Source organism: Colobus angolensis, unplaced genomic scaffold (assembly GCF_000951035.1).
Source record: "Colobus angolensis palliatus isolate OR3802 unplaced genomic scaffold, Cang.pa_1.0 Scaffold217, whole genome shotgun sequence".
NCBI classification, from domain to species: domain Eukaryota; kingdom Metazoa; phylum Chordata; class Mammalia; order Primates; family Cercopithecidae; genus Colobus; species Colobus angolensis.
Window position 1 is genome coordinate 502056 of NW_012115344.1, and position 72089 is coordinate 574144.

General features: G+C 38.8%; 2 protein-coding genes across 3 annotated transcripts in view; one reads left to right on the plus strand and one right to left on the minus strand.

The window, feature by feature from the left end:
- Nucleotides 1-3173: 3173 nt before the first annotated feature.
- Nucleotides 3174-57168, plus strand: DAPP1 (dual adaptor of phosphotyrosine and 3-phosphoinositides). Of its 2 annotated transcripts, XM_011943192.1 has the most exons (10): nt 3174-3367; nt 22142-22264; nt 26703-26836; nt 40225-40355; nt 48525-48572; nt 49976-50038; nt 50752-50837; nt 53037-53124; nt 53557-53618; nt 55101-57168. In XM_011943192.1, exons 1-10 carry the CDS (start codon nt 3267-3269, stop codon nt 55108-55110), a joined length of 846 nt encoding a protein of 281 aa, XP_011798582.1. In that variant the 5' UTR covers nt 3174-3266; the 3' UTR covers nt 55111-57168. The 2 variants fall into 2 exon arrangements, with proteins under 2 accessions (XP_011798582.1, XP_011798583.1); XM_011943193.1 differs by lacking the exon at nt 53557-53618.
- Nucleotides 57169-67637: 10469 nt separating this feature from the next.
- LAMTOR3 (late endosomal/lysosomal adaptor, MAPK and MTOR activator 3) overlaps nt 67638-72089 on the minus strand; it is a 13639-nt gene continuing 9187 nt past the window's right edge. Inside the window, exons 5-7 of the mRNA XM_011943194.1 lie at nt 71972-72089; nt 70490-70553; nt 67638-68500 (exon numbers count right to left, since the gene is read on the minus strand). The exon at nt 71972-72089 is cut by the window's right edge and continues 16 nt beyond it. Coding sequence (XP_011798584.1) covers nt 68427-68500; nt 70490-70553; nt 71972-72089 — 256 coding nt within the window. The 3' untranslated portion in view covers nt 67638-68426. The remainder of the gene's footprint in view (nt 68501-70489; nt 70554-71971) is intronic.

Below are 72089 nucleotides of genomic sequence, written 5' to 3' on the forward strand. Positions count from 1 at the left end.
ACAGCTCTACATTGTGGTCTGAGACTCACCCTGTCTGTTCTTCTTCTTCTCACCTCTGTCCTTCATAGGACACATCCACCCAATAAATTCCCTGTACTTTTCATTCCCTGTTGGTGCCTACCTTCCAGAAAGCCTATACTGCCACACACCCCAAAATTTAAAAAAGAAAAAATCCAAGTTTTAGGCTTTCAATCAAAAGCTTCAGAAAGAGACTCTACCACTGAGTCAACAAGAATCATTGAGCTGCTGGTTCTCCCCACGTACTGTGCTGAGTGAAACAGGTATAAAGATGAACAAGACAGAAACTCTGCCGTTAAGTGCTCTCTCAGTCCAATTTGATGAGAGTTTTGTCTTGAGGGACACATAACAAAACAAAATAAAATAATCTCAATACAGTGGCAAAAATGTTGTAATCGAGACATGAAGTACTTTAAGGCAGTGCAGGTGCTTAGCAACACGGACAGTCGCCTGACCCCGTATACAGAGGGGGTAGCCAGGAAACACCTCTCAAAAAGAGATAATGTTTATGCTGAGACTGGAAAATGCAAAGGAGTTGGCTGGACAGAACATAGAATAGAAAAGCATTCTAGGCAGACAAAGAGTGTGGACAAAAGCATATGTATTCTTTTGGAGACTAAAATTAAGTTGATCTTAAGTCTCATCCACTTTGGGGAAAAAAGAAAGGAGATAACATGGTCAGATAGCTTCTCAGAAGTGGCCTTAGAATTGTGCTGCAGTTGAGGATACAATGTGGAGTTGGGGACATATTTCCTAAACCTCCCCCAACCCCTGACCCCTTACCAGTTAGACTCACTTCTTGTTTTGCATAGGATTTTCAAGACTCTGTATGCAGTCGGGTTTTAGACATAACAGACGTGACTGAGGGTCTAAGGCATCCAGCAGAACTCTGCTTAAAATCACCACTGAAAGGAAACCTCCAATACCTGCGTGGAAAAAAATCAGTGCTGTGAACCAGCACCACTGAAAAGAGATTGTTGAAATAATAAGCAAATTACATGATTTTTAAAAACATACCTTGTACTTGCTTGGAAGCAAAAGTTGAGGTCCCTTTAATAAACATACTGGATGTAGTGGCTCACACCTGTAATCTCAATATTTAGGGTGGCCTAAATGGGAGGATTGCTTGAACCCAGGAGTTTGAGACCAGCCTGGGCATCTCTAAAAAATAAATAAATAAACAAATATTTAAGAATTATATCATTTGAATAATGTAAAACATATATTACCAAATATTTTTATGAAGGTCCAGCATTTTGTTGAAACTATCTAGTAAGCCTCCTACAGCTGTTACCACTGCAAAACTAAGTGTGCAGTTAGTGGAGCAGGCGCGGTGGTAGGGATACTGGGAAAACTGAGTAAATGACAAAGTGGAACAATGACATCAAAGGAGAGGACAACAGATAGGACAGCAGCATGAGAAAGGGAGAAAGACTGGAAGATTCAGAGAGAAAAGCGGGACGATCTTAGAAAATTCTGCTACTTGAGCTTCCAAAAAAGTTAAGAAAAAGAATAACCAAAATCTGCTAAAAATGGGAATGAAATAGATACTAAAACACCAAATAAAGGGCTCTAGAAAGGGAACAGGAACTCTAGTGCACAGGCTGTTCCCCTGTCGCTGCTGTGTGCATATTCAGTATCTCCCTGGCCTGCACTGGCCTCTCTGTTTGAGTGGGCCTTGTCCTCCTCTGTGAACAAACTGTAGCCAAAAGAATTTTAAGTGCTCATTTAGTCAGTTACATATGTATTATCAGAGCTTAGTCTTCAGCAGACTGCCTCTAGACACTCAGGAATTTCTCACTGGCAACCAGCGTTACCCGGGGTCTCACCGATCCTGGGTGAACAGTGGTAATAGGGAGGAATATGAAGGATGGAACCATGTGAGGTGAACAGCAGCCTCTTGCAATCATCTAGTCCTTTAGGAACAGCTCTGCTGTGCTGCTAGTCCTCAGGCCACACTGTGAGAACAAGTTACAGAGCACCCTGGTGAGTGCTGAGTGAGTCAGGGAGTAGAGATAAGAAGAAATAGAGAGAAAGGGAGAGGGAGAGAGAGACCTGTAGGTACATAGAAAAGGCAGGAAGCAACATATGTCCTTGACTCATTTGATACTGCACTTTGTCCTACTTCCCAAGGATTCAGTCACTGCCATTTACCTTTAGCATTCCAGGAAGATAGAATCCCCCTCTACATATGAATCTGGGCACAAAGCCATGCAGGTGTGAGTAAGCCCATGAAGGAAGTGGCACTCAAAGACTCCAGGAGTTCAGGCCAGGCACAGTGGCTCATGCCTGTAAGCCCAGCACTTTGGGAGGGTGAGATGGGTGGATCACCTGAGGGTGAAATCCCGTCTCTACAAAAATACAAAAATTAGCCGAGCATGATGGTGGGTGCCTGTAATCCCAGCTACTTGGGAGGCTGAGACAGGAGAATCACTTGAACCCTGGGAGGCAGAGGTTGCAGTGATCTCAGATCACACCATTGCACTCCAGACTGGGTGACAGAGCGAGACTCTGTCTCAAAAAAAAAAAAAAAGAAAAAAAGACTGCAGGAGTTCTAATATGCCCCATTAGGTGGGCACCAGAATGGCCCCTTGTAACTTTTTCCTACCTTCTTCTCTCCTAATTCTTCTTCCATGGAGGAAACAATAATTATCTCTGAATCATCCCTATTCAGAGAATTGAGGATATATTAGAAGGTCTGGGTAAACAAGCACAAATATTACAAAAGTGCTAAAACAGCAAACTTCAGGGTTGAACTTGTGGTCTGCTTCTGTTTTTTCTACCCACTCTAAAGGTGTTCCTGATATCGAAGCTTCCTCAGTGTTCCCTGTGTTGGTGTGTAAGACAGAAAGAAGATTGGTAAAAGAGTGCACTCATCCTCCCCTACAAACCAGAGGCTGATAGCATTAGGGAGAAGCTAGGGTTTGGCCCCACACAAGCAGTTTGCACTGTTGTCCAATCCCAGGTGCTGTGACCGCCTCTTCATTTCCTTTGATAGCAACTGCCTGTTGCGTGATGCAGTGTGGGTGTCCTCAGAGGTAACTACCTAAGTTTGCATACTTCCTGACTGACAGAACACTCCTGCCAGTGCCTCCAGGCCAGGGTGGTGGGTTTGGTGGGAGGAGTAAGTAACCAAGTTTCACTTCCTTGCCTTGGAGACTCAGAGCCACAGCAGGCTGCTGTCTCACAGAGGGAGAGGGTGGCAGGAGCAGCCGAGTTGTCTCTCTCTGCCTCTGTGAAGGGCGCGAATGGGCAGAGCAGAACTTCTAGAAGGGAAGATGAGCACCCAGGATCCCTCAGATCTGTGGAGCAGATCCGATGGAGAAGCTGAGCTGCTCCAGGACTTGGGGTAAGGGAGCAGATCTCCTTTCAAAGTGCCTAGTGGGTGGACATTGACTCCGCACTCCCACCTTCATGCTTTGATTAATGACTATCTTCAGCGCCTTGCTGCCCTCTGCCACCTCAACCGTTTATTTTTTTCCACTTTATTCAAATTTGTATCTGTTAAGACTCTTCCTGTTTGGGGCTAATTCCATTGGAAAAGCCTGCATTATTTTTCTAGATGTGAAAACAAGTAGGTTGAGAAAATAGGGAAAAAAATCAAATGTTGGACATTCTTTGAGAGGAGGGACAGAATTGGGATATAGAGGTGATGTTGCCTGGCTTCCTTGATGTTGCTCTGGTTTATGAATAAATGTGTTGTTCAAGAGTTTCCAGCACTGACCCAGGGACAGTAAAAGGACCATGTTGAGAAAGCCTACCCTACTGTAAGGGAGAGGGACTTTTTCAAAAGATAGAGAATGAGGAAGTTTCTGCAGTAGTCTCGCTTGTATGTTTCTTTCTCCTGATACTGCATTTGGGAGCTTTTATATTTTATGTATGTCCAGAGGGCCAACTTTGAGCCTTTAAATACCAACAATCCATGAAGAGGATAAAATTTCTGCTTCAAACAGGTAAGCATAGGTAGGTGGAGTCATCGGAGCTCTGTCTTTGAGAAGTGACCCAGATGACAACTCATCCGGGTATTTAATAAAAGAAGCAAGTATTACACAAGAGAGGAATTGGGGATTTCCTAGAGAAACTGAACCTTCTGCCTAATGCACTGGGAATATCCCAATGAGGGTGGCTTTGGCACCTGTGCATGAGGAGAGGTAAAACCTGTACCTTCTGCCTGGATAAATAGCTCTAAATCTTCATAACAATCCAATGACATGGGAGCTGTTGTCATCTTCATCTTACAAAGGACGAAAACAAGCACCAAACAGGTTTGAATAACTTGCTTGCTAGTCACACATCAATTACATAGAAAAGCTGGGCATCCAACCTGCCACAGGCTATGTCCAAAACCGAAGAAAAACCAAAATAGAGTTGAAACCTCTCTGTGTTAAGGCTTCAGAGATTGTCTCTTTTTATGTTGTATTACTGTAAAGATTTATCAGTAATTCCTGTCTTTAGATTATAAAACTGAGGTCTCAGAATTGACCTCTACTTTCATTTGGCAAATCAGATAAAACACCTGGAATTTTCATTAAAGAAAACTCCCCTTATTAGGAAGCCAGAGCTCTAGAATCTCTCTATCCCTCTAGATTGAATCCCCAAACAGAAGAGGCAAAGGGCCCTTCTGTCAGCATCCAGCACAGTTTTCACCAAGTCCAAACGCTGAAGCTGAACTGTGGCCTGCAGTGCCTTATTGAACCATTAAGCTACAATGCTTTACATGTTCTGTTAACTGATTCCCAGCCCACTGTAATAGAAAACCCCAAAGGAGGAGACAGAAGAATTTATTCAATTCTGGTCGTTTAGTTAAACAAACAATCCTAGAACCCAGAGTCTGTGGTTGAGTACTGTGGGAACACGCTTAGATGACAAAGATGAATTACATGCTGTCTCTGTACCCCACCATGATGCCAATAGCAAGAAGCAACTACAGGTGAACCCCACGGGGGAAATAGGTCTGTGGACTGTGTCTTTCCTCCATGTGCAAAGAATAGACATTGAATACAAAACCGAGTCACACCACTTCCCTGCAAAAAAAGGATACATTCATGTCCAGATTTCCCTATTTCAGAAGGCCTGAACAATTATTAAACATGAGGATGATTTCTACAGCAATGGGCAACCTGCAGTTATCTGGGAAAACTGCTCTACAGTCCAGGTTCTTGACTTTGGCTGTGCTCTGGAACAACCCAAGGAGCTTTTCCTTTTTTTTTTTTTTTTTTTTAAAAAAAAAAAAAGAAAGAAAGAAACACTCCTGACACCCAAACCACAGACTTGACAAATGATTTCAGTATCTCTGAGGGTGAGCGTTTTCTTGTCAAACTCTCCAAGTAATTCCAAAGTGAGACCCTAGGTTGATGATCACTTCATAGAATATGTATCCACCAAATGCATTAGGTAAATGTGGTCTTATTTTTCATTTTAAGTCTGTTGGGTGTGTACTTGAATCTTAAAAGTACTAATAAGTGTTGATATTTTGTTTATTGGTTTAGGAGTGTTTCGATTAGCAACTTTATTAAGGTGTATTTTACATATCATAAAATGTACCCATTTCAAGTGTACAATTCAAGACTTTTGACTAACTCTACAGAGTGATACAACTCTCACCATAAATCAGTTTTAGTACATTTCCGTTCTCCCAAAAAGAACCCTCAGATGTAGGGCTTATTTAAGCATACTCAATAGTGTGCTGGAAAAACACCTGGGGTGAGTTGAGGGGTGGAGAAAGCCCTGATTTCAAGAATTTGCCTAATTCCCTGGTATAAATACTCCCACTATAGACAATTTCAAGCTGCCAACAATTTAACATCATTGAATTGAATATTTAATAATCAACTTGTGCCAGTACTTGCCCTGTAGCACCTCACTGATACACTTTTTATAGATAACAATTTGAGAACTCTTGACAATGACTTGTTGCCTCTGCTAGAATACTGAACGTAACTCAAACATAATATTGACTTTTTCTTTGAATCTTTAACCACTGATGAGATAGAATCTCTACCAAACCTTCTGATTAATTTAGTTTCCAAAACCTCCTTAAAAACAAAATGATTTAATGTAACTGATAGATAAAAGTTGGCTGGTTTTAATGACTTAATTGTTCAATTATTTTGAAGAGGTTATTTGGGTAGTTAGATAAATCCTTATGTTTATATTTTTGATAGACATAAACAGATAAGTTAGTGGTTAAATTACAGAAATATCAGAAGTCTTTGTTCTTGGGCATCTGTTTTTTTCAGGCTCTGGAATATGTAAATCCTGTAAATTGAGCCCTGAACTGCAGCAAATCCATCACTTACCTTTCTAGGACATATACAACTTGCTCAGAGTACAGGTTTATTATTTTCTAAAATACCTAAATCAAGCAACACCATGCTTTTCCATGTCTCATTTACAGTGTCAGCCTAAAAACGTTAATTTTCTTTCATCTAAAATACATTCATGTGTCCAGAAGCAAAGGAGAAATAAAACCATCTTAAATTGTTGCTCAGCTTTGCTTACACTTTGCAGGGGAGGGTACGGGTTTAGGGGGAAAGAGGGGTGTGGGGAGGGCAAGAAGGGGGCATGGAGAATCAGGGGAGAGGAAGGAGGTGGACCATAAACCAGGATATGAGTCAGGCTGTTTGCTGCTTGCAAAATGAAGAGATGGCAAAATTAAACAAGTAACAAATACTGGAGATATCACCTAAGTAACAAACTGGTAAAGAATAGCTAGTAAAATTACTGAAAATTCCAGCAATTCTTTGGCTTTAACAAAGGTTACTATACTATTTCTACATATAGCTCTATATAAGTATAAACACAAAAGAAATAACATAAAATGAAAATATTTTAGCATACTTTACAATTAAATATTCAAATGATCTAGTCAGTCATAACTCCATGTGAGAAACATAATAAACATTTTCTTTTTTAGATATTTTCTCAAATTGGAAGTTGTATAAGAAAGTGCCAGTGTTTGGCTGGGTTGACCAGTGCCAAAGAACTAGATTCTAAGCTCTGAATATTTAAATTAATTGATAGCTAATTCTTCACATATAAGAGAAGGTTAGAGTAGATCATGGAGCAGCAAACCTTTTTTTATAAAGGTCTGGGTAGTGAACGTTTTAGGCTTTGCAGGCCTTGCAGTCTCTACCTCAACTACTCACATCTGCTGTTGTGCAAAAACTACAAGAGAACACAGAAACAAATGACCCTGATGGTGTTCAAACAAAACGTTATTTATATACTGAAATGTAAATTTCATGTAATTTTTATGAATCACAAAGTATTCTTCTATTTCCCCCAAGTATTTCAAAATGCACAGCCATTCTTGGCTCCCGGTCCATACTAAAACAGGTATCTGGCAGGAATTGACCCTCGGCTGGTGATTTGCTGACCCAAGGAATAAATTATAACAAACAAAATGAGTCCCTATTATAAGGCAGGCATTTTGTAGACACTAGCTCTTGTCTTCAAAAGGCATTGGTATTTCAGCTTTACATAGGAAGAGACTCAAGAGAAGAAAAATCAGGTTGCCTACAGTCTCGGAGTGTCTGTGTTCAAAACCCATGCTGGCTTCACAAACCAGGTTGTTTCCCGGCTGTGATAGTCCTGACTTACTGATCACCTACTATGCACCAGCACCATGCCATTCACATGCATAATGCCATTTAGCCTTCACAAGAACACTTTCAATACGATATCACCATACTCATTTCATAGATGCAAAAGGTGACTTCACTAAGCTAAGTATACAATCCAGATCACAGACTTTGTAAGTAGTGGAGCTGAGAGACACACCTACGGACTTACCCCAGAGCTTTCCACTGCGTGGTGCTGCTTTGCAGAGCCCACTGGTCAAAGGTATATATTCTAATAATGGCAATTAGTAATTATTGGATGCTTGCCATGTGCCAAGCACTAGTTTAAGCCCTTTGCCCAGATGAACTTGTTTAATTCACACATTGCTGTGAGGTGGGTATTATTACTAATGTCATCCCCATTTACAGATGAGAAAAGTAAAGAACTGAGTTTTAATCACATGCACAAGTTTCCATTCTAATATACCTTCAAATCCAAGCGTTTTGCTCCAGAGCCTTCATGCTTGATGTAAACTAATGTAACCACGAATGTAAACTGGTTTTCATCAAATTTCTCTCATCTTATTATACTAGTACATGTTCGTAGTGCTTAATATGAACTGAGAGAAGCAAAGAAAGTTCGTGATTATAACAAAGTTTACTATAAAAGACATTATTCTCTCTATTCCTCACATAACATACATACACATGTACACAAAGCCAGGCCAGCATCCTAGTTAATCAGATGTTATTGAATTTTGTGTAGATTTCATTTTCAGGACTAGAAAAATTTATTCAGCTAAGAAACGTATAGTAAAGTCAAAATTTCAGTGGAACCTGTTTACAGAGGTGTGACAGCAACTACAGCAATACAGCTTGTTCCTCTTCTGTGCACAACTTTGTAATCTTGGATTCTAAAAACGGAAGGTAGTTCTTCTGTGGTTGTATAATGAGTATGTAACTAGTGTACAGTTCCATCTCTTCTTAACTCAAGTGAATTTCCTCTTCAGTTGTGGTGTTTTTCTGTTCCTCTGAAGGGTGACTTCCTTCTACTTACAAGTGGAAATCTGTCCCACAGATTGTCCATGTTGGGTGGAGTAACTTTGTTTCATTCATTCACTCTTCTACTGGGTCATAGATCTATCTGTTGAATGATGATGCCAGGCAAGGCAGCATAGTGGAGACTACAATAAAGAAGGTATGGCTGAGCAGAGATGGAGGATTCATATGCGTGTAGAGTTAGAATGCAGTGTTGTGCGGGCTGAGGGCTGTGACAGTGTCTAGAAAAAACAACCTCCTATGGAAGGCTATTTCTCCACAGTGGAAGTGGAAAAGATGGCCTTGGAGCTGATATTATTTTTGTCAGTTGAAGTTAGAAAATATGACATTTTCTACAGAGAAAACGGTATGAGTAAAGGAGTGATGGTAGGAAAATATGCAAGGATTCGGAATCGAAAAAGCTCACATGAACTCAAACCGGCCCAGTCCCCAGGACCCATCTGGTTTGTTAGCATTCAGGTGGTCTGGTTCTGGTCTCTACCTCCATCAGTCTCGTCCTATGAGAAGCTTCTACTTGACTTTTCTCTTGTAATTCTGCTTTCATGACCATACTCTTAGACATTTCGTTAAACCCTGCATTAATTTCTGGCTCCTACCAACTCCCCTAGAGGATAAATTCCTATTCTGAGCCCATAGACTTCTGGTTTCTACTTCCTGATAGAGGTCTGCCTCTACCAGGAGCACAGTGCACACTGCTGGGCCTTAGTGGTGTTCCTTGCTCACCACCTGCTTCTCTATGCTCATGCTCCCCCTGACCCTGACCACTAGCACCTGCCCCCATTATCTGTTGTTAGACCTTCTTTGTTTAAAAAATGTTTATAACTTTAAAAAGCATAAGAGTAATCACTTGTTTTGATAACAGTATGATGGTTATGTGAAAGAATGTAACTTTTTAGAGATGCATGTTTGATTAGGGTTAAAGTGTCAGGATATCTGTAATTTAAAACTGCTCATCAAAAGACTCAAAATTAAATGTTGTATTAAAAATGTAGCAAAAGGTTAAAAATTCTTCTGCCTAAAATATAGGTATTATTTAAATGCAGTAACATTCATGCTATTTTTCTATTTTCCAGTATATCTGAAATTATTTATAATAAATAGTTGAAAATAAGTTATATATTAATTATTAAAAAATAGAGAAATAAAGAGAAGCATCAAAATATAAAGAAAAGCACTAAAATGTCAGTCATGTACTACCACCTAAAATAACATTGTTCATCTCAATTCCAGTTTTTAAAAAATGTTTTTCTGTACACACATGCACACATATACAGAGATTGAATTGTAATCATATTATGTGTATAATTTTGCTTTTGCTTTTTGGTAGGACATTTTTCCATCATCTCCTTCTTGATCTGTCTCCAAGTAGGCTCTTGTTTCCCTCTGAAAGCATGGATATTTGGGTTGATCTAGATTCCAGAGGGCCTAAAATAGATTTGGTCAGTGAACAATGTGGACTCACTGAAGGTTTGTAGGAATGTGGAAGTACATAGTCATCATGTTTTGTTTTTAGGTAGATTAATCTAGTAGTTCAGCATGATGGGTGGCAAGGGGCTAGAGCCAAGATAATGAGTTAGTGAGGGAGTTTGCAGATTGGGGAGTAGGAAACTAGAGTGCCAACCTGGGAATAGTCAGGAAGGATCAAGGGTAGAATCCAGTCATTCCATTGAGCTAAGCAAAATAAGCGATTCATGTCCAAACAAAACTAATTCTACTGCTTTTGTGTACATTTTCAAAAAGGTGTCAGAGAAATTTTGAAAACCTTAATGTCTCACAAATATAACTCATTGTTTGCTTTATCATTATAAATTTCTAAATTTTCCTGGGTTTCATGTTACTGCTCCTAGAGTTCTGACTTACACAAGTTGATTGTATGTTTTGGGTTGATTCATCAGATAATCTTGAAACCATTTTGCAGATGTCGGTCCTGAGGTACTAAGAGGTTTAGCCACCTGCTTTAGGCTACAGCACAGTAAACTCCTTTTAATGGTGAACTCCTTAGGAGCAGGACAGTGGGTGATTCATCTTTGCCTTCTCCACCCGAGCATACCACTTGATAAAGGGCAGGTGTTTAAATGTTTGTTGAATTGCCCCAAGTTGAGTCAAGGCCAAGACCAGAACTCAAGCCTCCCCGACTTAAGCCAGTGAGCTTTCCACTGCACCAGCGCTGATGATGTACTTGCATCCATCACTTTCAGACTCAGTCCCCCTATGTCCGGCGGTTTTTACTGATGGAATAAACTGACATTGGTTAGAGGTATTGCCTGAACTATGGAATAGAGAAGAGATAACTAATGAAACAAGAATCTGCCTGTATTTTTTACAGACCCCAATGTTCTTCTAACTCTTTCTTGTAGCTGAAGCTTCCTGAAAGTGACCCTCTCTGTTCCTATACTAGCCTACAATGGTAGGTTGTCAGTGGCAACCACAGTTCGAAGACAATTACCCTGAACCAGCACTTTATGAGGTATGAGTTACAAGAGTAACCATAGTAAGCCCAGAGTCAAGCTTGATTTTACTTGAAGATGAGCCCTCTTAAGAGAACCTCTGATTTTCATTCCCTGCCTGACTAGACCTTTTCAAGGTTTTTTCCAGTCCAAATAAAATGGTCCCTGAGCCTCATTTACTGGGGAGCAGTGGTGCTCTTTTGGTCTTGCAGCCATTCCTGCACTGTGAAGGCTTCCCTGGGGACCGAACAGAAGAATCTCAGCACAATGAGATGCGGTTTTCACCCCTCCCCCAAGTTGTGGCTCTGTTCCTCAGGTCTGTCCGTCTGACTTCCCTGGGTTTGTTGGTCCATCTCTGAGTCAGGCTCTGTGGATTTTTCTTTATCTTTAAAGACACATCTTTGTCTTTCATTGTTTTCTCTGCCCCTGTCTCCTGGATCACTCTTTGGGTCTGTATGTGTGTTCCCTAAGTCTCTGTCCCCATGTGCTTTCTGGCTATCTGTGTGAGCTGGCAGGTCTATCTTGATCTCTTGAGTTTTGTGTCTCTGTGTTTCTATCTGTCTGTATGCAGCTCTTTGACTTATTTGTCTCTGAGTCTTTGTGCCACTCTGTCTCTGAATCTCTGAGTCTCCATCTCTGTCTGTCTCTGTGTTTTCATCTTCCAGAGCTTCTTGCCTCATTCCTCAGACTTCTTCACAAACAGGTTCATCCTGATGCCAAACTACTACAGAATTCTCTCCTCCCTTTCAGTTTTGATTTCCATTAGCTGAGCCTTGACTCCCACCAAAAAACTTGGGACCTGCCTTTAACTCACAGATCAATGAGATATTTGCATGCTCTGTCTCCATCATCACTCAGGTCTGTTTTCTAAAGGCTGGGGCAGCTGATCTCACCATTTAGCTCTGCTCTTAGCTCATGTAAACATGGGCGTTTAGAAAAGTAATTTTGAAAGATACAGCCCTGCTGCTTCCATCACAGAAACCTCCCTATTGGAGAGACTCTGAAGAATCTTTTTGGCCTCCCCTGTATATAACACTACACCTGTATGAGACCATGTAAGAACTTCCAAAATCCTTTATAAGGCCTCTGCTTGATTCTCTCTATTTGAACAGGTCCATTGCTATTATCAATGGAAAAATAAGCCCGCACTTGTGAACACGTGACTTAACGGGCTTATGTGAGCAACACCATCTTTTGTAGATATGTCACGACCTGATTCTAATAGAAATTACAGCACTGGTAGCTCTTGAGTTACATAAGACACCCTAAACCCATGATTTCTAATGGCATAGAGGGCCAAACACTTTACCTTCCACAAAATCAATCAACACTTTACCTTCCACAATTATCTAGCACCAGCCCTATGAACAAATGAGCATGAATGAAATCAGCAGCCAAGCAATCCCATGGAATAGTTCAAGTGGTAAGAACAGATTAACCCTTAGAGTGTGAATGCCTAACAGATTCATCTTATGCTCTACCACCATTGTGTTCAGAAAGATTGTGAGGCTAAGTATAGGCTCAGGAAGAAAGACACATCAATTTGCTGTGCCATGTATGACCTTAGAGAAGGGGTGTGGCACATATGTTATGCATTTGTCATCTTTGGTCTAGATAGTTTAGAGGGGTGTCAGTGTCATATAAAAGTGAGAACAACTTTGAAAATGAAGAAATAAGAGAAAATTTTCTAAAGAAGAATGCTTTTGTTGGCTGTTCAACTCCAGGGCGTTTTGGCTGCTTTCACACAATCAGGAATTTTTGTTCCCACTTTGGGTTGAAATGTATGTCCTCTTTATAACTCTGATGAAACAGAATTGAGGTTCTATTTCATGTATCTTTTCCAGGCAGGGAAAAATATATCAATAAATATGTGAATAATCTATAGACATGAGTTACTAAGGACTTTTGTCATCAAGAAATGTACTATCTAAATGGATGTGTGGCATATGTTTTAAAGTGCAAGATTGCTTTCTGTGTCTACCAGTTCTTCCAGAGTTATTTTTCATCACTCCCCAACAGGGACCCTGTGCTCCAGATAGGCATTTGGTTGCCCGTATACACCAAGCACACGTCAACTCCAGTGCCTTTGCTTATGTCATTTCTCCTCTCAGAATGCCTCTCACTGCCTAATGAAACCTATATTCATTCTTCAAACTGCAGTTTGTCATCTTCCTGCTCCATGAAGTTTTCCCTGATCATTCCAGCCCACTGTGAGCTCCCTTTCCTATGCTATAATATCTACTGTCCACATCACTGAGATAGCAGCTATTTGGTGATTCTTCTACGTTAACCTGCAGATCCTTCTCTTTTCCATTCTGTTGGCACTGAAAAGCCACTTAGTACTTTGCTTTGCCCTTCTCTTCAGATTCTGTGAACTCGAACTGTTCACATTATTGAAGTGAATTAAAGTTTTCAGGTCTAAGAGTCCTTCCCATGCATGCTCCTCAAACTCTAAACTGCATAACAATCACGTGAGACTTAGCAAGTTGAGGGAGGGGCCTGAGGTTGTGTGTGGTCCAGGTTGGCTGCTCATTAGCATCTCTTTTCACTTGGTATTTCCCAGTAGTAAAAAGTTTCTTATTGCACTTGATTTTAAAACCATCACTCTTATAAGTGCAGATGAGGAAAATGACCTAATTGGAAGTTTTAATCATCAGTAAGTCCAGTGTGAATCAGCTGCGTGATGCAATTGTGAAGAAACTAATGGAATCTCAGGCTGCTTTATCTGTGCCCAGCAGCCAGAATAAGGGAGCTCCTGTGCTGCTTTGTTTTGCAGGTTAGAGCTTAATGTTAAGGTAGATTTTGTAAGTTTGAAAGGTTTTCAGAGGAGATGAGGTCTCTGGATGATAAGGTCCCTGGATGATAAAGGAACTGAAAGCATGTCATAAAAGGAAAAGTTGAAAATGATGGAAAGAGAAGAATGTGCATTCTAAATGCTTTCAACTCTTTCTACATGTATCATCTATGTAACTCCAAGGAGTAGCTCTGAAACCGTCTGCTGAAAGCCATACAGCAAAAAATGGCAATTCAATGTAGCCCAAGAGTTTTCTAACCATGAATCATGAACATATGGACTGAGCTTGCTTATACAAGTACTGAGTTCCCCATCATTAGCAATATGTAGGCAAAGATTGGATGAGTCCTATAGAGTTTAGAAATTATTCAAACACTGCAGTTGTGCATTTCTGACAAGATCCCAGGTGATGCCGATGCTGTTGGTCCATACTTTGAGTAGCAAAGCTTTGCATTGTTGTTCAAACACAGTATAAAATGTATTTTATACTGTGAGTCAATTCAAAAAATTTAAAAGCCTCTCCTTTAAAGAACAGAACAAATGAGGTATAAAGTTAGATTAGTAAATTAAAACAATAAAACCCAATGGGATAAGAAACTATGAAGTTTCCACTATTCTGGAGCAATTTTCCAGAAGATTCTAGCTCAAAGAGGCCCCAGAATGAAAGGAAAGGAAGTTGAACTGAGGACCAGCTTTCTGGATCCAGCCTGTCTGCATTCTCTGTGGCTGGGTTTATTTTCTATATCTTACTAAAAGGCAGCTATGAAAATTCTTCAATGGGCGGGTGTTTCCTAGTTTTTTATTGTATCATGGAAAGGATAATATCACTGTTTCCTTTAAGTTGAATTGCTGGTTTTCATAATCTTATAAACCCAGTACAAATATTCCTTTGGAGCTTGATTAGTCTTTTCTCTGTTGACTCTATCAGCCCTAGACATAATTATGGCAATGTGTGGGCCTTGGGGAAAACGGAGACTATAACATTCTTTCTAATAGAAGTTTCTTGCTCTTTTTTGCTTCTTCAGGGAAAATGAGACTAGAAGAATTTTTTTTTTTTTTAGTTTCAAAAAATGAACCTATTCCCAACTGCATAACAGTGTGTTCCTACCACTTTGCACAATGTCTAGCATATTCATAATACATTGTTTAATTTAGCAAATGTAGCTCATTTTTTTTTCTGTAAAAGTTAAAGAATTGCATAAAAAGTTTATAAAAGAAGAAAATTGTTCCAATACATGAAAATAAGAAGGTTTTCTGGCCAGGCGCAGTGACTCACGCTTGTAATCCCAACACTTTGGGAGGCTGAGGTTGGCGAGTCACCTGAGGTCAGGAGTTTGAGACCAGCCTGGCCAATATGGTGAAACCCTGTCTCTACTAAAAATACAAAAATTAGCCAGGTGTGGTGATGCACACCTGTAGTTCCACCTACTCAGAAGGCTGAGGCAGGAGAATTGCTTGAACCTGGGAGGTGGAGGTTGCAGTGAGCCGAGATGTCACCATTGCACTCCAGCCTGGGTGACGAGCGAAACTGTATCTCAAAAAAAAAAGGAAAGTTTTTTTCCTAGGCATTCTTACTAGTCACCTTGATGGATGAGAAAACTCAGGTTGCTGCTTGCCAGGAGGTCACATAGTGAATAAGTTAAAAATTGTTGGAGCAGATGGACTACCTGAGGGAACAACCGGAGACAAAGGCATGGCCTCTCCTCACCAACAATTATAAAAATTTCATTACCAATCACATTGAGAAGCTGAAAATAGCTTTTCTATACTATCGAGAATTTTTTTAAAGTGTTCTAGATGAAAGAATTAATTATCATTTCATTCCCTCTATAGAAAATTATATTATTAAATTATTACATGAAGAGACAATCAAAGACCAGACAGCAAAACTATAGAGAAAAATATTATAATGTTTGAATCAACAGTTAATTAATAAAAATAAGTTATTTTCTCTGTGTTGTGATGTTTGTGATATTTTTCAGTTTTTAAAATTTGTAATCTGTGATTTCTCATTTTAAATAAATATTCCTTTCTTTTTTGTAATTTTGTGTAATTTTTCTTAAAGAGACCTCTAGATTTTATAAGCTTCAAGACCATTCAAATCTGCCTCTTATCCCTAATAATTGGAATATTCAATTTTTTAAAAAAATTGAATATAGTTCTGGACCAGCACAGTGGCTCACACCTATAATCCCAGCACTTTGGGAGGCCGAGGTGGGCAGATGGTCTGAAGTGAGGAGTTCGAGACCAGCCTGGCCAACATGGTGAAACCGCATTTCTACTAAAAATACAAAAATTACCCAGGTGTGGTGGCACATGCCTGTAGTCTCAGCTACTAGGGAAGCTGAGGCATGAGAATTGCTTGAACCCAGGAGGCAGAGGTTGCAGCGAGCCGAGATCATACCACTGCACTCCAGCCTGGGTGACAGAGCAAGACTCCATCTAGGGAAAACAAACAAAAAAAATCGAATGTAGATCTAATTATAGAAACTTTAAGGTCCATGCAATTAGATTTTATGTAATGAGCTATTGAACATGCATATTAAGCCACAGGTGGCTCTATAAACATCAAACAAGGAACTGTCAGTATCCAGTGCCACATATACAGCCTCAATGTCCTCCAGCTTCATCTCTCACCATGCCCGACTGTTGTCCTTCATCACTCACTTTGAATTCTCACATGACTGCATGATATTCTGATTCTCATACACGCCTGGCATTCTCTCACTTCTAGGCCTTTGCTGCTGCTATTCCCTCCCACGTTATATCTCCCTGAACAACTGCTACTCCAAACCCCACCAGACTTTTAATGGGAAAAAACCAAACTCTCTCTTCCTCTCTCTTTCTCTCTCTCTCTCAATCTTCACCTAAGTGCCTAGGCCAGTCCAAGTACTCAATAAGCAGTAGTTGAATAAATGAAGGAAAAAGACAAATTATTAATAAGGTTATCTCTGGAAGTTGGATTAAGGAAAAAATTAGCTATTTTTTTTTTCTAATTAAATTTGTAGTTACTCAATATAGAAATATTTTTCTTTTTCATTAGAATAAGCTAAATTAGAGAAATCTGATCAAGCTAAAGTCCCCTTTGAACCAATTCTGGTTTCTTCTACAAAGAAAATCATACTTATGAATTTGGTATATATTTTTTTAAACTCTTATTTTATGTTTTTATATATCTTAATATATAAGTGCATTTTTGTTGTTGATTTTTTATAGGGGAACGTGTTAAAACTAAGTGGTAGCATTTAGTGCCTGCAACTAGTTTTTCTAACTTTACAATATATGTTGGAATCTATCAACTTTGGTGTGTGTGTATATACACGCACATCTTCAGTGATTCTCCAGTGGGGGGCGGGGGGGCGGTTGTGACTGACATCATGAACAAGATAATTCTTGGTTCTTCAAGACTGTATCATTTGTAGGATGTTAAGCATCCCTGACACCCTCTCACAAAATAACAATAGCATCCCACCTCCCTGCCCTCATTATCTGGCAACCAAAAATATGCTCACACCTTTTCAAACACTTCTGATTAACTTTTTACATAATCTCATCCTTTTAGCACTCAGCTTTATTTATCATCTGCATGTTGATGGACATTTAGGATGGCTCTAGATTTTTTACTCTTACAAACAATTCTGCAGTGAACACCCTTGTTCATATTTTCTTCTGCTCATATGTGGGTGTTTCACTAGGCGGAAACTAGAAAAGGAATCACTGGTCGTATGTAGGTTCAGTTACACCCTATGTGCTAAATTCCCCTCCAACTTAGACCTTTATCAACAATGGACAACAATAGCCATTGCCCAAATTCTCCAGTACTTAATACTATCTAACCCTTTCATTGTAACTGATCTGGTGGATAGAGAAAAATATCACATTATTGTTTTAATCTGTATTTCTCTGATTAACAGTGAGATTATTTATTTGAAACAAATCTTTCCTCTTCTGAAAAACACATATACTTTCTCTTCTTTACATGTATATATTTTGATTTTTACTATATATCCTTTATAATCAGAATAAAAGGTAATACACACTTAAAAAAAAAAAAAAACAGGTTATCGTTCAAGACCTATACAGATGTTGGCTCATTCATGGAATCTGATTTTGATCCTTCTTCTCAGAACATCCCTTGGTACTTTATTATCTCTTGAATATCATTTGCAATATGCTTGTCTTATCCTCCTGACTAGATTAATGGTTACTTGTCACCCAGTATGAGGCTTGTTCATTTTTGTTCTCTTTGACCTGCCTAGCACAATGCCTTGCATAGATTTGAAGCAATGATTGAAGGCAGAAAAGGTTGATTATGGGAAAACTAGCAACTTAACTCTATTTTTAACTTTTATGGACACAGTCTTGAGTCATCCTTATCAAAACTGGACATATTTCTACAAAGGATACACAATGTCATTAGGATATATATTCACTCCCCTGGAAGAAATGCTCATCACAATGTTCCTGGAAAGGAACGCTTAACTCAATTAAAAGGGGAAGTTTAGGTTTTTATGGAAAAGCTATTTGGAGAATGAAGATCCTTATTGCACCATTGACATCATGGAATGTAGGTGATTGCCTGGAAAGCTCTATACTGGGCTTGCCCAGGCCCTGGAGTCTGTAGAATCCTGAAAAGGCAATATTGACTCAAGCAAAGCTGCCACCAAGGAATTGCAGTCTCCAAGATTTTTCCAGACTGCAGCATAGTGTGATTCTTCCTGCATTATATTCAAGTATTTCTTATGTATTCATGGTATATAGTTGTTATTTTTTAAGTTATCATTAAAACATTATTAGTAAAAACTGTTATCAGGCTATATAATTAGATGTCAGAAGAATTCTATAAATGCTTTAAACACAAACTTCCAATTCTATTGAAAATAATCCAAAGGAATGTCCAAATCCTTTAAGTGTTTTGGAATTTTGCGAATCAAATATTGCTTTAAATAAACAACTGTTATCAGGCTATATAATTAGATGTCAGAAGAATTCTATAAATGCTTTAAACACAAACTTCCAATTCTATTGAAAAGAATCCAAAGGAATGTCCAAATCCTTTAAATGTTTTGGAAGTTTGCGAATCAAATATTGCTTTAAATAAACAATCTACTGGCTCAAACTGAAACTTATGCTGAAATGTTTATTATAAAATTAATTATTGGCAAAATATATCTAAGTTTTAATAACCTTGCAGAAACTTCACCTATCAAAAAGAATTAGAATTTTGGCTTCAGTTGAACTTGAAGTTTATTATTGCTTCACTTACAATTCTTCCAATTGTTCTTTGAAAGCATTTTGTAGTGAACAGATTTGAACTTGTCTGGGAATCAGTTCAATAAATGGAGCTGCTTTGGGTAAATAGCTCTGTGATTATTCCTATAAAATGTGTTTCATGCCATTGCTTTCAGCTAGGATGAAAGCATCTCTGCCACAAAGATAAAATATGCTAAGAAACATGCATTAGGAAATGCAGATTTAGAAAATAGGTATCCTGGAGACTTATATAGAAACTTCCTTCCACAGATGCACTTGCGTTTACTCTTTATTAGGCTAAAATTTTACGCCACAGGGATGTCACAGTGGATGCCAATGTGGTTTGTGACAGCAAGATCCCTTAATGCCAGAACCAGGCTATTCCTCAAAGCGCTTTTACACTATACACACCTCTTTAATAGCATTTAGTTCATCACACTGACACTTGTATAATTGCCTGTCTTTCATCTTCACTGACCTAAACTGTGGTCCCTAGCAGTCAGCAACTGCCTCTGCTATCTAGCTTTCTGTTATCTAATCTAAATAAAAAGTAACAAAAATTATATTTGAGCAATAAGAAAATCATGCCACAGAGAGTAAACTGAAAGTTACGGCTTTGTGGATCTCAATGGCTTCCTGGTAGCAATTAATGCATACTAAGCATAGGCTTTATGGAGCACATCACCCGTGTTAATGTGTGCAGGACTCACAACTGGCCTATGCGGTATGCCTACTTGTCATACTATTTTATTTATTTATTTATTTATTTATTTATTTATTTATTTATTTATTTATTATTTTTTTGAGACGGAGTCTCGCTCTGTCTCCCAGGCTAGAGTGCAGTGGCCTGATCTTGGCTCACTACAACCTCCGCCTCCCGGGTTCAAGCGATTCTCCTGCCTCAGTCTCCCAAGTAGCTGGGACTACAGGCATCCGCCACCACTCCTGGCTAATTTTTGTATTTTTAGTAGAGACGGGGTTTCACCATATTGGCCAGGCTGGTCTCAAACTCCTGACCTTGTGATCTGCCCGCCTCGGTCTCCCAAAGTGACTTGAGCCACTGCGCCTGGCCTTGTCATACTATTTTAAACATGAGGAACCAAAGCTCAGATTGGTTAAGTAACATGTCCAAGGCCATACAGCTAGTAAGAGCTACCAACTGGATTGGAACCCAGGCAAAGCAACCCCCGGGGCCACAATCCTAATCATCACATTGCATGCCTCTATGCCATCGTTTAAAAGAATGTGAATGACTTGTCATTGGAGAAAAGAAAGATGGTGCAGAGCAATATGCCTAGAAAATAAAAATAATAAATAATGCTCTTATGTTTGTAGAATCAGGAGTGGGGGTACACACCCAATGCCTCTAGATGTGTAGACAATTTTTTTTTTTTTTTTTTTGTCTTGCTCTGTCACCCAGGCTGGAGTGCAGGGGCGCCATCTCGGCTCACTGCAAGCTCCGCCTCCTGGGTTCATGCCATTCTCCTGCCTCAGCCTCCTGAGTAGCTGGGACTACAGGCACCTGCCACCATGCCTGGCTAATTTTTTGGCAATTTTAGTAGAGATGGGGTTTCACCGTGTTAGCCAGGATGGTCTCAATCTCCTGACCTTGTGATCCTCCCACCATGTGTAGACTATCTCTTAAGAGGAAGCACAGGAAAATGGTTACCATGGTGTCCTCTAGGAAAGGAGCAGGGAGCCTGAGGGCCAAGGATGAGGAAAACATGTTTTGCTATGTCTCCTTTTGGACAATTTGGACTTTTTTTTTTTCTTTTTCTTTTTTTTTTTACCATAGATATATATTACCTTTTCTAAAACACAAAGATCAATTTGAATCTCCTTGTGCATTCCCTAGCTCTTCAGATGTTTGTCAGGCTGAAACAGTACTTGATGGCATTTACTTTATACTTTAATTGCTTCCATCCAGCTTCGTTTCACTCATGACAATAGACTTTAGTATTATAGCTCAGAGGTTTCGCCATGAAAAAGTACCACACTTGAAAAAGAGTGTGAGAAACCAAAAAAGAAAAAAGGAGGAGGTAATTTGTCAAAGCCTGTTTTGACTTGGACTTTAAAAACCAATTCTGATTACAAAGCAACACTGTATTAGTTTGTGAGGGCTACTATAACGAACAACCACAGCCTGGGCAGCTGACTATAAGAAATCGATTGCCTCACAGTTCTGAAGGCTCAAAGTCGGAAATCAAGGTGTCAACAGGATTGGTTCCTTCCAAGGGCCATGAGGGAGAACCTATTCCAGGCCTCTTCCCGTGGCTTGCAAGTGACTATTATGTTCATGTGGTGTTCTCCCCATAGGCAAGTCTGTCTTCTGATTTCCCCTTTTTACAAGAGGAAACCAGTCATATTGAATTAGGGTTCACCCTAATGACCTCTTTTTTTTTTTTTTTTTTGAGATGGAATTTCACTCTGTTGCCCAGGCTGGAGTGCAATGACATGATCTTGGCTCATTGCAACCTCCGTCCCCCAGGTTCAAGTGATTCTCCTGCCTCAGCCTCGCGAGTAGCTGGGATTACAGGTGCCTGCCACCATGCCAGGCTAATTTTTGTGTTTTAATGGAGACGGGGTGTCACCATGTTGGCCAGGCTGGTCTCAAACCCCTGATGACCTCAAGTGATCTGCCTGCCTCAGCCTCCCAAAGCGCTGGGATTACAGGCGTGAGCCACCACACCCAGCCATGACCTCATTTTAACTTGGTGAAGACCCTGTCTCCAAACAAGGTCACATTTTGAGGTACTAGGAGGTTAGCCCTTCAACATAGGAACCTTCAGGACACAATTCAACCCATGTCACACTACTATTAGTCAACTCTGTGCTCTCCTTTCAACCCCACCCAACAATTTCCTTGTCCTGATGTTGGGGCTGAGAGCTGGATCTCTGGGCTACTTATCTTGAAGAATGTTGCTAGCTAATCTTTGCGAGGAAAAACCAATGCAGGGGAGTCATGCCATGGTTTGGCCTGAGTGAAAGCTCTGTTCCCTCTTTTCTAGGTGGTATCATGGCAACCTCACGCGCCATGCTGCCGAAGCTCTTCTCCTCTCAAATGGGTGTGACGGCAGCTACCTTCTGCGGGACAGCAATGAGACCACTGGGCTGTACTCTCTCTCCGTTAGGTAAGGTGCTTCAGGGCTCTATGACTTCAGCATGCGCTCCTCTGTCACTTACTGACTTTATCATCACTCAAATTGTCAGATAGCAAACCTTCCCAATTCCTGTTGGACCACCAGGTTAAAGGATTCCAAACTCTAAATGATGAAGGTATAAAAAACATTCCTGCTCCATTCATTAGCAAGAAAATATTGTTAGAGCTGAGGGAGACATGAGGAATTATTTGATACAAACCTTTCATGGGGCTGTTGAAGAATCTGAAACCCAAAGCGGTGGAATGTCTGGTACCCCAAAAATCAACAATAGAAACAGTGCCAGAATCCAGATTCCTGACACCTGGCTGAGTGCCCTTTTCACTATTCCCTGATTTATCTGTAAATGCAAAATGATTTATGACTGTACAGCTTTCATAGTCGCAACCTCAAGCAGGCAATATGCAACTTTAAAATTTTTCCTATAGTGGGCTAACTTTTCTTATTGAGTCTCCATTTCTCCCAAATGGTGAGCAAGTTAATCCAGTCCCCACCAGGTTCATCCAGCCAAATGCAATCATTGTCCAGACCTTTCAGGTCCTCCCCACCCCACACCCGCTTCTTCCTGGCTGGTACTGCAGATCAGAGAGGCTGACCCAGCTTCTGGTAGTCAGGGGAGGTGGCTGGTTCTCAGTCAGGATCTGACACTCTGCCTTCCACTGACATGTAGCAAGTTTTCTTGGGTTCTTAGGCACTTCTCCATGGATTAGACAGGGGATGTGAGGACTCCTTGAAATTTCCCTCAGCCACCCACCCATTAAGCTCAAACTGTTATTGTGTTACCGTTCTGATGGCACTTCCATATACCATGGAGAGTCACTCTTCCCTTCATAGTGCAGTCCCTCAAGCTAATCTGGCCTCAGAGGCTCTCTCACTTCTTTCCCACTCTACACGGTCACTACTTGTCACTAACTCAGTAGCAGCATTCGCACTCTGTCTTTGGGCTCCGGGCCTTGCTTCTATATTCATTTTCTATGCTACATCACAAATTATCAAAAACTTAGGGACTTAAAGCAACACAACTTGATTATCTCAGTTTCTGGCTAGATTCTCTGTCCAGGTCCTGCCAGGCTGGAATAAAGGTGTTGGAGAAGGTTGTGGCTCTGATCTGGCATTTAGTGTCTTCCTTCACTTTCTCCTTTCCTCTTCATTCTTCTTCATCCATTCCCTTGCTGCCGTAGAACTGAGGTCCTCACTTTCCTTTTAGCTGTCAGCCAGAGGGGCATTCTCAACTCCGAGAGGCCACCCACAGTTCTTTGCCACATGGCCCCCATGGCTGTTTACCACATGGGTGTTTACTTTCTTGCATGCCAGCCAGAAAACATCTCCCTGACGTTTTCTTCTATGAGCAGCCAGAGAAAACTCTCTGTTTTACAGGGCTCATGTGATTAGTTTCAGGCCCACTCCGATAATGTCCGTATCTTAACATCAACTGACTTGGGAACTTAATGACCTGCAAAATCCCTTCCCAGTAGCATGTAGACTAGTTTTTGATTGAATAATTGGGATAAAGTGTGTACTCCACAGGCTGGGATTTGGGGCCATCTTAGAATGCTGCCTGCCACAGTTCCCATTCCTGGAACAGTGAAAATCTACAGGCCTACTTGAAGTGGGTGTGCGAAACAGGTAGAGGGTGATGGAGTAAGTAGGGGTCACAGAGGAGAAAAAAGCATATTCATTAACATTTCTCATGTCACCCTGTTATATTTTATTTATACATTTTCTGAATAACATAGATGAAAAAATTACTAATCCAAGATGGCATTCTGTTTGAGTGGCAACAAGAATTGTGCTTTCTCTGCTCAATAGCAAATGTTAAAAGTCCATCTAATGGTTGAGTTGTAGATGCTTTATTGCATACACCAGAGGTCCCCAACATTTTTGGCACCTGGGACAATTTTTCCACAGACCGGGGCAGCGGCAGACGGTTTTGGGATGATTCAAGTGCATTACATTTATTGTGTGTTTTATTTCTGTTATTACTACACTGTCACGTATAATGAAATAATTATACAACTCACCGTCATTCAGTATCAGTGGCAGCCCTGAGCTTGTTTTCCTGAAACTAGATTGTCCCATCTGGGGGTGATGGGAGACAGTAACAGTTCGTCAGGTATTAGATTAACATCAGAGGCACACAGCCTAGATCGCTTGCATGTGCAGTTCACAACAGGGTTTGCGCTCCTATCAGAATCTGTTGCCTCTACTGATCTGACAGGAGGTGGAGCTCAGTGAGAATGCAAACAATGGGGAGCAACTATAAATACAAATGAAGCTTCACTAGTTCACCCGTCACTCATTTTCTTGCTGAGTGGCTGGCAGGGGGATGGATGGGGACCCCTGGCATGAATCTTCCAAAAATGAAAAGTTAATTAACTTTTCACCTATGTATGTCTCATCTGAGCAATTAGATCATAAGCTTTTTATAAATCAATGACATATATTTCATATACATAAAGAATAAATTATTGATTTTCATTACAAGCACTAGAGAATGCTTATATTAAAAAAATGACCAGCAGAGGTGACAAAAACCACAGACTAATTCAGGAGAATGACTATTTTTGTTTCATGAACAAATATTCACTTATTTGTTCATTCTTTTGCTGATGAATATTTGAAAGCATTGATTCTGCAACAGCCACTTTGGTAAGTGCTGTAGAACAGTGGTCCCCAACCTTTTTGGCACCAGGGGCTGCTTTTGTGGGAAATAGGGGTTCAGAATGAAACTGTTCCACCTCAGATCATCAGGCACTAGATTCTCATGAGGAGTGTGCAGCCTAGATCCCTCACATGTGCAGTTCACAATAGGGTTCATTCTCCTGAGACTCTCATGCCACCACTGATCTGACAGGAGGCAGAGCTCAGGCGGTAATGCTCACTCACTGCTCACCTCCTGCTGTGCGGCCTGGTTCCTAACAGATACCCGGTCTGCAGTCCCAGGATGGGGGACCCCTGCTGTAGAAGATTCAAATACCTTATTTTGGGGAATTATAGCCTCACAGAGCCAAAAAGACCACATACAAGTAACATACTACAAAGTAGAGGTTGATAAATAACATAAAAGAAAGCAAGATAAGTGTTTAGGTGGTTCAGAAGAGAAAAAGCAATTAACTTAAGCTGGAATTATCATGTAATACTTGACAGAGGAGGTGGTACTTGAACTGCAACTTAATGAGTGGCTGGGATTTCTACCAGCAGAGACAAAGAGAAAGACTGTTTCAGGAAAAAGGAGCAGTGTGAACTAAGGGACAGAAGTGGAAACTCCTTGAAGAGCAGTAGGTCCAGTTGGACTAGGGCAGCAGTTCTAAAGGTGTGGTCCCCAGACCCGGTGCGTCACCTAAGAACATATTAGGAATGCACAGTCTCAGGCCCCACCTTGGATCTACCAAATTTGAATCTGCAGGGGTGGAGGTGGAGGTGGCAGCAAGCTGGGTTCTCACAAGCCCGTCAGATGATTCTGATGCATGCTAACATTGTAGCATGGGCTGCACTGAGAGGAATAGCAGGAAGTGAGGCTAGAAAGATAGAACGGGGTCAAATAAAGTGGAGAGGCAGATATATATATATTATTTAATACTCTGCTCATTTCAAAAATGAAGTAGAACATGACAATGTAGGAAATTTGATATTTTATTCAGTAGGCAGTGGAACATGCATGGGAGGAAAAGAGCTGGGCTCACATAACTAATCAAGCGACAGAGCTGAATTCTGATGGACTCCCAGACAAGCAAGGGAGAAAAGCCCAAGACAGACGAGAGTGTGGTGAGGGTGTCATACGTCATTTCTGTCATTCCTATTCTCTGCCCTTCTTAAACTCATGCCCCATTAGCAGCATAATGTTCAAGGACTCTTTTGGTAAGTCTAGGAGTAGATAGGGAGAACAGTCTCTTGTCTTCCATTAGAGTGAAAAGTTGAGGCAGGGCGTGGTGGCTAACACCTGTAATCTCAGCACTTTGGGAAGCCGAGGCGGGAGGATCACCTGAGGTCAGGAGTTCAAGACAAGCCGGGCCAACATGGCAAAAGCCAGTCTTTACTAAATATCCAAAAATTACCTGGGCCTCAAGGCAGACACCTATAATCCCAGCTACTCAGGAGGCTGAGGTCAGAGAATCACTCGAATCCAGGAGGCGGAGGTTGCAGTGAGCTGAGATCATGCCACTGCACTCCAGCCTGGGCGACAGAGCAAGACTCTGTCTCAAAATAATAAATAAATAAATAAAAGTTGAAAACAGCACACTTTGCCAAAAGAAACTGGTGATGCTCTTTAAAATTGTCAATGGTTTCAATGATTGTCTAATTCTCAGCTCTTAGAAAGGGTTAATAGTGATGCTAACATCTAAGATCATATTTCCCTTCAACAAGGTATTTATTTGTTAAATAACATTAAATACTTATTTTTCCCTTTTAGGGCCAAAGATTCTGTCAAACACTTTCACGTTGAATATACTGGATATTCATTTAAATTTGGCTTTAATGAATTCTCATCTTTGAAGGATTTTGTCAAACATTTTGCAAATCAGCCTTTGATTGGAAGCGAGACAGGTAAGCTATGAGCAGACATTTGACCTACGAAATATTGTTTCGGGATGTAGGAGAAACAAGGCAGATTTCAGTTAAAGAATGTCAGAGTTGTCATTTATATCTCAACATTATCTTGAGGAGAAAACAATGTACTTTGTATAAAGTAGATATATTCTCAGAATGTGTTACTTAATGGATTGATTAAAAACATTTCTTTAAAATGCGTTGTCCATTTAAAAATAACATACACAATACACACAAAAAGAAGAAAGGTAAAAATGACTTTTTGATTACCCATAATTTCAGGTATGGGCAGTTTGCATATGAGTGAGACCCACAGAAGTAAATTTTAAGCATTTTAAAAATGAAAATTCCCACTTAAATGTTCACAGGGATCACTGAATATTGAAAATATTGACTAGGAAGTGCTCTCCTGAGTTATAAAATTCTGTTTCTGTTGTCACAGTTTTTTAAATAAGATTTTAAGCTAGACTTAATTATGGCTGGAAAAGTTTGAATTTTCCTGTTTGAATGGTAAGAGAATTAAACCAGAAAATTTGTGTTTAAAGAATAAACACAAAAAACAGTCTATCTTGGCACTTGAATTATCTAAGATTGAATATCTTGTTTACTTATATTATTTTAATGAAGTAAAAGGTCATACCTGTATTTGTGATACAGAATCACAACACTTTTGTCCTAAATAATGATAAATCTCAGTTAATCAAAGACTAGGAAATTCCAAGAACCTGTGGCACAAGAGGAACTCAAGACGTAATAATACAACCGGTTACCATGAGTTTGAACATATGTGTTTTCTTGGCAAACTTGCCAGTGGGCTTTCTGTTAACTTCAGTGTGGTGGGAAGAGGTGGCATCATTGGCTTCTGTCTTTTCTGCTATTTATATGGCATGGATAGTCTCTGATGTGACTCAGACAGCGTCTAGTATACATGAAGTGCACAGCGGAAAACTGGAAAATTGTTGCTCTGCTTTATACTGACCACACCAAGCCTAAGACAGAATAATCCAAACTACAAACTGAAGCTATAACCTTTTTTCCCTTCTTTCTTCTGGTATAAATTCTCCCAATCAACTTGAAAATTACTTCACCATTTAACAAGCAGTTGTTCTCATGAACAAATGGCCAGTGGAGGTATATTTATTTCCATTGCTACCTTGGCCTTGGCAAGCATTTCAGTTTCTCAAATCCCTTCACTTCAGTCTCCTTTCCTACTTGCATCCAATTCTATACTTGATTTTGTTCAGCTATTGGTCACAGGCAATGGAGAGGAGATTTTTAAAGCCAGGGCTTTGTTTTGTGTACCTCTAATTTTTGTCTTTCATGTCTGCCAGGTCCTGGCCCATTGCAGGGCATTTTGGGTGAATAAATAAATGAATAAATGGATAACTCTAAGTAAGAACTCTTTGTAGCCTTCGAAGCCACTAGAGTTGCCATTTTTCTGCTTTCTCTTTTTCCTCCAACCAAAGACAGCTCCCTTCTTTTAAACTCTTCTCCTAGACTCTATTTTCAACTTCTTTGATCATTCCCTGTGCTCCTTCCTGACCTTCTCCAAGTTAGGGAAAAGATACATATTCTGCCTATTGGCAGATTTCAAAACATTTAAGATCAAAGTGAATGCAGTGCTTTCTGGTTGAACCTTTCTGGCACTGATCCAATTACTAGGCAAGAGGATCACCTAAGGATGCTCCAAAATAAAGATGTTTTGATATTGCATTTGGGACAATGATAAGCTTCCTTGTAAATAACACTGTTCTGAGTAAAGAAGCCTTATGATTAATGCATTAGGGATTGTGAGGATTTATAATCCAGACTTCTACAGTAATTACTCTAAAACTCAAACTTGCTATGTTATTATCTTGACTATAATTACCATTTTATTTATTACAATGTAACTCAGGAACCTAATATTTTTATCCTCTCCACTGCCTCTCCTCTGTTCTACTCATTACCCAACGAAGCATTTGCTGCTGTTTGAATTCCTGCTTCCGGCCCCTGGTGCTGATGGATATGCACTTGACTTGCTGGCTTCCTGCCCTTGAGTTAGAGTCCGCTAGCTTTATTCCTCTTATCTGTCCCAGACAGATGAAGGGAAAGCCATCAGGGCTAGGAACAACAGGCAAAACCCATGACAGATGAGTGTTCAAATCTTGCCCCTCTGGGAGTAATAAGCCTGGGGAAACAAGATAATGTGTTCAAGTCATGATGACTTGTAAGCCCAGAAAGTCCTCGAGGTTACAGAGTCAGCACTGCAGACTATAAAGAATGGTGAATGGTACCTGAGATGCCACCTTCTAAAAATAGGCCTTTTCTTCTTGTTCCTTTAAGCATGGTCTCCTAGTATTGGCTCCCAGTGATCAGAAGATCTTCAGACTAATGATTTCACGTTCACCATTAGATGAAGTATGAATACTTCTTATAGTTTATGTCTGATTAACATCACCAGGAAAAGCATTTGTCCACACAATGGACAAGCCCCTCCTAGGGCTCTCAACTTCAGATTACCAGAATGAGAAGGACTAGAATTGGATATTTCAGGCCACTCCTGTCAGTCAGACCCCATGCAGGCCCAGCCTCACCCTGCAGAGCCTAGAGGGTAAGATTATTAGAGAGAGACTTTCTTATAATGCATTTATCTACTGGCACAAGTGGCATTACCTTTGAGGGCAACATAAATGATATCCAAATAACCAAAACTTTACACTTTTGCCTTGCAGTTATATATAATGCCTTCACTAGAGTGAAACCCAGAATATTTGATTCTGGGTCGTAAGAAAATCTTTGCACTCAAAATAGATAAAAGTGTTGACCTAAGGGGATTAATGCTATTTTAAGATATCTTTTTTTTCCTATTCCCTACTCTTTACACTTTCAGGATTTCTGTTTGCTAATCTGAAAAGTAAGGATTTCCTAAGCAACATCTAAGCCTCCTGCCAACTTTAAGAGTATGTTATGATAATTTCCCTTTCACTTGTCATAATCTCTATTTCATCTCTCTAATCTCCATTAAAGTTTCTGTTCACTCTAATTTCTTTTTATCAATACTCATAAACACTCTTAAGATACTTCCAATTCTCAAAACCTAATAATTTCCTGAGTACATGATAGAGATATACAATGTACTCTCTTGCTTTATTTTTCTCAATGGCCCTTTTACCTTCTGACGTATATAGTTCACTTATTTTTTTAAAAATCCTTTTTTTTCCACACTAGTGTGGAAACTCCATGAAGAAAGGGATTTTTGTCAGCTTTGCTTCCTGCTGTGTCCCAGGACCTGAAAAAATAAGTACTAATCATTTTCACAATATGTCGGATGCCCCATTCCCAATGCCTGCATTGCAGTTTTTTATGGCAACACCAAAACTAGCAAACTTGTGACAATTTTAACTTTCAAAGTTTATAAAAGCATAATTTGAAATGTTGTTTTGTGTTGCATGTATGCTCAGTGATGATTAAATTCAGAATTTGCCTTTCATTTGTGATAGTGTTGCAGGACTTTTCCTTAGTTCAGCTAAAGATTGGGTCCCTCTCCGTCCCACAGCCACAAAAATTTAGGCTTGCAGATGGTTTGAAGGGTGAGTGAAGCAGGGTTTTATTGGATGAAAAGAAAGAAAAGAGGGCCTAGCCAGAGTCCCTGCTAGAGCACTGCCTGCTGAACAGTTTGAATTCTATGTTCCTCACAGGAAGAGGAAGGGCCAGGTTCCTCCCCGCTGCAAAGGGCACGGACTTCCTAAGGCTCCACCTCAGTGGGCAGGCCGGTTGGAGTTTTTCTATCTTAATAGTAGGACATCAAATAAAACATATTCATGTCTGTGCATGAACTCTAAATTCAAATAGATTAGAAAATTTGAGAAACTTTTTTATTAGTATAAATATGTTTGGTCCATTATTAATTTTGTCATATCCTCTTGTAATTAGCTAAGTTTCATATATATAGTCTTGAAAATGTAGATGGCATTTATCTTTATGCTTAAATGTCTAAATATGATTAGAACAAAAAAATTACTTTTACCATTACCTTTTGTTTATATTTCAATGATTCTTAACGTGAAATGCCATGTATAATTTATTATATTGTGTTGTGACTGTAATCACCTAACTGGCATGCAAAAGTATAATACAAGTTAAGTTCTATGTTTGTGCTTACCCTTTATAATAATTGGTTCTCAGTTTTAAAGATCTCATCTGGTTTTTTTTGTAAATGTCAAATCTCCATTTCTCTTTTTGTTTTGATATGGGGATTCCCAATCTTTTGACAACTGCTACTGCTATTATTATTTTATTTTGTGACACTACCCAGGTGGCGTTTTTAAATAATGCGGTTAAAATTAATTTTAATTTGAGAACTGGGTGATTCTTCAGAAAACAACTAGTGACAGCTTAGAATTTTGCCAAACTTCTTTAGTTTATGTTTGCCAAAAATGCAAAATGTTCTCAGTTGATAGATGAGTTTTGTTCGAAAAAGGAAAAAGCAGCTGAGAAGGGAATTAAGGCCAACATTTTTAGTGTTTGCTAGTTTCCAGGCATTCACCTACATCAACTTATTTCATCTCAACCACCCACAATAATGCATACAACAGTCCTATTTTCAGATGAGGAAATGAAAACTCAGAGGTTATAAGTTACTTGTCCAAGTTTTCACTGCTGGTAAACATTAGGGCTGAGATTGGAATCTGGGCTAATCTGGTTCTAAAGCATAGATGCTTTCCATGCACCTTGCTATCTTCTGAAACTGGTCCCACAGTAACAATACATTGTTGCCATGGTACGGCATGACCTTAAATGGATTTGGAAGAATTCAGAGCTGATATTGGAATCTGGGCTAACCTGGTCCTGAAGCATAGATGGTTTCCATGCACCTTGCTATCTCTTGAAACTCGTCCTACAGTGGGACTGCAATACATTGCTGCCGTGGCACAGCGTGGCCTTAAATGAATTTAGAAGAAGTCTTGCCACAATAATGTAATAGAATGATTGTGGGATATGGTCAGGCTATAACACATGTCTTAGTCCTATCCCTCAGTCTCTTATTTATCTCTTCTTTAAAGTCTATAATAACGTGTTTGGTACATGAAGTCAACCTATTGTTCTAAAGAGTGTGAATCAACTTTAACTTCTGCCTTTGTATTTATTGTTATTCCCATTTTATTTACATGAATTGCTATTTCAGAAATTATACTAGAGGAAATTTTAAAACATAAAAAGGCTGACAAGAAAACATCCCCCCAAATATTCAGGTTCATCTTAGTCATGTCTCTCCGGCAAGGATATCAAACAGCCTATCTAAGTATAACAAGGTAAAATAAAAGTTAAAGTTTGAATGAGAAACTGAAAGAAAGGGAAAATGAGAGGTAAGATCAAATGACAGCAGGAACAAAGTATTTCAAATGAATATTGTACATTTACAGGAAGCAGTACAAGCATTTGGTAACTAAGCTTCTTGATGTTTTTTTCCCCTTATTTGGGCCTGTATGCTTAACCAGATTTACAGGATGTTAGAGTTGAAAGGGAGCTCAGGGACTTTTGCATTTTTCCTTTATAAATGAAGAAACTGAGGCCTGGTTAGAAATGGGGAAGCAAAAACTCACATCTCCTTTCCTCAAACTGCCTCCTAAAGAATCCATTTCTTCAAACTTTGATTTATACATGTCAACTCTTGCCCACAATAGAGCACAGTAGTTCACATGCTCTAGAGGTTTCCATGGTGACTACATTGAGGCTGAGAATAATTATGGTATAATGAGTAAACACACGAATTATAAGTTTCAACTCCAGCCTCTGCCATTTGCTGGCTCTGCGTGTCTCCTCAGGCAAGTTACATAATCTCTCTGAGCTTCAGTTTCATCATCTTATGAAAGTGATTTGATGGTCATAGCTCATACTTTAATGACTTATTGTGAAGACTGAGTGAAATTAGGCAGGCACATAGGACATTTGGAATGATTCTTAGCATAGTATAAGTATTCAATAATTATTATTTATATTTAATAAAACCCTTTTATGGTTATTAATTCCATCAGATGTCATGCAAAAGCTGTACGTTCTTTGATAAATCATGAAGAGTTAGTTTAGGGACAATTGAATTTGCATTTGTCAAATGTTTGTGATGTTCTCTTCAAACTTTAATCCAGTTCCATAGTGGACTCACATAAGTGGTAGAATCAAGTGAGCACTCCAGAAAGAGTGACGTGACTTGGATATTTGAACAGAATTTTCTCCTACACTGACTAACTGGTATGCCTCTCCTAGTTCAGTGCACTTCATCCTATGAGAGTGGAAATTAAATATTAAAGCCTCTTCACGTGTAAATGAACATGGCTTAAAGTCCATTTGCAAAGCAGGTGGCAAAGAAGGAAGGAAAAAGATCTTGAATAACCCTATTCTCTCCTGCCAACCCCAAGAAATCTACTTCTTATTGGAAGGGGGGGAGAGAGGAACTCATTATGCCAGTTGCAGAGCTTGTTTTCTGAACCTGAGGGCAGTAATGAAACATGGATGGACATGATCTGATTTTAATTTAATTCAGCAAAGTGTTTTGAGTGAAATGGCACTGTGAGCCACTGATAATATAGAAAGATAAATCAGATATTATTCTTGCCTTCAAACACCTGACAGGATAGCTGGGGTACCTGATGAATAAGCACTGACCTCCCTGCATAAAATAAATACTCTAAACAAAAGTCTTTCTTTAGGAGTTTTGTGTGTCCTGTGCTACACTCTATTTCAGATACCAAACCAATGCCTAAGAATTGAGACTGTTCTTACTCTCTTTCTGAATTTCTGCTGGAATACAAGATAAAGGGTCCTTCAATGTAATTTCATATTATTGCATACAGTTATGTATGTAACTCTTACACAGAGTTACCATTCAGTCAAAGTAAATAGAAATGCCTGCTGCGGTCCAGCTCTGATCATCTCAAAAATGTACCTCCGCTAAGCATGGCTGAAACTGGGTTTCATGTCAAAGGCAGGAAAAAATAGTCACCTTTACGTAGTTCAGAAACTGAAGTGAAACTTATAGCCAAGTTTCCAAGGCCTGTGGTTACTGGTCTTCCTCCCTCTTCTTGCTCTGCTACCCCTGCCTCCTGTTGCCTTTTTCTAAATCTCCCAGCTGAGTCCTGGAGTTCATTTGGTCTGAATCTCAGTAAACCAGAGTCCCTTTCATCCCAAGCTGAGGCACTATCTTGGACCTTGGATGCAGAGTATTAAGAGTCTGTGGTAGCCACAGTAGTTAAGTTTGTTTGTTTGTAGTTTGTTTGTTTGTTTTGAGACAGAGTCTCACTCTGTTGCCAGGCTGCAGTGCAGTGGTGCCATCTCGGCTCGCTGCAACCTCTGACTCCCTGGTTCGAGTGATTCTCCTGCCTCAGCCTCCCGAGTAGCTGGGATTACAGGCACGCGCCACCATTGCCCAGCTAATTTTTGTATTTGTAGTAGAGATGGGGTTTCATCATGTTGACCAGGATGGTCTTGATCTCCTGACCTCGTGATCCGCCCCCTCGTCCTCCGAAAGTGCTGGGATTACAGGCATGAGCCATCGCACCCAGCTGATAAGTTTCTTTTGATTGGAAATGACAGAAATCAATTCTGGCTAGCTGTTTTGTTTTTTTTTTTCTTTTGTCTTATTTTTGATTTTGTTTTTAAGTGAGTAGGGTACAAGAACAGGAGAACAGGAGCAGAATTTTTTTTTTTTTTTTTTTTGTGATAGAGTCTCATTCTGTCACCCAGGCTAGAGTGCAGTGGCACGATCTCGACTCACTGCAACCTCTGCCTTCCAGGTTCAAGCAATTCTCCTGCCTCAGCCTTCCAAGTAGCTGTGACTACAGATGCATGCCTCCACGCCCGGCAAATTTTTTATATTTTCTTTTTTTAGTAAAGACAGGGTTTCACCATGTTAGTCAGGATGGTCTCGATCTCCTGACCTTGTGATCCACCTGCCTTGGCCTCCCAAAGTGCTGGGACTACAGGCGTGAGCCACCATGCCTGGCCCAGGAGCAGAATTTTTGAAAAGGATATTAACAATATACCCCCTCAGAATTTAAGGGCAAGTTGAACAACCAAGAGACAACAAGGAATCTGCTTAGTAATCATGGCAACTCCGAGGCTTTCAGTCAATTGATATGTCTGTCTTAATTTAGCTCTGATCATCTCAGAAGTGTACCTCCACCCAGTCTTTCTGAAACCAGGTTTCATGTCAAAGGCAGGAAACAATAGTCTACTTCATGTAGTTCAGAAATTGAAGTTGGTGGACCTTCTCTCTAGAGAAGTAATTAAGTGGATACCCAAGAAGTGAATCCAATTAGTGTGACCAGATCAGGTGTTGGAAGGCAGGGCCAGGTCTGGGGGTATTACATGGTTGTAGGGAATCTATCTCCGTACACTGGGAGGTATAATCTCTGCAGAAGGGGAAATCATTAAACCTCACAGCCATGCCAAGAAGTCTGTATATTGGCTTTTCCTTGGGCAAGAATAGTCAGCTAAGGAGAACTGTCTTTTAGGACACCAGATTTGTATCAATATAAGTTGCCATTTTATAAGTACGTTGTCATCTTCTTCATCTCACAATTTAGTTTAGCCTCATTTGTGGGGTTACTAGTTAAAATCAATCTACAGTCAGATCTACTCTCCTAGTTGACTCAATACCATTTTCCTTTGTTTTACTCTTGTTGAATTAAACTTTAGAGGAGATTTTCAAAATAGAATTTGGGTTCCTCCACTAGAGATTTGAAGAGCTGTGCCTGCGATTGTTGTCCTTTCTTGCCCTAGGCCTGGAGAATTGTGGACCTGGGAGGCTGGTTCATCCCAGGCTCTTTCCTGGCTCAAGCCTGCATTACTATAGCATTCATTCATTAATTCATTTACTCATCTGCCCTCATTATGTCAGAAACTGTATCAGGTGGTATGGATACCAAGATAAATTTGACCCATATGTGGGCTGAAGAGGCTCACAGAGGTTGGAAATGCACACGTTGGAAAGGCAGTGGCTCTCTAATACCAAGAGGTAACAGCACTGCAGGCTCAGGCAGTAGCCCAGCCCAGAGATCCTTACCCTGCAGCACAACTGGCCCCGGCGGCCATTTCTCCTACAGGGACTGATACTGTGGTAGCAGGATAATGCCCCCACAAAGACGTCCACATGTCTCCCTGGACCTGTAATATATTGTTACATGGCAAGAGGGAATTAAGTTTGCAGATGGTATAAAAGCAGCTGATCAGATAACTTTGGGGTGGGGAGATTATCCTAGATTGTCTAAGTAAGACCATTATAACTGACGGGGTCCTCATAAGTAGTAGGGAGCCAGAAGAGGGAGAACCAGAAAGATGGCAGCAGGAGAAGGATCTGACTGGCTGTTACTGGTTTTGAAGACAGAGGAATATGGCCACAAGTCAAGACATGAGGGCACCTTTCAAAGCTGGAAAATTCAAAGGAATGAATCCTCCTTAGAGCCTCTACTAGGAAAGCAGCCTTGACAGTTTTAGGCTAGTGAGACCCATTTTGAACTTTTGACTTCCAGAACTGTAAGATGATAAATTTGAGTTGTTTTAAGCTATTATGTTTGTGGGAATTTGCTACAATAGCAATAAAAAATTAGGCCAGGCACGGTGGCTCACGCCTGTAATCCCAACACTTTGGGAGGCCTAGGTGGGTGGATCACCTGAGGTCAGGAGTTCGAGACGAGTCTGGCCAACATGGCGAAACCCCATCTCTACTGAAAATACAAAAATTAGCCAGGTGTGGTGGTAGATGCCTGTAATACCAGCTACTCAGGAGGCTGAGGCAGGAGAATTGCTTGAACCCAGGAGGCAGAGGTTGTAGTGAGCCAAGATCGTGACACTGCACTCCAGCCTGGGTGACAGAGCAAGACTCCGCCTCAAAAAAAAAAAAAAAAATTAACACAGGTATTATTATGTAAAGTGTGTGTCTGGTCATATCAAGTGAGTACATCTTTCTGGAGTGTCATTTAAAGCATTGTTTTCATATTAAGTATTAAATATATGAAGTAGAATGAAAATTAAGCATCAACTTTGAAGATAAAGCATATGAGTTCAAAATGTATCTAATTTGGGAGCTGCTTTGATCCCTAGACTTCAATTCTCCTCTCCTCTTCTGCAGGGTGAAAGTGTTTAAGAGGCACCAATTTAACTCTAGTAATCACAAGTAGTGATTACTGGACTACCACCATTTTTATTCCTGGCAGAATGTTGCATCTAGGTCTTTTTTAAGATTTCAAAATTCATGTCCCCAAAGATGCAATCATTCAAATTTTATTTAAGGATTTAAAAATATTATGTCAAATAATAATAATATCTAATATGTTATAATTTTCCCACCAACATTTATTTGGTGCCTTCTGAAAGAAGCATAATTATTCTCACTAGTCAGAAAAGGAGCAGAAGCTTGTAATGGTTGTCCAAGGCCAATAAGTACTGAATGGCAGTAGTGACAATTGAACGCTGTTCCTCTGCCTATGCATCCAGTGCTCTTTCCAAGGGTCCAGAGTGACTATGAGGCACATCACTGGGAGTGTTTCTTAGGGGTAGGAGCCAGCGCTGAATTTACCATGCATCTGCAATGTGAGCACTGTGTTCACAGAGCCCCTGAGTCTGCACAGCGGCTACTCTTGATATAGGTACTGCTTTTTTCATTCTGACTGTAAAACTGTAGTTGGCCCCTTCTCCTCGTATGACTGGCTCTGTTCTTATGGGAAGATCACATCGACAAAAGAGAGCACAGACAATGCACAAGAATGGGACCGTTCTGATAATGGCGAAATCCATTTTTCATTGTGATCCCCATGCCGCAATACCAATGAGAGGCAGAAAGAGGAGGGGCCGGAGGCTTTAATTCTTCTCTGAGGTCAAGATCAGACAACCTCTTCTGGCTTTTCTCAACAGCTTTTCATTTTACAGCAGCACCTTATCTGGGCCCAAGTGTCAAAAGCCACAGTTCTGTGTTTGCAGTTAGATATTGCATGTACTCAAGTATCACAGAAGGATTTTGTTTTGTGTAGATTTTTCTTTTTTTTTTTGAGACAGAGTCTCTCTGTCGCCCAGGCTGGAGTGTAGTGGTGTGATCTCGACTCACTGCAACCCCCGCCTCCTGGGTTTAAGCAGTTTCCCTGCCTCAGCCTCCCAAGTAGCTGAGACTACAGATGCCTGACACCATGCCCAACTCTTTCTTTCTTTCTTTCTTTCTTTCTTTCTTTCTTTCTGTATTTATTTATTTATTTATTTATTTATTTATTTATTTATTTATTTATTTATTTATTTATTTATTTATTTATTTTGTATTTTAGTAGAGACAGAGTTTCACTATGTTAGCCAGGATGCTCTCAATCTCCTGACCTCGTGATACCCCCGCCTTGGCCTTCCAAGGTACTGGGATTACAGACCTGAGCCACTGTGCCCGGCCTGTTTTGTGTAGATTTATCATTAACATTAGGGTGTTTTTTTTTTTTTTGAGACAGAGTCTCGGTCTTTCGCCCAGGCTGGAGTGCAGTGGCGCGTTCTCGGCTCACTACAAGCTCCGCCTCCCGAGTTTACGCCATTCTCCTGCCTCAGCCTCCCGAGTAGCTGGGACTACAGGCGCCCGCCATCTCGCCCAGCTAGTTTTTTGTATTTTTAGTAGAGACGGGGTTTCACCATGTAGACCAGGATGGTCTCGATCTCCTGACCTCGTGATCCACCCGTCTCGGCCTCCCAAACTGCTGGGATTACAGGCTTGAGCCACCACGCCCGGCCACATTAGGGTGTTTTTTAACCACAGAGGAGATATTTTTCATTTTCTCTCTCTTACTCTAATTCAGGTTCTCTACTTTCCAGAATCTTTCAAATATTTTCAAAGACGCCCTTCCTTATGACCCTTGGAAAATATCACCCTCTCCCAACCCCACCTTTTTTATTCTCTATCCCTTTACCATGCCCTATTCATTTTTTCTATAGCACTTCTCACACATAAAATATTTTTTTTAATTTTTTTCTGTCTCCTCTACCTAGAACATAAGCTCCATAAGAGCATTTAAACTTCTTTGTTTGCTGTTGTATTCCCAGTACCTAGACAAGTGCCTGGCACAGTGCAAAGCTCTGTAAATATTCGTTGAATGAATTGCTGAATTCTTTACATCTCTTCCATCTCTGGTACAATCTTAGGCCTGCTATAGAAAAGACCCTAGTAAAATTAAAAGCAAGAAGCCATAGCAAGGAAGAAAAAAAAAATCCCCTTAAGTTGCCTCTTTTTGTAGTTAGTTTCTGATTGACTGATTGATTGAGGGAAGGATTTCAAGAAGGAAATGTCAGAAGCATAGACGCAGAACTGCTCTGAGCCCTTGGAACAAAGTTCCCCAGCCCCCCATTCCTGGCCCCCTGGGCTGAGCCCTTTTTCTGCCTGAAGGCTCCCTCTCCAGGTGGAAGGGGAGGCAATCACTTGTGAGTACCAGCTTGTTTAGGTCATGTTCACTTAGTAATGCAAAGACTTTGCTTGGTTACTTTCATTAATTGGGTAGTATCAGAGAGTAGGGAGAAAGCTCACTTTTTTGAAATCCACTAATTTGTTACAAGTTTATTCTGAAACTGGCAAAATAAGGGCAATGGAATAGATCTTCCTCTACCCCAGTACATTTGTTTAGTCTTGTTTTCATGGCTTTCATAAAGCCTTCCTGGAAAACTTCCAGTTACTCCTTAAGATCTAAGTCAAACGGGCGGGGCGCGGTGGCTCAAGCCTGTAATCCCAGCACTTTGGGAGGCCGAGACGGGCGGATCACGAGGTCAGGAGATCGAGACCATCCTGGCTAACACAGTGAAACCCCGTCTCTACTAAAAAATACAAAAAACTAGCCGGGCAAGGTGGCAGGCGCCTGTAGTCCCAGCTACTCGGGAGGCTGAGGCAGGAGAATGGCGTGAACCCGGCAGGCGGAGCTTGCAGTGAGCTGAGATCCGGCCACAGTACTCCAGCCGGGGCGACAGAGCGAGACTCCGCCTCAAAAAAAAAAAAAAAAAAAAAAAAAAAAAAAAGATCTAAGTCAAACGTCACCTCCTTTACGAAAGCTGTCCTGAATCCTTTCATGGAAAGGTTATTCAGGCAGTCTGGGGACTATCATCATACTTCACTCGCATGGCTGCCATTGGTCTCATCACCCTGTTCATTTAAACGACCATATCTGTTACCAGTTCTGAGCACCAGGAGGCCAAGGAGCATCTCCACCAAGCTTTGTATCTCAGTGTCCAGCTTAAGTGCCTGACACCTAATTGATGTTTGATAATGTTGAGAAAATGAGTGAGGGAATACATGAAAAAAATAAAAGACTTTCCAATCCAGCCACAGTTATCCAGTTAGCATTTGGACTTTCCTTCTGGGAACACTGTTCGATTATATACTTTTTGTCTTCATTCAGGCACTCTGATGGTTCTAAAACATCCCTACCCAAGAAAAGTGGAAGAACCCTCCATTTATGAGTCTGTCCGGGTTCACACAGCAATGCAGACAGGAAGAACAGAAAATGACCTTGTGCCCACAGCACCTTCTGTAAGTGACCTTCAATGTCACCACAAGCTCTCTTACTGTCTAAAATCAATCGAGTTCAATAAAAGTTAATAAGAGTGTATTTGTTCACATAAAAATTCTAGTTTGGAATATAAAACTTGGAAAGGAATGTAAGATTTGAAGCCTATAACTCAGTTCATCTGGTCCTGGGTAGATCATAAAAATTACAATGCAGCTGGACATGGTGGTTCATGCCTGTAAACCCAACACTTTGGGAGGCTGAGGTAAGAGAATTACTTGAGCCCAGGTGTTGGAGACCAGACTGGGCAACATAAACATCTCTACAACAAACTTTTAAAAATATTAACTGGGCATGGTGGTTTGCACCTGTAGTCCCAGCTACTCAGGAGGCTAAGGTGGAAGGATTACTTGAGTCAAGGATGTTGAGGCTGCAGAGAGCTGTGATTGCGCCACCGCACTCCAGTCTGGGTTACAGAGTGAGACCTTGTCTCAAAACGAACAAATAAAAGCAATGCAATAGTAATAGGATTTTAAATACTTAGAAAATGGAACTTAAATCTCTGTCCTTAGTTAATCAAACAACTTCATAGTAGAATGGGAAAGAGAAGTTTGCATTCACATAGTTTACTAAACTGTTTTCTTCTACAATTTTCTTATATTAAGAAAATATATATTTTTACTATTTCAACTACCTATGGAAGACAAATATTCTCCACCTTTACTATAAAAACTCAGTGTATTATTTTGTTTAGCTTTTTTCCTTTACTGACTGAAGTTTACAGACAGAAAACACTTGTGCTTCTTTGCAACGTGAGCCATTGTTCAGTTTCAGTGCAACTGGGGCACTCATTGTCCAAGAGTCCGTTTATGTTTGTTTTGTGAACTGTGACTCTGCAGAGGTTCCTCTCCAACACCCCTTTCCCTTCATTCTTCTGAAGGCTCTTCTGTTTGTTGTCTCTTCCTTGTTTGCTGAATACTACTGGTATTAGAAACCTCGATTTGGGCAGATGATGAAGAAGATAATACCCAAATAAACATCAAGAACTAATTCTGGATAGTAATCATGACACTTGAAAAATAATCAGTTGAAGATATTCAGCTACAAATTATGTTAAAATAAGTGTAACTTTCTATATCTGCAGTACTTTTCTCTACCCTTGACGAGGGAGATCTTTCTTAAAAAGAAGCCTTGCCACGTGACCTCTGCTTTACATCCTTTGGTGATGCTGTTTGTCTTCATGGCCCACCTGGACCCTGCTTGGCTCTCTGTCTTCATCTCATGCTACTCCCACACTCACACTGTGAAACCTGTCTCTCTCAACAATGTACTCCTTCTCCTGTCCCTGCATCTGAAATGCTGCCAACACCATTGCTATCTACTCATCCCTCAAGACTGCTATCAGGGATCAGTATCTTCCAGGAAGCCTTTCTTCACCCCCTCTAGCTTCTTTTACAACGCTCCTCTTCTGTGCTCCAGAGCACCCTCTGTTTGCCTTTATTCTAAAATTACCATGCTGTGGGCTAATTACCTTCACATCTCTCTGCCCTCCCCACCAGCCAGAAACATCTAAGGACATGAATCATTGCTTGTCCTTGCAGCTTTACAGCCTAGTCTGGCTCATGGCACATCTTACATTTTCATTGCAGTGCTACATCTCCTCAGAAATAAAAATCTTGAAAATTGACTGAGAAAGTTATTTTGGCTTTGCTAGAAGTGGGGGAGAAGGCATCATAACTCAGAACTTGAGAAATTTAGGAGCACAAGACAATAAATAGTCCAAAGGCAGAAAAGAGCAAAGAACAAATCAAGATCTACTCTGCAACCAATTCTTGTTTTCCAGTTGACCAGTCCCTTCATAATTTCCTCTTTACCCATCCTTACCCTTAGTATAGGTCACCAGTCACTTCAACATCTATTTCATTTGCACTGTTAGTTTAACTTCACTTTCTCCTCTGCTTCACTTCCCCTAAAGGTTTCCACTCAAAGTCAATCAAACCATATCCTACTAAGTGTGTTCTTTATCAGCAATAAAATACAGATAATACCTAATTTGTGAGATTGGTGTGAGCAGAAGATATAGTATCTTTATGCAGAAGTAAGCCTCTTTAAAGCACATTCTGGAAACCTTGTTACTTACCTTCTTTGCTCACTCCAGCTATCAGATGGATTCACCTCTTTTAAAATGGAGTTTTTAAAATAGTGGGGAGTGATTGATTGACAATGACTTGAACTCACATTGTATAATGACAAGCTTATGAAGTTGATTGTACATCACTATGGACAAAAAAAACTGTAAAGGTTTCCTACAGGATCTGAAATGTTTCTCATTACTTCTTATTGGGAAATCATTGGTGACTGGACCAGCATAACTGGGGAAAGAGTTCTGGTCTGATCAGAATGCTCTTGTCCCTTATCGAACACAAGTTCTAAGCCTCCATTTGCTACCCCAAATGGCTACATGATGCTGCACCTCCATCTCCAGTCTGAGAGCCCTGAGGGTTTTCAGACTTCTGCATTTTCCTTTTGGGGTGTAGTTCTGGCTCAAGGTTTAGCAGTGGAGGAAGAGAATTAAAAGAACTTCTTGTTTGAAGTGAAAGTGAAAGATGCCCCACTGCCCAGAAATGCAGATGATTGTGTAAAACTGTTTAACATCTTTCAGTAACTGCATTTGGGGAAATTGCTATTTATGTCTCATAAACAACATAGCATTGAGTTCCCATGATAGGATTAAATTTAATTAATTCATTTATTAAACAAACTTGTTTTTAAAAGTTTTCCAATACACTCACAACTGTTTTAATCACTGGCAGTGATTTTGACAACGGTCCTCCTCCCGTCACTGAGCTCACATTCTAGTGAAGATCACAGACAATAATCAATGCAGTAATCTAATGCCAGATGGTAATACATCATGAAAAGAAAAAGTAGGATAAGGGGAGAAGAGGGAAGCAGGGGAAGCCTCTGTGAGGAGGAACCATTAGTAAGAGATTTCACTGAAGGGAAGGAGTGATTCATGTCAAGATGTGGAAAGAGTGCTGCAGGCAGAGGAAATAGTACAAAAGCCCTGGAGTGGGAACTAAATTGAGGTGTTTCAAAGGCTAGAAAGAAGGTCAGAATTATGGGATGAAGTGAGCTAGAGGAAAAGTTGTAGAAGGTGAGATTATTGAGGTAATGAGGGGTCAGATCACATAAGGCAATGGAGTTTTCAAAGAGCAGCACCTCCCAGCTGAACATTTAGAAATATGAGTGTTTCTGCTGGTGCAATGCTTTGCAGCACTACTATCATGAGTGAGTGTCAAGAGCCATAAAGAGTCTGACTTTACCCTGCTTGCAAGCTAACAAGTTAGCCTGCTACAGTTTCATGGATGCTGATGGATAACACAAGACTTCTAGGTAAGAGATGAAAAACAGTTTGTTATTCACAGGAAGAGCAAGAGCTCGGATATCAGTATTTGTGCTAGTGCCCTGTGCTGAGTCGAAGTTCCCAAAGGGCAACATTGAAAGGGCCAGTTGATATCCATAATGGGTTGCCCTACAGGAGAGGAATCCTGAGCCTTGGGAACCCAAATCTTTTCTAATGATCAGTAGACATGTCTTTTGCTCTGAAGCGAAATATTTCTATATTCCAAGGCTGCTTGTATTAGCATGCTTTAAATATCAGTCTGCAACAAAGAGCTGTTAATGCCTTGCTCATAAGACATTTGGAAACACAAGAGACCTGTAGAGAATTGTTTCCCAACAGTGATCAGGGGCCAACTATTCTTCAAAGAGTAGTAAAGAATTATCTTGCCCAAAAATCTCAATAGTACTTTTTGTCCATAACATAAAAATTCTTTACCTTCTGAGCTTGTTTAAAAAAAATTCTTTTACATGGATTGAATGTGATACACGAAAGAAAGAGTAGCAGAGTCATGGCAGAGAAGCCCTGCTATTTACTTAGAAGACCGACTCTGCTGGAGGGGTGGATTGAGGGGATGAGAAAGAAGAGCTCTATTTTGGACATGTTAAATGTGAAATACCAATTAGTTGGTTGGTAGAGATTGAAATTAATATAGTTCAAGTTCCTGACATAATAGGTCCTATCTAAAATGTTAGTTTCCTTAGCTTCCCTTTTGTGGTATTTGACATTTTTAACAACTCCCTCCTTCTAAAAATTCTGTTTCCTTAGCTTCGGCAATATCTTTCTCTTTTTATTCTGTAATCTTTGACACATTTTATAGTTCCTCTTCTTGGACACTTTCCTTACATATTGTCCTTTTCCAGTATTTTGCTTTTGAAACTCTTCTCAGGTTTAATATTTTGTTGTTTATCCTTCCAGTCTTTTGTGTGTGTGTATACACACACACATGCACACACACACGTAAAATAATGAGCTCTTCATTGTAGAGTTGTAATATTCTTGTTTAATTAACTATATATTTAGCATTTGTTTCATGTAATTACTTAGTTTTCTAAAACACCATTAAACAAATTCCATAATATTCCATTATTTGGGTATATCAGTTTATTCAGTTAATCCGTTATTATGTTTTTACATGCTTTTTTATTTGAAATAATGTCAAAGTTACAGAATAATTGCTAGAATAGTACACAGAACTTGGTTTTCCCCAAGCCATTTAAGAGTAAATTGCCTACATGATGCCCTATCACCCTGAATAATTCAGTGTGTGTTTCCAAAAATAACGGCATTTGCCTACATGACCACATAGAGCCTTTCAAACTAGAAAATTAACATTGAGGCCGTGCCACTGTTTCATCCACAGAGCTCATTCAAGCTTCACTAGTTTTCTCAGTAAGGTCCTTCAGAGTAAAAGGATCCAGTTCTCAAGCACAAGTTGCACTTATCTGTCCTGTCTCTGGAATATTCTTCACTTTGGAACATTTCCTCAGTTTTTCCTTAATTTGGTGACTTTGACACATCTGAAACTTAAAGGCCAGTTATTTTGTAAATTGTTCCCCAACTTCGGTTTATATGATATTGAATCATGATTAGATACAGGTTTTTTCATGTTGGGTACAAATACCACAAAAGTATGCTTTGTCTGCACTCCTCACTGCATCCTCTCAGACATAACACAATTGCAATCTGTCCCACTATGGTGTGTTTGATTCCTTAAGTGGTGTCCGCCAGGTTTCTTCCCTCTAAAGTCACCATATTCCCTTTGTTATTAAAAAATATTTGGGGAGAGGTTGTTTGAGACTATAAAAATATTCTGTTGCTTATTAAATTTTTACTCGCCAATTTCAGCATTTACTGATGTTTCTTGGCTGTTTTAATCATTACTATGATTGTTATCAAATGGTGACTCTCTGATTCTCTTATTCCTTTTTACATTTATTGGTTGTCATTCTACTGTAAGGAAAAGCTTTTTATTCTTCAAAATTTTAATCATTTTATATCAAATGGTTACAATCCTAACTATCATTATTTGTGTTGATCCTTCAAAATTTCTCTGATTTGGCCAGTTGGGGAAAGAGCCTTTTCAGTGATGTCTGTGTTCATACGACCTCAAAATTTCCTCTTTTTTTTGTCGCTCTGCACTCTGTCTCCCAGGCTGGAGTGCAGTGGTGTGATTACGGCTCATGAAGCCTCGACCTCCTGGGTTCAGGTGACTCTCCCTCCTCAGCCACCTGAGTAGCAGGGACTACAGGTGTGCACCACCACTCCTGGCTAATATTTGGTTTTTGTTTTGTTTTATTTTGTTTTTTGTAGAGTCAAGGTTTCACCGTTTTTAACCAGGCTGGTATTGAACTCCTGGGCTCAAGCAATCTTTATGCTTCGGCCTCCCGAAGTGCTGGGATTATAGTTGTGAGCCTCCATGCCTGGCCTGGCCTCAAAATTCTTTAAGAACTTTCTTACTTTCTGAATAGCAAGATGATTCAGATGTATCTTGTTCTTTCCTTGTACGCTGCTCTAGAACCAGCTATTTCTCCAAGAAACCCTGCTCTGTTTCCGCAGAATAGTACTTTAGAAATCGACATCTAGGTACTGTGTGCTTATTGTTATTGGGATGTCACTCTCCCAGCCCACTCAGTGAGCAGAGCTGGGAAGATATGTATGTATACACACATGTACACATACATGCTTTTACATCTGTATTTATCTGTCGATTCATTCATCCATCCATGAGTTCACAACAATACTTCCAATACCACAAAGTTCATTCTGGTTTTTTCCCTTCTCCCACAGTGAGAAAATATGGATCTTATCATCCTCAGTACACTTACTTATGTGATGATCAATTGAATATAAGCAATCTCACATCGCTGTTTCTACTACCCAACCCCTACCCCAACACTCCAATCACCCAGTCATGCTTCAATGCCCAGTTCCAGGTCACTGCTGCTCCCACCCTCACTACAGATGCCTACCTAGCCCAACTTGGCTCTGAAACTGTGCAGTAGCTGCCCAATCCACCCCTTCAGGCAGAAGTCCTCCACACCCTGCCAGGCTTCAATGCCTCACACACAGCTGCTGCTGCCACCGTCATCGCCATTGTCCATACAGAGGCCCCCTGTGCCCTGCTTGGGCTCCACCACCTTGTACTAAGGTGCTTGAAAGCCCTCCACACACACATCAATGCCTGCCTTGCTTTACCTGACCTGTTGGCTTCTGACTACATTTAAGGCTGGGAGACAAGTAGGTATGTAGGATGGCAGAAAAGATAGTCCTTTGTTTTTGAACATTTAGGTGGTACCCCAATGGGGGCTCTTACAAACAGTTTTTCTGTTACAGATCATAGATTTTTAAAGATAAATCTGCTCTATAATTATTTACTTTCTTACCATCTTGAGACCCTGAATAAAATTAATAGTCTCAGTGCTTTCCCATGCAGCCTTCCACTTATCTATGAAAACCTTAGAAAAACACTACACTTATATTATATTGTTTGGGCGGAGGTAAGATGGGATTATTCCCTAGCTTGATTTCAGTAAATAATTCTATCAGGATATTTTATGTAACAATTTACTCCTAGTTATTTTGCCTCTACAGGTTTTAACCTGTAGCAGCCCAAAATATTACTTTTTGCCCTTCCATAACACCTAAACTCAATTGTGTCAATTCAATTTCTTTAATGTCAAAATAAATCACACTAATTATGAGATATCAAATTCACCAATATTGATTAGTATTATTAAGTGAACATTTGGGTAGTTTATCCTTAATTTTACATCATAAGATTTTACAAGAAGTGTTTGCTTATTTCCTGCTTTGACTTTTTATTGTGGTAGAGATGGTTGTTCCTCTTTTTATTTGGTAGGGAGAATTCACCTCAGAAAAAAATATTCTGGAAATTACCATAGAAAGAACCTTGGTGTCAACCAAATCACTTCCCAATTTTTGTTAATTTTGTTTCTTACTAAGACATATGATGACATCACATTTGAACAAAATATTCTACTAGGAATTGAATTTTTTTCTGGAATTTATGAAATGATAGATTTTTTGATGTTAGGCTACTTGTCTTACGCAAATTTCTGTTCACACAATTCTCCACCCTTCCTTATAATTCATAGGTGCTAGCTAAGTGTGTGCTGTTGTTTTTACCTTTAAATTAATGACAACATGAGTTAAAAGAACTGGCTCATTCTTATTTCAAAGTCATTTTGGATAAATCAGGTGTAAATAAATCTACACTCCTGACAGTCTATTTCTCGGAACATGGATCTCAAGAGAGTGTGGGACCTGGGGAGGAGGATTATGTGATAAAATAAATGGTAAAAATGCTGTTTCTAAGGTTCCCTCTTAAAAATTTACAAAGTATATTAGCATAATATAGACTCTGGGAAGCCCTGAAGTAAAACATTCTTGTTTTGTTAATCCAGTCTCCCAAACATATTGACAATAGATGTGTGCGTGTTTATGTGCTAATAACCCTGTAACAATCCAAACAGCTGGATTTCACATGACACACTGACAAACACAGACTTTTATAAGTGAAATGATGTGGTTTACTGTTTACAAATTGCTAACTAGAGTTAGTAGCTACCGAATGACGCGAGTAGATCCAATCTGAAAACAATCTCTCATAGCACGTGGAAGCTTTTCAAGTGCCTAGGTGAAAAATCATAGACAGTAATTTAAAGATCAAATGCAAACATTCTTCATTTAAAAATAGGACAGGAAAGGAAGGACAAACGTCCTGTTGTGACAGTTCTGGGCTTCATTTAGTGCTCTTCTTTTTCAGCTGGGTACCAAAGAAGGTTACCTCACCAAACAGGGAGGCCTGGTCAAGGTAAGGAAGTATGATTTTGCTCATGCCAGCCACAGAAAAAGAGAACACGTCATGTAGACTCAATTCGCATCTTGATGGTTTTTCTTGGAAGCATAATTGCCTGCTCATTTTAACCCACTTATAATATTTACCTGACTCAAGAGTCCATTTTATGGCTCATTAGTCGAAATTCTGGAAAATGACTTGACTATTCTTTGACAAAGCCCTGCATAGGTATAGCTTATAGTTAAAAGTCAATAAAATATAGTCCTCTTAATGGAATGATTGAGGATGAAGATAGCAAGTTAACTCTAGAACATCTTTCGTTCTTTTTCTAAAACAAGGAAGAAGTCAAAATTGTATAAAATGTTTCCTTAAAGATAGGCCCAAAACATCACTGATGCTACTGAAACTATGTTATAAAATCCCAAGAAAAACATAATTTAGGTTTTTACAAGTTCAGAGTATCCAAATGTTCCCCATTTATGAGATTGTACCTTTAGAATTCCTTTGTTTCGTCTGAATGTGCCAAGAAGACCTTCATAGAATGTGCCTGCTCCTTCTTATTTTAAGAGTCACAGTATTTAACCTCTCACAGGTACTGGCGTGCTTGGAATGAGCCTAAATAATTTTGTTATTTGTGTCCCTTCTAGATCAAATGCTCCCTGAGGACAGAGAGTATTCATATTCATAGCATACTTACGTTTAAGTCCTCTGTTACTTCTTTTAACTGGGCACATTGCCACACAGGATAGAGTAGGATGCTGAGTAGGATGCTGTTTGTATATAAGAAGGTAATAGCGGGCAGCGACGGTTTTTACCACTGATACCTTGGAGTTCTTAGGCAAGGTTTATAATGGCACATGAGTCAGGGTTCCTAAACCTCGGTTTTCTTATCTGTAAGACAAGAATAATAACGCTGGCATTGTTGTGTGAGGATTGAGTATTATATATAAAGCCTCCAACGATAGTGTATCATCCATATTAGGTACTCAAAGAACAATATTTGTCTTTATTCTAGGGTTAATAAAATGGAAATTGTAGTGGTATGTTATAAATCATATTGAATATTTATGATAGACTTAATTCTTTTTGTATTTAAAAATATACTAATAATATATCTGCCTTCATTTTTGTTATAAATCACATTGAATATTTACGATAGACTAATTCTTTTTGTATTTAAAAATATACTAATGATATATCTGCCTTCATTATGAACTTAATGTAAGAAATTATTTTAATTTTTATAGATATTTTGAAACTTTTTTTCTCAGAAATGGCACACAAGAATTTTTTCAGGGTTATAGTATTTAATTTTTTAAATACTTTAAAAATGAAAATAAATCATCTAGTTCAAATATTGCATTCCTGCATTCAAAACTTTGTGTGTGTATGTGTTTCTGTGTGTGTGTTTTTCTCAGACCTGGAAAACAAGATGGTTTACTCTGCACAGGAATGAACTGAAATACTACAAAGACCAGATGGTGAGAAACATGATAATATATTTTTCCTTTAAAAATCAATTATCTAGATGAAAGAAACTTATGTCTTTAAAATCTCTGAAATTATTTTTACATCCACCTGAAACACCTAATAAATGATTGGAGATATGAAATCTTCATTCCTGAAATGAACAGAGTTATTTTGCAAAGATGAGATGTGTATCCCAGAAACTGCTCTCTTGGATTGGCTAAACTATAGTTCCCCAGGGCACATAATTCCCTCTGTTTAGGGCAATGTAATTATTCTCTTGCCACAATTTATTAACTGTCTCTCTGTAGCAATTTGTCCCTTTATTAAAAATACAGTCTGTCCATTTCCCATGCCCATTTCATTAAGCCAATTTAAAATTATTTTTTCTCACTTTTCTTACATAAAATTTCTAAGAAAGTAGAAGTTTTTAAAAAATGAGAGAAAAATATGCCTCTCTTCCATGTGTTAAAATCCATCTTCATCAGTAAATTGATAAAGGTAGTATCTTAATGTACAGTTTTATGAAAGGCTCATTCCAAAACCAAGGACTTCCCTTGGTAGGGCTTTTCTATTGTCAGTCCTGTTAGTGAAATTTGACAATTGCACATAGTGGAAGACTTGTGAGGGGAATAAGTGAGGGACAGATTTATCTGTTTTGTTTTGTTTTGTTTTGTTTTTGTTTTTGTTTTTTAAGATGATATATGTTGCTTTTTATTTTATTTAGTCACCAGAACCAATTCGGATCCTAGACCTAACAGAATGTTCAGCTGTACAATTTGATTATTCACAAGAAAGGGTAAACTGTTTTTGGTAAGTCATTTTATTAAGAAAACATTTTTAAATGTCTTCTTGCCAGACACTTATTTTGGCTAAGGAATAGAAAGCTGTATATCTCAATGTCTACAAAGTTCAGATCTGAGGGGCATGCCTACATATTAGGAGTGTTTTCAGCTGAGCGTGACATAACAGCTCATTTAAAGTAGCTTAAACAAACAGGCAGATCAGTTCAGCTTACGCTGTGTACTGGAGAAGTATGACTCACATAGAGGATGCCATTCACATCTTAGACAATTTAATTTCTTTGAGGCTCTCTCCCCCATTTTAATTATAACTTTGTTGACTCTAATGATAGGTGATTTGTATTGTTATGATGATTTCTGGCAGATGGCACAAAAATATTTTTTCTAACATAATCAATATATTATAAAAATGTTCTAACTGGGAGAGGAGTCTTGAGAAAGGCATGTCTTATTTCCCACTACCTTTTATTTTAAAGTTTTTCAAGCACACACAAGTTGAAAGACACATGTTTATATACCCTCCATCAGCAGTTATTAATATATCTTGCCATATTTGCTTTATCCCAGTCTATCCACTTTTTTTTTCCTGAATCAGTTGAAAGTAATTTGCAGACATCATGGCACTTTACCCCTAAAGACTTGAGTATGTGTCTCCTAAGAATAAAATATCGCATATAGGACTACAATATCACTATTACACCTGAGGAAATTAATGTTAATTCTATAATATCAACTGAGAATGGGTGTCTTGTTTAAAATTTGCATAGACATGCCCTATGAGCTAGCAGAGCTTTATTTTTCTCATATATCCAAAAATCAGGAGGCAAGCAGCTATGGTGACAAGGTCAGGTCCAGGGTCTCTGCAGTTCTCCTGACCTTTTCTCATGCTGGCTACTTCAGGATTCAAGCGTCTACTACACCTGTAGGTCTCATGTTTTCAACAAAGTACAAAGAAAGATGTAGGGATGGTATCAGCCATGTCTGTCCCTTTTTATCAGGAAAACCAATGTTTCTCCAGAAACTCCCCTATAAGATTGTCCCTTATATCTCATTGGCCAAGACTAGGTGCCATGCCATCCCCAGAAGCTGATGATAATTGGCTTAAACAAATTAGGATTTATTGCTTGGGGTTCTGTTAGCAAGAGAAAGGAAAAAGTATCTGTATTAATTGGCCATTAATAATATCTCCCATAGGGAGTACCAAACAATGACAATTACAGAAACCAGTTTTCGAGTATATGCACCATATCCCTCCCTCCCCACCACTGTCTACTCACCCTCCACTAGACCGCACATCAAGGTATTACCTTCTGTGCACAAGGACGTACCTCTTACCTATTCAATATTAATTGCCGGCATCAACAAAATATACAGCGTAGGCTTTAAGATATAGAAACCCTCCTGAAGGCTTTTTTTCACAAAAAGAAAAGATTTTTGATATTTTGCATCTCAACTGTAAGTACAGGGAAGTATGTTCAATGTATAATTTAGGGCTGACCTTATTATCACTTGCATAATTTTAACTAGGTAATCAGACACAGTCAAATGAAAAATTACTCTATATCTAGGAAAAGTATTTTGTGCCAGTAGGAAAGTTCATATTCCTGAAGCAGAGACTGACTCTTGCTCAGAGATGGGAGAAATAACTAATTGAGTTTTGTTGTCTCTTTTTACTCTCTCGATAGTTGAAATTGCCAACAACCACAGAAGGCAGAGTTATCCTCATTGAAGCAATCTAACACAAATGAGTTCTTTTTAGCAAACTTCCCTGTCTTGCTTATTCTTTGAATCATAGCACAAGTTTTTGAGAGATCTTTGAGAGATCAGCTGAATAAATACATAAGTATTAGAGTTAGCCTAAGACATAAACCACAAAAGGATCTGGGGGTGTCCTGAACATGCTTCTTTCTTCTTCAAAGTCTTATTCAAGTATATACATCTGACCTGGAGTAGTAATATGAATCTACAACTTCCTTAACATTTCTGCAGTTTGCTGGCAGTAATAGGTCCATATATACCAGCTCTTCAAGGTACTTACCTGGATCTTTTATCAATTCATTTTTCTCTTGCAATACTCTAATTAGTGTTCAACATATATATATATATATATGGCTAATCAACCTATATATATGTGTGTGTGTGTGTATATATATATAGAGAGAGAGCTAATCATCTGCAATATCTTATGTTCTTTCTTTTGTCCTATTAGTTTGGTATTTCCATTCAGGACATTTTATCTCTGTGCAAAGACCGGAGTAGAAGCTGATGAGTGGATCAAGATATTACGCTGGAAACTGGTGAGATTTTTAAGCCTTCAGATATCGAGTCTTGAGAAATAACATGTTGATGATTTCAAACATATTTCTATCAAGAGTCAGACTATCCCCGAGAATCAAAGAGATGTCTGGGTGCCTACTTCCAGGCTTGCGGAACAGTCTGTTAATTCTTCTGGGACATGAGAAGAGATGAAGACAGGGTTGTAAAAAAGGAAGAATTAAGCTGTATTTGGATCTTAGACGTAGAGCCTTAGCCTAATAACCACCTATCAGACTTCCTTTAAGGTGTGTCAGTTAGTTCAGCTTTGCCTGGAGGGGGACATTTATGACCAGAAGGTCTGACAGAGGAAAGCCGACCTATTTCTCTAGTTGAAAAGCCTCTTAAATTGTTAGAGAAGAAAGTTTGCCAGAGGAACTTAGCTTCATTTCCAGTGTAAGCATCACTTTGTGCAGGTCAAGGACAAAAGCTGGTTTATTTTGTCTGCTCTCTATATATCTCCTGGGGAGAAGACTGAGTGAGTACTTACAAAACTTCACCAATCTTCTACGTGTTTTTCACGTGCTTGCAAGTTAGTGAGTTGTTAGCCAAGAACTTGTCCTTAAAGCTGGCTAAAATTTCCTGTAAATACCATCTTGAAAGCTTTGATGATTTCTTTTTTTTTTTTCTTTTTTTTTGAGACAGAGTCTCGTTCTGTTGCCCAGGCTGGAGTGCAATGGTGTGATCTTGGCTCACTGCAACTTCTGCCTCTTGGGTTCAAGCAACTTTCGTGCCTCAACCTCCCTAATAGCTGGGATTATAGAGCCCGCCACCATGCCCGGTTAATTTTTATATTTTTAGCAGAGACGGGGTTTCACCATTTTGGCCAGGCTGGTCTTGAACTCCTGACCTCAAATGATCCACGGCCTCAGCCTCCCAAAGTGCTGGGATTACAGGTGTGAGCCACCATGCCAGACCAGATGATTTCAAACATAAAACATTTTTCTTAATTAGTTTTTGTAAAATTGTCTCATATGTGAAAACTCCTTTCTAGATACTGAGATTTTTGCTTTCAATTATCTTTTTAGTTTGAAATTCAAGTAAGTATACCATTCATTTTTAAATTGTTCCAATGTATTTATTATTCAGTGAGGGATAATTTGTCTTGTGCAACCTTTGCTCAGATATGAATTAATTTCTTATTCTTTCTATTTTTAATTTTCAAAGTAACACAAAATCATTATACAAGAATTATAGAAAAATATATCAAGTATACACACTTTTAGACTTCTCTCTGTACAAATAAATATTTAAAAACAAAATTTAATCACTTGCTAGAAGTAAAAACCACAATGATGTACCCCTACACACCCTTCAGAATGGATACAATGAAGACTGTCAATATCAAGTATTAACATGAATGCAAAGGAACTAGAACTCTCCTACATTGCTAGAGGGAATGAAAAATGTGTATGACTACTTTGAAAAATTGCTTGCCAGTTTCTTTTAAAACTATACATATGCTTACACTATAATTCAGCATTTTCACGCTGAGATGTATATCTAAGAGAAATGAGTGCATGTATCTACCAAAAAAGTTACAATAATGTTCATAGCATCTTTATTTATAATATACAAACAATACAAATCACTTGCTGGTGTTCTATATCTGCTCACTTCACTTAGCAATATATTGTGAACATTTTTCCATATTAATTTTAGATCTATATTTTTCTTTTGACTCATTGAATACTATTGCATTTTATAGATTACTATAAGTATTAGACCAATTCCCAATTTGTACATGTTTTAGCAATCACTTTACAATATGTGTCCTAAAAAAATGCAGAAAATTTTTCTGGACACATGATTAATTAGCTTATAGTTGGGGGTGGGCACATAATTAACTTATAGTTGTATGACATCCTTACTAATCAAATGTCTTATTTAGTATTTGTTAGAATCCAGGGTTCATTACAATCACTCAATAATGGATACACGTGTGTGTGCTTTGTTACAGTCACAAATAAGAAAACAGCTCAACCGAGGGGAAGGCACGATCCGATCTCGGTCGTTCATCTTTGAATAGATCTTTCTTGCCAAGGACTGCTCTGGCCCAGGAGTAAGGTGGAATGTTCCCTGATGCTGTAATCTGCAGCAGGCTTCAAATGAAAACCAGCTAAGGATTTTCCTTTAAAAACAAATCAGAAGCAGATGCTGATTGGGACCCATATACCACGTTGCTGCCCTTCCATGCTGTTGCCATCTCCTTGAGAATGCTGAAGCAATCACCATTCTGATAGAAAGTGCTTAAACCACCACTCTTAGGTCTGCTCACTCGTAGAACACACAATGGAGGAGGAAGGGTTTTTGTTTTCACTCATTGTGGTCCCCAAGCCTATTGACACTAGTTGCCTAGAGTCCCACTCTGAGTCATGGTCAGCCTGTCTGACATCCAGGTTGTGCTACTAACCAGGAAGGAAACAGATACTTAGAAGCTTAGATGACTTCTGCAGGATTTCTATTGAGACAGCAAACATCATGTATTTTCAGGGAAGAGGTTTTTTTCTTTTTTTAATTTAATTTTCCCCCTTTATACAAAAAAAACAAGAACATTTCCAAAACTAAAATGGAAAATGCTTGTGGCATTTATTTTCTCTTTTTAAAAGGTTCAGAAATTTGGTGAGTCCTTTGCTTCTAATGATAAAACGGTGAGGGCTACATGTCCTATGGGCAATTAGGTAGTGTAATAAAGGTAAATGAAGGTACAATTTTTAAGCCATTATTTTCACCCTTTGGGGGTAAACGTTTTAAAGAGTGAGAAAGCATAAATTGAGGAAGGGTGATAAAGCAGTAGGTAACTTTTAGTTTAATAATAGTTATTGTCATGAGGATAATCATAATAGATGCTTGTAAGCACTGAGCTATCTTTAACCATTTCTCCAAATGACCAAAAGACACTTCCCAAGGACAGTGTATTTTAACAATTCCTTTCCCAGAATTAGTTGTATAGGGTTGACCCAAGAGATGTAAGAAAAATCTTGCATTGCTGCCTAAGCACCCCGGGCCTTATTAAAGAGCAACTTCTATTTCCAGTTGGGGGAGTAACACTAAAGCTACATGAAATATGTATTAATGATAGGTAATAATATGTTCCAAAGCTTTTTCAAACTAGAATAAGGAGACAAACAGAAGAATGAGATACTGATGTCCAAAGATCATTGGTAGAATCTAACCCCTTCTGTTATCTTTTTTAATAGTATTTTTGTTTAGATAGAAGTTTCAAAGAAGATAAAAATGCTTGAAGAGCCTGAGAGTAAAAAGATTATGATGCAAAGTTATGATATAAACTGCTCTTGCAGTCCAAAGGGGTACCTGGTTAAAGAAGTTTCTTATTTAAACATCTAAGACTCAGAAATTACATTAAAGTTTTGTATATTTCAACACCGTTTTAAATGTATTTTGTTATGTTTGTATTATATGGGATAAAGCAAATGTTGAGTTAAAATGCATTGTGTCATTTGTAATGTAAGAAGTTACTGGCTGAGCGTGGCAGCTCATGCCTGTAATCCCAGCACTTTGTGAGGCCAAGACAGGCAGACCACTTGAGGTCAGGAGTTCGAGACCAGTGTGGCCAACATGATGAAACTTTGTCTTTACTAAAAATACAAAAAGTAGCTGGACATGGTGGCAGGTGCCTGTAATCCCAGATACTCAGGAGGCTGAGGCAGGAGAATTGCTTGAACCCGGGAGGTAGAGGTTGCAGTGAACCAAGATCGTGGCACTGCACTCCAACCTGGGTGACAAAGTGAGACTCCGTCTCAAAAAAAAAAATAAAAACAAAAACAAAACAAAACAAAAACCAGAGGTTACAAATGAATCCTCACGGATGTGTATGGTTCTATGTTTGTTTTCTTAGAAACAAATGTGTTTCTTTGTGTGTAATACTGTGTTTTACTATGTTTACCTTTTATAAAACATAACCTGTTTATTTATATTCTTTGACTCTGTTTATTAAAAAGAGCATGATTTTGCTGTGTATGTACTATTTTGCTATTAAAATATATTTTAATATTTGTAACTTGAAAGAAATATACACCTGATTAATATCATAAATAGCAATGAAGAATTCACTTCACTTAGACTGTTAACCACAAAGGATTGGAAGTTGAAGAAATAGTCCAAGACCTCAAGGAGTTCTTGGTTGAATATGGACAAAACAATAAATAAATAAATAAATATATATATATATATAGCAATAAATAAGACAATTACTGTAAGAGAAGTACAGAAAGCTATATTATGGAACAGGTGCTTCAGCAGGGCATAAAACAATTTGTTGGAGGGTTTTGACATGAAAAGGGTGAGCTAACATGTACCTGCTATGTAATTAGTACTAGGCTAGGTGTTTTGCCTGCCCTCAGCATTCCTGCAAAGAAATGATTCTAACTCCTAAGTGGAGCCTGTGAGGGTTCCTCAGCTACTTCTCCAAGTCCAAAAAGAGGGAGGATGTTTTGTGCCAATGGCAGATCAGAGCGGGGGAATATGGGAGAAGAGAGTGGGATATCTGCATTATGACCTGTCTGCTAACAGGTATGAACTTATTAAGACAGAGTATTAGCAGTTATTCTCAGAATTCCCTCTGGGAAGATCCTGGTCCACAGGAGCAGTTTTCTCTGGACCAATGGAGACACCAACATGGTGAGGGAAGGCTAATTACAGATGGTCCCTGATTATCATGATTTGATTTAGGATTGTTCAACTTCACAAAGGGTCTATTGGGGTATTAAATACATTTCCTCCTTTGATATCTTTGACTTAAAATGACCTTATTAGGATGGAACCCCACCATAAGTCAAGGAGCATCTGTACTATTTCTGGGGGAAACCTTTACCCTATGCCGGAACAGCTGGACATCAGAGAACTCAGTAGGGCAGGACCCTTCTTTTCCCAACCACATGGCATGCAAGAGAGTGGGTTCCTCTCTCCTTATTTCTCACAAGTGCTTGGCATGCAGGTCAGGGCATTATGCTCTGTCCCTGTTTCAGGCAGAAAGCAAGAGAACTATTATACGGAGAAGGTCCGTTCTACTTCCTTCCTTTTCCACTACTTCAGATCCTCTGCAGCAAATCCATGTTTCTACCAAACTCTTCCTAGTCAAGCATACTACATAGCAGAGTGCCAAGCTGAGCCTACGTTCTGCTCTCTATGAATTCAGGCTGTCTGACCATGATGTCAAGCAGAGTTTCTTAAACTATCTGTGACAAAGGATCTGATTTTCTTTCTTTCTTTTTTTTTTTAATTTATAATCTATCACAGACTGAGATCTCATAAAATTCAATAAATTATCAGAAAAATCAAGCAAAAAATACAAATATCACAATCCCAGTTTACTATTATCAGATTCAACAGACACAAAGTTACTATGTTAAATTGTTGTAAGTTTTTCAACACTTAAAACGGGCATTTCTGTACTTATCTTGCTAGCAAACAGTGTGCACAACAGCCCAGTCTGTGGACCACGTTGTGAGTAGCACAGGTCTAGCTGACTGGCAGGTAAAAGGAAATAGCCTTCTTGAGAAAGAATTCACCTGAAGACAGAAAGGGTTGAAGTACACATGTTTTGTTGATGGAATATGGGCATCATTAGAGGGGAAAGGTGATTCAGAGCATATTCTTGATTGTTACTCAGTCCCTCCTCAGCAAAATCTAAAGGAGCTATTTCACCAGAGTCTCCAGTGCACAGACAATGAGATAGTAAGTTGTGTCACATTTTCAGCTGTGAACAAAGATGGCACTCTTGGCCTTAAGCAAGGGTTGTGTGCCCTTGTAGACAACAGCAGCCACAACCTCACTTAGCAGTAGCAACAGTGGCCAGGGTTGTGGGGCATAATCATCCCAGAGAGCAAGAACAAAGAAAATAAAATAATGGCACATGCCATGTGGTTTCAGGAATACATGTGAAGGGTCTATGAGGACTTCCAGAAATATCTGGGAGGCATTTGAGAATGACCATATTTTCCACAGAAAAAGCAAGATTGGAGCCAGAGAAGTTAGCGCAGCAGGTCCCTGATCCCATCTTATGATTATTTCCCCTGTTCCAGATGCATCATTAGTATAGCCATCCAGGCATACTTTGAAGATATTGCAGATTTGGATCCACACCACCACAATAAAGCAAATATTGCAATAAAGTAAGTCCCACAATTTTTTTGTTTCCCAATTCATACTAAAGTTATTACTTAAAAAATTATAATGATCGTCTGAGCTTTCAGCAAGTTGCAGTCGTTTTGCTGGTGGAGAGTCTTGCCTGGAAGGTGATGGCTGTTCACTGATCAGGTGATGCTTGTTAAGGGTCGGGGTGGCTGCAGCAATTTCTGAAAATAAGACAAAAATGAAGTTTGCTACATCAATTGATTCTTCCTTTCCTAAAAGCTTTCACTGTAGCATAAGATGCTGGTTGATAGCATTTTACTAACAGTAGAATTTCTTTCAAAATTGCAGTCATTCCTCTCAAACCCTGCAACTGCTTTATCAACTAAGTTTATGTAACATTCTAAATCTTTTACTGTCACTTCAACAAGTTCACAGCATCTTCAGCAGAAGTAGATTTCATCTCAAGAAATGACTTCATTTGCTCATCCATAAGAAACAACTCATCATCCATTGAATTTTAATCATGAGATTGCAGCAATTCAGACCCATCTTCAGGCTTCACTCCTAATTCTAGTTCTCTTACTATTTCCGTCACATCTGCTACTTCCTCCAGTAAGTCTTGAACCTCTCACAGTCATTCATAAGGGCTGAAATCAAGTTCTTCTCCGCTCCTGCTAATGTTGATATTTTGACCTCCTCCTATAAATCACAAATGTTCTTATTTTTGTTTGTTCTTTGGGTTCTGGGTGTTTTTTTTTTTTCTTTTTTTTTGAGATGAGGTCTCACTCTGTCACTCAGGCTGGAGTGTAGTGGTGTGATCTCAACTCAGGTTCAAGCGATTCTCCTGGCTCAGCCTCCCAAGTAGCTGGGACTACAAGTGTGCACCACCACACCCTGCTAATTTTTGTATTTTTGGTGAAGACAGGATTTCACCATGTTGGCCAGGCTGGTCTTGAACTCCTGACCTCCTCTTGGGAGGCCTTGGCCTCCCAAAGTGTTGGAATTACAGGCTTAAGTCACTGTACCTGGTCACAAATATTCTTAATGGCATTTAGAAGGGTGAATCCTTCTGGGAAGGTTTTCAGTTCACTTTGCCTGGATACATCAAAGGAATTACTATCTATGGTAGTGATAGCCTTATTAAATGTATTCCTTAAATAAGAAGATTTGAAAGTTGAAAGTCAAAACTACTCCTTTGTCTATGGGCTGCAGAATGGATCCTGTTACCAGGTATGAAAACAACATTAATCTTATTGTACATACCAGAACTCTTGTGTGACCAGGTGCATTTTCAATGAGCAGTAATATTTTGAAAGAATTCTTGTTTCTGAGCCGTAAATCTCAACAGTGGGTTAGAAATATCCAGTACACCATCCTGAGAACAGATGTACTATTATCAGGCTTTGTCTCATTTATAGAGCAGGGGCAGGGTAGATTTAGCGTAACTCTTAAGAGCCCTAGGATTTTCAAAACGGTAAGCACTGGTTTCAGGTTAAACACCAGCTGTATTAACCCCTAACAAGGGAGTCAGCCTATCCTTTGAAGCTCTGAAGGCAGGCATCGACTTCTCTTTGGCTATGAAAGTGCTAGAAAGGAGAAGTCAATGACTGGCTTCAAAGCTTCAAAGGATGGCCTCTTCTTCCAATAGAAGACTATTCTGCTACACTGAAAATGTGGTGTTTAGTGTAGGCATTTTCATCAATGATCTTAGCTAGATCCTTTGCATACCTTGCTGCAGCATCTACATCATCACTTGCTGTTTCACCTTGCAGTTTTGTTATGGAGATGGTTTCTTTCCTTAAATCTCATGAACCAACATCTGCTAGCTTTGAACTTTTCTTCTGCAGCTTCCTTACCTCTCTCAGCCTTCACAGAATTGAAAGGAGTTAGGGCTTTGCTCTGGATTAGGATTTGATTTAAGGAAATATTGTGGCTAGTTTGATCTTCAGTCCCGACCACTCACACTCAAACTTTCTCCATCTCAGCAATAATGCTGTCTTGCTTCGTATTCATGTGTTGATTAGAGTAGCACTTTTAATTTTCTTCAAAAATGTTTCCTTTGCATTCACAATTTTTTGGCACAAGAGGCCTAGTTTCTGGTCTGTCTCAGTTTTCAACATGCCTTTTTCACTAAGCTTAATCATTTCTAGCTTTAGATTCAAAATGAGAGATGTGAGACTCTTCCTTTCAGGTGAACACTTAGAGGCCATTTTAGGATTATTAATTGGCCTAATTTAAATACTGTTGTGTCTCAGGGAAGGGGGTGCTCAAGGGGAGGGAGAGAGATGGAGGAACAGCAAGTCAGTGAAGCAGCCAGAACACACACATTTATTAAGTTTGTTGCCTTATATGGGTGTGGTTTATTGCACCCCAAAATATTACAATAGTAACATCAAAGATCACTGATTACAAAGCACCATGACAGATAAAATAATCATCAAACCAGTTTGAAATATTGCAAGAATTACCAAACTGTAACACAGAGACACAAAGTGAATATACGCTGTTGAACAAATAGTGCCAATAGACTTGTTCAACTCAGGGTTGCCATAAACCTTTAATTTGTAACAAAGACATCTAAAAAACACAGTAAAGCAAAGAGCAATAAAACAAGGTATGCCTGGGTTGATGAACTTAGCTATTCAAGACAGCTAAGCACAGTCTCAGACAAAAAAGTATCCTTCATGTGATGAAACCAGAGCAACTGACAAGTCCAGCCTGGTTTGTTTAAATCAGATACTGAAGTTGGCTTTTATTAACAATAACAACAAAAAAAAACTTACAGGCAAACCATGATCCAAAAAGACAGGTCTCAAACAAGAGCAAACTGCATGATCAAAAAACTTACAATTTTTTTTCCTTCTCTACACAAAGATACCATCTGCAACAATTTCTTTTTTTTTTTTTTGCTTAACTTTTCCTGAAATTTTCAAAATGTCATCAGTATTTTGCCATATTGTTGATCTCTCCCACACTTAAAAATTTCTTTTTTTTCTGTTTGGAACACTTCAAAGCAAATCCTAGACATAGTTAATGAATGAGGTATGGCTGTACTCAGCAACCGACAGAACCCCAACATTGGTTCCCTGATCTACAGGGTGTGGGCTATTATAATAGGAAAGGCCAAGTAGAAACCACTAGAACTGCCTCTATCTGGGAAGATAGTAAACCAAAAGCAAGCCCACATTGCCAGAGGGACTTCAGAGGTCAGTGCCACCATCAAGGACTTAATGGATGCAATGGTGGCGATTCCACCACATCTCCATTCAGCCCACCTATCTGACCTATGCAGAAAAAGATAGGTCTTGGGAAAATGAGTACATTATCACAAACTTACTCATGTGGTGACTCCAGTTGCAGATGCCTTTCCAGATGTGATTTCATTGCTTAAGCAAATTAACACATCCGCTGACACCCAGTATGCAGCTACTGATCTGGCAAATGCCTTTTTCTCCTTCCCTGTCCATAAGCCCCACCAACAGCAGTATGCTTTCAGCTGGTAAGGCTAACAACATACCTTTACTGTCCTACCCCAAGGGTATATCAGCTCTCTGACCCTATGTCATAATTTCTCCACAGGGTCTTTGATCGCATTTCCCTTCCACAAGACATCACAGTCGTCTATTACATTGATGACATTACGTTGACTGGACCTAGTCAACAAGAAGTAGCAAATACCCTAGACATATTGGTGAGACATTTGTCTCAGAGAGTGGGAAATAAATATGACAAAAATTCAAATGCCTTCCAATTTACCAAAATTTCTAGGGGTCCAGTGTTGTGGGACATGTCAAGATATCTTTCCTAAGGTAAAGAATAACTTGTTGCATCTGGCCCTCTGACAATAAAAAAAAAAAAAAAAAAAAAAAAAAAAAAAAAAAAAACAGTACATACCTAACAAGCATCTTTTGATTTTGGAGGCAACATTGTTTTCCATATTGCTCATGTAATTCGTTGGTCTTACCATGTTGCCCATAATCCTGGAGCAGCTGGCTTGAGAAAATGGTAGAATAGCCTTTTGAAAGCTCAGTTACAGCACTAGGTAGGTGGCGATATCTTGCAGGGCTGAGGGAATGTTCTCCAGGAGGCTATATATGCTGTAAAATCAGCATCCAATATATGGTGTTCTTTCTTCCAGAGCCAGTATTCACAGATCCAGCAATGAAATGGGTGGAAATGGGAGCTGTGCCACTATCACCCCTTGTCCACTGGAATGATTTTTGTTTTCTGTCCCCAAGTTCCTATGCTCTTTAGTTCTAGAAGACTTTGTTCCAAAACCAGTAATACCTCAACCAGGAGACACAATGATTCTATTAAACTGGACATTAAGATTACCACTCTGCCACTTTGCACTCCTCATGCCTCTGAATCAACACATAAAGAAGAGAATTACTGTACTGACTACGGTGACTAGTCCTGATTGCCTGGGGAAACTGGGCTGCTACTGCACAAGGAAATAAAGAAGGGTATGTCTGGAATACAGGAGATCCACTAGATCTGTTTTACCAAGCCCTGATTAAAGTCAATGGAAAACTTTAAAACCCAATACAGGCAGGACAACGAATGGCTGAGATTCTTCAGGAATGAAGGTTTGGAATACCTCACCAGGCAGAATCCCAAATAGCCAAGTTGCTTGCTGAGAGCAAGGAAATATGGAATAGGCAGTGCAAGATGTTAAAAACACCAGCTACAACCACATGTCCAATTGCCAAAACAAGAACTGTGATTATGTCTGTGTACTTATGTATACAATATGTATATATTGCACATACACACATATATATACTGAACAAATCTTTTTCCCCCTTTTATCCTCTTAGCTAATGTAAGATATATTAATAGTAGTATCCTTACATTGCAGTATTAAGGTACAGGATAGCAAGGAAAAAAGTGATCACCCAAGGACTTTGCATCCTCCTTTGGGGAATGGATTGCATCCTCTTCTGAGGAAACCTCCTCCAGGGAATATTCGTGGTTGTACATGTTAGAAGTACAACCTAGTTACTGTCTTTATTTAAATAGAGACTAAAATATGGTTTAAGATGCATACAGGCCAGGTGCAGTGGCTCATGCCTGTAATCCCAGCACTTTGGGAGGCTAAGGCAGGCAGATCACCAGAGGCTGGGAGTTCAAGATCACCCTGGCCAACATGGCAAAAGCCCGTCTCTATTAAAATACAAAAATCAGCCAGGTGTGGTGGTGTACGTCTGTAATCCCAGCTACTCAGGAGGCTGAGGCAGGAGACTCGCTTTAACCCGGGAGGCAGAGGTTGCAGTGAGCTGAGATCGGGCCACAGCACTCCAGCCTAAGTGGCAGAGTGAGACTGTCTCACAAAAAAACAAAACAACAACAAAAAAAACAAAAAATGTGCATACAGGTGCCAAGCTGACTAGGAGTGGACTGTGAAGGTTAGTTTTGTGCACCAACTTGGCTAGGACACATTGCCTAGTTATTACAACTTGAATCTAGGTACTCCTGTGGATGTATTCTGGAGATGTACTTAACATTTATAATCTCTTAAATTTAAGTAGAAAGAGATAATCCTCCATAATGTGGGTGAGACTCAACCAATCAACTGAAAGGCCTTAAGAGCAAACCTGAAGTTTCCAAGAGGAAGAACTTTTGCTCCCAAACCGCAGCCTCAGCTCCTACCTGAGACTTTTCAGTCTTCTGACCTGTCCCACAGATTTTAGACTTGCCAGTCCCCACAATCGCATAAGCCACTTCCTTGAAATAAATACTCATATATCCAACTGCTTCTTCTTCTTTGGAAGCCCTGAGATAACTTTCTTCCCCAAATATCCCATTGTATTGTTTGTTGAAATATTTTATTTCTAATTTTAATATTTTTGAACAGTTAAAAACTCAAAGTACAATGAAGTTTACAATGAAAAGGAGCACTCCTGGGATCCTTATCCCCCAGGTATCTAGTTCCACTCCTTGGAGACTACCAATGTGATCACGTTCTTCCATGTATGTCTTCAGAGACAGTCTACCATAAGCAAACAAATATGAATACACACGTTTTTCTTCTTATACATCAATTGTAGCATGCCACACAGTTTCACACCATGCTTTTCTCGATAAACATTATTATGCCTTAGAGATCCTTTCATCTCAGTACCTAGAGCACTTCTTCAATCCTTCTTCCATTGGGCAAATGAAATTTGTTTCACCAATCCTGTGTAATTTATTATCTAAAGTGAGACACTGAGAGCGAAAGGAGCACGATTAATAATTATACCAAGAACAGCAGGTATAAACTGATAGTGTTCAAAAAGCCAGAGCATACGGTTATCCTACCTATGGCAGATATTTAGGCTGCTTCCAATTCTTTGATATTACCAAGTTGCAAAGAATATACTTGTAAATACATACTTTTGCACATCTATGTGCTTTGTTTGGTAGGATAAATTTCTAGAAGTGGAACTGCAGGGCAAAAGGTTATGGATGTGAATTTAAGTTTCACAGACTGCCAACTGCTGTACAGAAAGAGTATAGCAAGTTACACTTCCCTAGCAGGCGCAGAGAATGCCTGCCCTACTTATTGGATAATCCTTTTCCCATTGTGCTCCCATCTTTATCACAATGTTTTAAGCCCTCACATGTATGATACTGAAATCTTTTTTGGGTGAGTACATACCATTGATATCGAATTGTGCATTCAGTTCTGTACTACCTTTCAAAAATAGTTAATCTAGGTTTCTATTACCCTTTCAAAAACTTCTTAGCTATTTTCACCTACTTATTTTTCCAGATGAACTATGGGATAGTTTCTCTATTATACCCCTTCACAAATTTTAACAGTGGCAGCATTCAACATGTAAAGGTTAAGTAGCTCCATTTATAATCATTTCTTTTTCTAGTTTTCGATATACAATTATCACCTGCAAATAGAAATCTGGCCACCTCATTTCTAAAAGACATTGTTTAATGCACCATTGCACTGGCAAAATTTCCTGAACATTATTAAATAATAATCCAGATAATGGGAATTCTGGATTTTAATGAGTACATCTAATATTTCAATTGTAACAATTAACTACAGTCATGTGTTGCTTAACAATGCGGATACATTTCAAGACATGCTTTGTTAGGTGATTTCATCATTATATGGACATCATACTGTACTGACAGGAACCTCAGATAGTATAGCCTACTACTACACACCTAGGCTACATTTTATAGCCTGCTGTTCTGACCACCCTCGTATGTGGTCTTTCATTAACTGCAACATCATTATATGGTACATGGCTATATTTATAGTTTTGTTGCAAGTAAAGCATTATATCTCTTCTTTCTATTTTATTTGTAAAGGCTATTTTCTTGCCTATTTTAGGTGCCTCTAGTCTGTGGTTCTATACCATCCTATGTATAGCTTTATCATAGCACTTTCTATACCTGCTTCCTTTACTGACCTCTAAATTCTTTAAAGGACAGTATCACAAATTAATCTCATATTTACACTGGAAGGAGGGTGGAAGGATGGAAGGAAGAAAAAGCAGCACATGGCCTGGTGCTGTGGCTCACACGTGTAATACTAGCATATTGGGAGGCCAAAGCAGACGGATCACTTGAGGTCAGGAGTTCAAGACCAGCCTGGCCAACATGGTGAACTCCTACCTCTACTGAAAATACAAAAATTTGCCAAGCGTGATGGTGTAAGACTGTAATCCCAGCTACAAGAGAGAATGAGGCATGAGAACAGCTTGAACCCAGGAGGCAGAGGTTACAGTGAGGCAAGATCATGCCACCACTGCACTCCAGACGGGGCAACATGGCAAGACACTGTCTCTAAAAAAAAAACCAAACAAAGAAAAAGCAGCACAGCACCTAGCCAATTGCCTCACTGCACAATTCTAGGGATAACAATCACACATATTCTATGTGAAAAGCAACTCCCAGAGCATAGAAATATGATGTGACATGAATGGTGTTTCTTAGAATTGTGCAAAGTGATAGCTCTGCTGACTGGCACACAGGTGCTCAATGCATATGTACTGAACTGTTCCAGGGAAAAATTGATTGTCAAAGAAACTAGAAAGAAATTAACAACTCTGAATGATAGACTGGATTCCTGAACATAAAGGGCATATTCTAGAACTGTAGTACCTCTTTCATGGAGATTAAATTAGGTTCATGCCTGAGGTTTCTTGGTTTCTTTTCTTTTTTGTTTTTGAGACAGAGTCTCTGTTGCCCAGGCTAGGGTGCAGTGGCACAATCTCGGCTGACTGCAACCTGAGGTTTCTTTTCCAATTAACAGTTTATACTACCGTAAAACAATCTCCAAACCAATACCTACAAGAAACACTCATTATTTATTCATGTGGCTGAAAGAGTAATTATGTTTAGATTTTTGGAAAAAGTCTGAACAAAAAAAGGACCTATATAGTGCTCAAACTATATTTTTAAAAATACTATTTTATTTTTACTCACGTATGAAAAAAATGGCTATACTATCATGTTTACATACATACTAACATTGGAAACAGAATAACGAATTGTATTTAAATTTTATAAAGAACACACAAATATTAAAACACTGATTGGTTACAGAAAGCAGAGTCTGAGGAAAAACCATTAGCTATAATTTTCATTTTCCTTAAAGAGCAGCACCCTCTGAGAATAATCAAACTGATTAGTAATATTCATCTATACTGCAAAATAATATGTACAAAGTAAAGTTAGTGATTGTACTGATTTTATTACTTTTATCAAGCCATTTTATGTTCCTCACTCAATGCAAAGAAATAAAACATAATCTGAAGAAAAATATGTCCTTATTATTATTCACAATAAAAAGTTGGCTTCATTCTGCAAGCCTGGGCATATTGTACAATTGGGAGCACTTAACGGCTCAAGTGGATCGATGTACCAGTTTGATTCTGATCCACTGAACAAATCTCTCATCCATATCTGGCGACCAGACTAACTCCATGGGAGCTGTGATAGAGTGAACCATTTCTGTGGTATCCCTAGATCTCACTAAATAAGAAAGACCCTACACCAGAAAATATAGCAACTGATCTATCTATAAATTAACATCTATATGCTAGCTCTTTAGTATAAGTTGGAAAAAGTGGCCCTTTCTTGAGCACATGGATAAAAGTATTATTGTAGTCTGAAGATTGCTGGATTGATAGTGTGTTATTATAATGAAGATAAGGTACACACTGAAACCACTGTCAGATTAAGAAACTTCCACAACTTGTCTCAATTCTTCAAATAATGGAGCAAGTTCCTTTTCTAGGCTGACAATTAGTCCTAAAATAAAGAGATTAAGAAAATTACATGTTAGAAAAATGTTCCTCAAAGTCTGAAACTCAAATTTCCTCAAGCCCAAAATACACAGTTACCAAAAGTAAATCAGAACATAGTTTATTTCCCATGACTGAAACAAAATACAGGTTGAATATCCCTAATCCAAAATGCTGGGTACCAGTGTTTTGAATTTTGGAATATTTGTACAATACTTACTAGTTGAACATCCCTAATCCAAAAATCTCAAATATGAAATGCTCCAGTGAGCATTTTCTTTGAATGCCATATTGGTGCTCAGAAAATTTCAGACTTTAGAATGTTTTGGATTTCAGATTCTTGGATGAGGGATGTTCAACCTGTACTATAACCCTAAATAAAGCAACCAAAAACTCCACAGTCATTAATAAGTTTATTTTCAGCACCTATTACTAAAGTAAATGAATGACAAATACTTATATATTAGGAAATACAGAATAAATTATATGCACTATAATTTGTTAGTTTTAGAATGAAAATCTTAATTTATACCTGTTTCAAAATTTGCACTGACTCAGAAATAATACATGTAATTTTTACTAAATCAGGCATACTTTTGTGTCTGAGCAAATTTTAACGGATTGCATCAAAAGACAGGTAGATAGCTTCTATATTGAACAAAGGAAATCAGAAATTTATTTTTATAAATTCAACAAAGCTAAGACATAAATAAATATTTCAAATAAAAAAAATTTTAAAAATAAATGGTAGAGTATAAAACACACTGGAGTTCACTGATGAACCTCCTGGGAGATAAACATCTAGAAATCAGCATATCTAGCTTCTCCTTAGTTTACTAGAGTGAAAGGCTACCTACTTCAAACAGAGCCTGTTTTATGTTCAAACAAATAAAGATCTTTCTCTGTCTTACAGAATATAAAAAGCATCTGGACTCTCAAGGAAAGGGTCCAAGTACTAAAATATTGTTCTGTACATTATCATAATATACAACAACTGGTGACTTGGTATGTGATAGGTCATGTATCAAAATTGAGATTTAGTATATTTCATAAATATACTTAAAATCTAAACACCATTACTATCCTATATAATTCAGAAAGTGCTTTTACATATAGTATTTTACAGATTTCTAAAATGTTTCAAAATGGAAGAGATCTAATAGATCATCAAATCTAAACCTCTCATTCTAAGGATAAGGTATCTAAGAACAGACTTCAGTGACATAGCTAGAAGAACTTGCTCAGCTTGGGAGAAAAACCAAACAGAAAAAAAATATATTACAATTCTCAACAGCGATCAAATCTAAAGGAGACAGATCTTTTAATAAAAATCCTACTTTATATAAAATGAAGTAAAAAAATTACAACCAAGTGAATAGTCATTATTTTACACATAAATATTCGGTGAAGGTATTGGATACAATGGAATTTTACTATCCTCTATAAAGGATACAGCTTCCTAGCATTTGTTCTCAAATTCTTCAGTTCTTAAGAAGAATGAGACTACATTCATCTTATTCAGGCTCTTTAAATTCTCAATCACATTCATTTTCCCCATTAGGTAAAATTTAAAAAATTCTAATTTAATAGATTGGTCTATAACTCATCAATCATTTTAATGCATTTTGTTCGGCTATCTTCACCTTGTTTTCTTAAACTGCTGTAATGGGAGCAAGATGTAGTATTCAAGATAATATTTAATTTTCCTGTCTCCAACAACAACAACAACAAAAAATCACTTACCCATACGGTCTCACTTGAACTAGAAAATAACATTGTAAGATGGAGAAAGCATATATTATCTCCATTATACAGATATGGAAACCAGGATTCAGAGAAATCACTTTTCCCAAGACATAGAAAAAAGACAGTGAAACTGGGCCACAAGTTCAAGATTTTTGGCTCTAAATCTACTATTCCTCTTAAATTAAGGTATGGTAATTACATTTTTTTTAAATTAAGGATTAAAAGTGATATTTAAGGTAATTAAACACACCTGTATTGGCACTGCTGCTGGCTATGAAACTCACCACCAAAGGTAAACGATTAAATTGAACCACCTAAAAAGAAAATAAGAGCCAAATAATACGTTGCACTGTGAAAACGTAGTATAACTAAACTGAAATGTCTTAATCTTTCAAAACCTTTAAAATGATCAATGTTTTAGTCCAACATCACGGTATTACATTACATTATGTAATAGAACATGTACATTATGAAATAGAAAGGAACTTTATATTTCAGTGAATATTTCCATAATTAGTGATGATCTCTTAGAGACATTAACACCATTGAGCCTGGAAAGTTTTTAAGGTGAAACCATGTCTTCATCTTTTTATCTCTAAAGCCCAGCAGAATATCAATTACATCATAAGGACTTAATAAGTAGTTGATAATTAAATGGATAAATACAGTATTTCTCATTCAGGTAGGTTTATCTTCACGATATTTTCTGGCTCTTGTGTATTACAGTAATTTAAATTAAATTTAAAATAACTTTAAATCAACTACCTTCAAAAAAAATTAGTTTCAATCTAATCCTTATTTGAAATTAAAGGTCAGATGGTTTGGTTATGTTTTACCTAATACACATTAAAATATATAACTCTTAAAATAAAAGATGTGCCTGGCATGGTGGCTCACGTCTGTAATCCTAGCACTTTGGGAGGCTGAGGTGGATGGGATCACTTGAGGCCAGAAGTTCAAGACCAGTCTGGCCAACATGGTGAAAGCCCATCTCTACTAAAAATACAAAAATTAGCCAGGCCTGGTAGCACATGCCTGTAATCCCAGCTACTTGGGAGGCTGAGGCGTGACAATCTCTTGAACCTGAGAGGCGGAAGTTGCAGTGAGATGAGATCATGCCACTGCACTCCAGCATGGGGCGACACAGCCAGACTCTGTCTCGGAAGAAAAAAAAAAAAAAGGAGCAACTTAACATCAATTGATTAGGAAACATAGCTCTAAAGCACAAGGAATTAATTCAGTCTTAAGAAAATATAGCTTGAGATCAAGAGACACGTAAAAACTAACTTCTTTCCCACAAATAATAACCTCATTTATTACATATATATGTTTCCAAAAAATGAAGGAATTAGCAGCAAGAGCAAATTTAATAAACTTTCAAGGAAAGTTTTTTTTAATCTGTTACTACAACAAAAAAAGTGTGTCATCTGAGAAATCATAGTTGTTTAGCTAAGGGCACCATCTACTGGAGATAACAGTGACCTGACTTACTCTTTTTAGGATAACATGTACTTTATTAAGTCACTTAATTACTTTTCCATCGTAATTATTTCCTGGTATAAAATGTGAAGAAAATTACTACTGTTTAACACAACCAATTTGAAGGCTAAAATTTTACAATTTCATTCCCTTCAAAACTAAAATTGAGACCTATAACACAAACTATTTTATATATAAAAGGCACAAAAATGACAACTGAAATCAGCAAATCATTTGATAATTATGAACTTACCTGGTAGGTGTTATAGTAACAGATGATACTTTTATTTTTTGAAAGTCCAAGTTTGCTCCCTTGGTCTGTTGCCAGGGCAAAAGTGGATAAGAAACCAGGTCGCAATGCATGCTCCGGA

Excerpts from the sequence above, each read along its gene's own strand:
- DAPP1 (XM_011943192.1), top strand. The coding sequence starts at position 3,267 with ATGGGCAGAGCAGAACTTCTAGAAGGGAAGATGAGCACCCAGGATCCC. Across the intron at positions 22,265-26,702 it reads CTGTACTCTCTCTCCGTTAG|GGCCAAAGATTCTGTCAAAC; the intron begins GTAAGGTGCTTC and ends TTTCCCTTTTAG. Across the intron at positions 40,356-48,524 it reads TTGTGCCCACAGCACCTTCT|CTGGGTACCAAAGAAGGTTA; the intron begins GTAAGTGACCTT and ends CTTCTTTTTCAG.